Below are 70,412 nucleotides of genomic sequence, written 5' to 3' on the forward strand. Positions count from 1 at the left end.
CGTACCCTTGCTTACCTTTCTTGGGTCATGCCTTGCCTTGCTTGGGCCATGTCGTGCCCTTGCTTACCTTTCTTGGGTCATGCCTTACCTTGCTTGGGCCATGTCGTGCCCTTGCTTACCTTTCTTGGGTCATGCCTTGCCTTGCTTGGGCCATGTCGTGCCCTTGCTTACCTTTCTTGGGTCATGCCTTGCCTTGCTTGGGCCATGTCGTGCCCTTGCTTGCCTTTCTTGGGTCATGCTTACCTTGCTTGGGCCATGTCGTGCCCTTGCTTACCTTTCTTGGGTCATGCCTTGCCTTGCTTGGGCCATGTCGTGCCCTTGCTTACCTTTCTTGGGTCATGCCTTGCCTTGCTTGGGCCAAGTCGTGCCCTTGCTTGCCTTTCTTGGGTCATGCTTAACTTGCTTGGGCCATGTCGTGCCCTTGCTTACCTTTCTTGGGTCATGCCTTGCCTTGCTTGGGCCATGTCGTGCCCTTGCTTACCTTTCTTGGGTCATGCCTTGCCTTGCTTGGGCCATGTCGTGCCCTTGCTTGGCTAGCTTGGGTCATGTCTTGCCTTGCTTGGGTCATGTCGTGCCCTTGCTTGCCTTTCTTGGGTCATTCCTTGCCTTGGTTAGGCCATGTCGTGCCCTTGCTTGCCTTTCTTTGGTCATGCCTTGCCTTGCTTGGGCCATGTCGTGCCCTTGCTTGCCTTTCTTGGGCCATGTCGTGCCCTTGCTTGCCTTTCTTGGGTCATGCTTTGCCTTGCTTGGGCCATGTCGTGCCCTTGCTTGACTTTCTTGGGTCATGTCTTGCCTTGCTTGGGCCATGTCGTGCCCTTGCTTGCCTTTCTTGGGTCATGGATTGCCTTGCTTGGGCCATGTCGTGCCCTTGCTTGCCTTTCTTGGGTCATGCATTGCTTTGCTTGGGCCATGTCGTGTCCTTGCTTGCCTTTCTTGGGTCATACCTTGCCTTGCTTGGGCCATGTCGTGCCCTTGCTTAGAGCCAACAATTTTTTTTTCAAAAAAAATTTTTTTTTAATATTTTTTTTGAATTTTTTTAGATTTTTTTTGATTTTTTTTTCAAATCGGGTCTCGGACAAAAAATTATGCGTCAAATCCGTCGAATGATCCAAAATTTTCAATCCGTCTAATGTCATGGGCATGTGTGGTGTCGTAGGGGGGCCGACCATGCCCAACGGTGCCCAACGGTGCCCACAAGAGAGTTTTAAGCCAACCTTGACCATTCATCCTTCCACTCTCACCCTCCCCCTATAGAGGTTTATTTTGAATTAGCTAAATTTTCCTAGTGAACTCCCAAGTGACATTAACATAATAATGGCTCAAAACTTGAGTTTTGGTCATAATAATGCCCCGTTTTTTTTGTTGGAAAACCTTATATGGGCATTAAGCTTAATTTTCATGTTTTTTTTTTTTCAAAAAAATTATTTTTGTTTTCCGAAAATAGGGAAAATAGGGGTAAAAACGGGAAAAATAAGGGAAAAATTCAAAAAAATCTCAAAAAAATCCCAAAAAATCCTAAAAAATTCAAAAAAATCCCAAAAAATTTTTAGTGTTGAAATTTTTTATTTTTTTACCTAGGGGGGTGCCCGTGTGGTCCCAGGTTGCTATTTTAGGGGTAAAAGCGGGGAAAATCCCAAAAAATTCAAAAAAATCCCAAAAAATCCGAAAAAATAGGAAAAGACATATAAATATATATAGAAAACATTGGTGTTGAAATTTTTTATTTTGGGACCTCGGGGGGTGCCCGTGTGGTCCCGGGTTGCTATTTTTGGAAAGTTTTCGGGAAAATTCATTCATAGTGGTCATTATTGTGCATGTGGTCCGATCGTTTTGCCTTGGGCCATGCCTTGGGTCCGATTGTTGTGCCTTGGGCCATGCCTTTCCCTTGCGTGCTTATGGATGCCATGCCCTTGGTCCATGTCAATGCGATCGTTAGGAATGCAACACAGAAAACCATCACTCGCCCAAGGCCTGTATAGCACTTGGAGCAAACACTGAAGAGGTTTATCGGCGTGCGGTTCACGGAGCCTGCCAGCTAAAAAAACCAAACACCACTCACACGCGTAGCGTACCGCTTGGCCAAGAAACAACGAGCTTGCATCCCACGACCACAAAGTGGCCGCAAGGATGGGCTAGATGTCCCCCGACTAGCACCGTTTGACGTGAAAGAAACAAACAAATCGAGGCGGGACAACACTGGCTAAGTTTAGCTAACACAACGTTAACTAGAATTGGACTGCACCCACATGCCGCTTGATATCGCCCGCATCCGGGAACGGTCCGCATCGAGTTTCGGAAACATTAGCACACTAAAGCCAAAAGGGACAAGAGGTTTGTTCAAAGATCGACGACGAGATTTAGTCCGCTCTCTAGTGTGCTGCTTGGTCCTCTGCCCGCACACAAGAACAGTCCGAATCCGGTCATCGAGGCCCAAGCTCCCCTCGACTATAGTACCCGTTCCAGGTTTGCTCGAAGGAACGACGACGAGATTTAGTATGCTCTTGTGTGCTTCTTGGTCCGTTGCCCGCACACTAGAACACACCGCATCCGATCATGGATTCCCAAGCTCCCCTACAATACCTACGAGGTTTGTTCGAAGGACGACGTCAACTAGATTTTAGTCCGCGCTCGTGGGCTGCTCGGTCCGCTGCCCGCAAGAACAGACCGCATCCGGTCGACAAGTCCCAAACTCCCCTCCGCTAACCCATCCGAGAGACGACCGCGGGACCATTGCGGCATACGAAAAAACGAGGTCAAGTCGGGACGTTAGCCGTATTGCGGGCCAAATCCACCACCGTCATCCCCCGACTTTACGGAGCCGAAAAATTCCCTCAATGCATCGTTGGATTTTTTTTCTGAACAACGAAAACTCAAGGTCAAGTCGGTACTATGGCCGTGTCGCAGGCCAATTCCACAACCGTCATCCCCCGAAATACTCCGTCAATCGAACCGTAACACCTTTCTTTGCTTACCTTGCTTGGGATATGCCTTGCCATGCCTTCCTCTTGCCTTTCTTTGCCACGACTTTCCCTTGCTTACCTTGCTTGGGCCATGCCTTGCCACGACTTGCCCTTACATGCCTTTCTTTGCCACGACTTGCCCTTGCTTGCCTTGCTTGGGCATGGCGTGCCCTTACTTACCTTTCTTGGGTCATGCTTACCTTGTTTGGGCCATGTCGTGCCCTTGCTTACCTTTCTTGGGTCATGCCTTGCCTTGCTTGGGCCATGTCGTGCCTTGCTTACCTTTCTTGGGTCATGCTTACCTTGCTTGGGCCATGTCGTGCCCTTTCTTACCTTTCTTGGGTCATGCCTTGCCTTGTTTGGGCCATGTCGTGCCCTTGCTTACCTTTCTTGGGTCATGCTTACCTTGCTTGGGCCATGTCGTGCCCTTGCTTACCTTTCTTGGGTCATGCTTACCTTGCTTGGGCCATGTCGTGCCCTTGCTTACCTTTCTTGGGTCATGCCTTGCCTTGCTTGGGCCATGTCGTTCCCTTGCTTACCTTTCTTGGGTAATGCCTTGCCTTGCTTGGGCGATGTCGTGCCCTTGCTTACCTTTCTTGGGTCATGCTTACCTTGCTTGGGCCATGTCGTGCCCTTGCTTACCTTTCTTGGGTCATGCCTTGCCTTGCTTGGGCCATGTCGTGCCCTTGCTTACCTTTCTTTGGTCTTGCTTACCTTGTTTGGGCCATGTCGTGCCCTTGCTTTCCTTTCTTGGGTCATGCTTACCTTGCTTGGGCCATGTCGTGCCCTTGCTTGCCTTTCTTGGGTCATGCCTTGCCTTGCTTGGGCCATGTCGTGCCCTTGCTTACCTTTCTTGGGTCTTGCTTACCTTGTTTGGGCCATGTCGTGCCCTTGCTTACCTTTCTTGGGTCATGCTTACCTTGTTTGGGCCATGTCGTGCCCTTGCTTACCTTTCTTGGGTCATGCCTTGCCTTGCTTGGGCCATGTCCTTCCCTTGCTTACCTTTCTTGGGTCTTGCTTACCTTGTTTGGGCCATGTCGTGCCCTTGCTTACCTTTCTTGGGTCATGCTTACCTTGCTTGGGCCATGTCGTGCCCTTGCTTACCTTTCTTGGGTCTTGCTTACCTTGCTTGGGCCATGTCGTGCCCTTGCTTACCTTTCTTGGGTCATGCCTTGCCTTGCTTGGGCCATGTCGTGCCCTTGCTTACCTTTCTTGGGTCATGCTTACCTTGCTTGGGCCATGTCGTGCCCTTGCTTACCTTTCTTGGGTCATGCCTTACCTTGCTTGGGTCATGCTTACCTTTCTTGGGTCATGCTTTGCCTTGCTTGGGCCATGTCGTGCCCTTGCTTACCTTTCTTGGGTCTTGCTTACCTTGCTTGGGCCATGTCGTGCCCTTGCTTAACTTTCTTGGGTGATGCTTACCTTGCTTGGGCCATGTCGTGCCCTTGCTTACCTTTCTTGGGTCATGCTTACCTTGCTTGGGCCATGTCGTACCCTTGCTTACCTTTCTTGGGTCATGCCTTGCCTTGCTTGGGCCATGTCGTGCCCTTGCTTACCTTTCTTGGGTGATGCTTACCTTGCTTGGGCCATGTCGTGCCCTTGCTTACCTTTCTTGGGTCATGCTTACCTTGCTTGGGCCATGTCGTACCCTTGCTTACCTTTCTTGGGTCATGCCTTGCCTTGCTTGGGCCATGTCGTGCCCTTGCTTACCTTTCTTGGGTCATGCCTTGCCTTGCTTGGGACATGTCGTGCCCTTGCTTACCTTTCTTGGGTCATGCCTTGCCTTGATTGGGCCATGTCGTGCCCTTGCTTACCTTTCTTGGGTCATGCTTACCTTGTTTGGGCCATGTCGTGCCCTTGCTTACCTTTCTTGGTCATGCCTTGCCTTGCTTGGCCATGTCGTGCCTTGCTTACCTATCTTGGGTCATGCCTTACCTTGCTTGGGCCATGCCGTGCCCTTGCTTACCTTTCTTGGGTCATGCCTTGCCTTGCTTGGGCCATGTCGTGCCCTTGCTTACCTTTCTTGGGTCATGCTTACCTTGTTTGGGCCATGTCGTGCCCTTGCTTACCTTTCTTGGTCATGCCTTGCCTTGCTTGGGCCATGTCGTGCCCTTGCTTACCTTTCTTGGATCATGCCTTGCCTTGCTTGGGCCATGTCGTGCCCTTGCTTACCTTTCTTGGGTCATGCTTACCTTGTTTGGGCCATGTCGTGCCCTTGCTTACCTTTCTTGGTCATGCCTTGCCTTGCTTGGGCCATGTCGTGCCCTTGCTTACCTTTCTTGGGTCATGCTTGCCTTGCTTGGGCCATGTCGTGCCCTTGCTTACCTTTCTTGGGTCATGCTTACCTTGCTTGGGCCATGTCGTACCCTTGCTTACCTTTCTTGGGTCATGCCTTGCCTTGCTTGGGCCATGTCGTGCCCTTGCTTACCTTACTTGGGTCATGCCTTGCCTTGCTTGGGACATGTCGTGCCCTTGCTTACCTTTCTTGGGTCATGCCTTGCCTTGCTTGGGCCATGTCGTGCCCTTGCTTACCTTTCTTGGGTGATGCTTACCTTGCTTGGGCCATGTCGTGCCCTTGCTTACCTTTCTTGGGTCATGCTTACCTTGCTTGGGCCATGTCGTACCCTTGCTTACCTTTCTTGGGTCATGCCTTGCCTTGCTTGGGCCATGTCGTGCCCTTGCTTACCTTTCTTGGGTCATGCCTTGCCTTGCTTGGGCCATGTCGTGCCCTTGCTTACCTTTCTTGGGTCTTGCTTACCTTGTTTGGGCCATGTCGTGCCCTTTCTTACCTTTCTTGGGTCATGCTTACCTTGCTTGGGCCATGTCGTGCCCTTGCTTACCTTTCTTGGGTCATGCCTTGCCTTGCTTGGGCCATGTCGTGCCCTTGCTTACCTTTCTTGGTCATGCCTTGCCTTGCTTGGGCCATGTCGTGCCCTTGCTTACCTTTCTTGGAGCATGCCTTGCCTTGCTTGGGCCATGTCGTGCCCTTGCTTACCTTTCTTGGGTCATGCTTACCTTGTTTGGGCCATGTCGTGCCCTTGCTTACCTTTCTTGGTCATGCCTTGCCTTGCTTGGGCCATGTCGTGCCCTTGCTTACCTTTCTTGGGTCATGCTTGCCTTGCTTGGGCCATGTCGTGCCCTTGCTTACCTTTCTTGGGTCATGCTTACCTTGCTTGGGCCATGTCGTACCCTTGCTTACCTTTCTTGGGTCATGCCTTGCCTTGCTTGGGACATGTCGTGCCCTTGCTTACCTTTCTTGGGTCATGCCTTGCCTTGCTTGGGCCATGTCGTGCCCTTGCTTACCTTTCTTGGGTGATGCTTACCTTGCTTGGGCCATGTCGTGCCCTTGCTTACCTTTCTTGGGTCATGCTTACCTTGCTTGGGCCATGTCGTACCCTTGCTTACCTTTCTTGGGTCATGCCTTGCCTTGCTTGGGCCATGTCGTGCCCTTGCTTACCTTTCTTGGGTCATGCCTTGCCTTGCTTGGGCCATGTCGTGCCCTTGCTTACCTTTCTTGGGTCTTGCTTACCTTGTTTGGGCCATGTCGTGCCCTTGCTTACCTTTCTTGGGTCATGCTTACCTTGCTTGGGCCATGTCGTGCCCTTGCTTACCTTTCTTGGGTCATGCCTTGCCTTGCTTGGGCCATGTCGTGCCCTTGCTTACCTTTCTTGGGTCTTGCTTACCTTATTTGGGCCATGTCGTGCCCTTGCTTACCTTTCTTGGGTCATGCTTACCTTGTTTGGGCCATGTCGTGCCCTTGCTTACCTTTCTTGGGTCATGCCTTGCCTTGCTTGGGCCATGTCCTGCCCTTGCTTACCTTTCTTGGGTCTTGCTTACCTTGTTTGGGCCATGTCGTGCCCTTGCTTACCTTTCTTGGGTCATGCTTACCTTGCTTGGGCCATGTCGTGCCCTTGCTTACCTTTCTTGGGTCATGCCTTGCCTTGCTTGGGCCATGTCGTGCCCTTGCTTACCTTTCTTGGGTCATGCTTACCTTGCTTGGGCCATGTCGTGCCCTTGCTTACCTTTCTTGGGTCATGCCTTACCTTGCTTGGGTCATGCTAACCTTTCTTGGGTCATGCTTTGCCTTGCTTGGGCCATGTCGTGCCCTTGCTTACCTTTCTTGGGTCTTGCTTACCTTGCTTGGGACATGTCGTGCCCTTGCTTACCTTTCTTGGGTGATGCTTACCTTGCTTGGGCCATGTCGTGCCCTTGCTTACCTTTCTTGGGTCATGCTTACCTTGCTTGGGCCATGTCGTACCCTTGCTTACCTTTCTTGGGTCATGCCTTGCCTTGCTTGGGCCATGTCGTGCCCTTGCTTACCTTTCTTTGGTGATGCTTACCTTGCTTGGGCCATGTCGTGCCCTTGCTTACCTTTCTTGGGTCATGCTTACCTTGCTTGGGCCATGTCGTACCCTTGCTTACCTTTCTTGGGTCATGCCTTGCCTTGCTTGGGCCATGTCGTGCCCTTGCTTACCTTTCTTGGGTCATGCCTTGCCTTGCTTGGGACATGTCGTGCCCTTGCTTACCTTTCTTGGGTCATGCCTTGCCTTGCTTGGGCCATGTCGTGCCCTTGCTTACCTTTCTTGGGTCATGCTTACCTTGTTTGGGCCATGTCGTGCCCTTGCTTACCTTTCTTGGTCATGCCTTGCCTTGCTTGGCCATGTCGTGCCTTGCTTACCTATCTTGGGTCATGCCTTGCCTTGCTTGGGCCATGTCGTGCCCTTGCTTACCTTTCTTGGGTCATGCCTTGCCTTGCTTGGGCCATGTCGTGCCCTTGCTTACCTTTCTTGGGTCATGCTTACCTTGTTTGGGCCATGTCGTGCCCTTGCTTACCTTTCTTGCTCATGCCTTTCCTTGCTTGGGCCATGTCGTGCCCTTGCTTACCTTTCTTGGGTCATGCCTTGGCTTGCTTGGGCCATGTCGTGCCCTTGCTTACCTTTCTTGGGTCATGCTTACCTTGTTTGGGCCATGTCGTGCCCTTGCTTACCTTTCTTGGTCATGCCTTGCCTTGCTTGGGCCATGTCGTGCCCTTGCTTACCTTTCTTGGGTCATGCTTGCCTTGCTTGGGCCATGTCGTGCCCTTGCTTACCTTTCTTGGGTCATGCTTACCTTGCTTGGGCCATGTCGTACCCTTGCTTACCTTTCTTGGGTCATGCCTTGCCTTGCTTGGGCCATGTCGTGCCCTTGCTTACCTTTCTTGGGTCATGCCTTGCCTTGCTTGGGACATGTCGTGCCCTTGCTTACCTTTCTTGGGTCATGCCTTGCCTTGCTTGGGCCATGTCGTGCCCTTGCTTACCTTTCTTGGGTGATGCTTACCTTGCTTGGGCCATGTCGTGCCCTTGCTTACCTTTCTTGGGTCATGCTTACCTTGCTTGGGCCATGTCGTACCCTTGCTTACCTTTCTTGGGTCATGCCTTGCCTTGCTTGGGCCATGTCGTGCCCTTGCTTACCTTTCTTGGGTCATGCCTTGCCTTGCTTGGGCCATGTCGTGCCCTTGCTTACCTTTCTTGGGTCTTGCTTACCTTGTTTGGGCCATGTCGTGCCCTTTCTTACCTTTCTTGGTTCATGCTTACCTTGCTTGGGCCATGTCGTGCCCTTGCTTACCTTTCTTGGGTCATGCCTTGCCTTGCTTGGGCCATGTCGTGCCCTTGCTTACCTTTCTTGGGTCTTGCTTACCTTGTTTGGGCCATGTCGTGCCCTTGCTTACCTTTCTTGGGTCATGCTTACCTTGTTTGGGCCATGTCGTGCCCTTGCTTACCTTTCTTGGGTCATGTCCTGCCCTTGCTTACCTTTCTTGGGTCTTGCTTACCTTTTTTGGGCCATGTCGTGCCCTTGCTTACCTTTCTTGGGTCATGCTTACCTTGCTTGGGCCATGTCGTGCCCTTGCTTACCTTTCTTGGGTCATGCCTTGCCTTGCTTGGGCCATGTCGTGCCCTTGCTTACCTTTCTTGGGTCATGCTTACCTTGCTTGGGCCATGTCGTGCCCTTGCTTACCTTTCTTGGGTCATGCCTTACCTTGCTTGGGTCATGCTTACCTTTCTTGGGTCATGCTTTGCCTTGCTTGGGCCATCTCGTGCCCTTGCTTACCTTTCTTGGGTCTTGCTTACCTTGCTTGGGCCATGTCGTGCCCTTGCTTTCCTTTCTTGGGTGATGCTTACCTTGCTTGGGCCATGTCGTGCCCTTGCTTACCTTTCTTGGGTCATGCTTACCTTGCTTGGGCCATGTCGTACCCTTGCTTACCTTTCTTGGGTCATGCCTTGCCTTGCTTGGGCCATGTCGTGCCCTTGCTTACCTTTCTTGGGTGATGCTTACCTTGCTTGGGCCATGTCGTGCCCTTGCTTACCTTTCTTGGGTCATGCTTACCTTGCTTGGGCCATGTCGTACCCTTGCTTACCTTTCTTGGGTCATGCCTTGCCTTGCTTGGGCCATGTCGTGCCCTTGCTTACCTTTCTTGGGTCATGCCTTGCCTTGCTTGGGACATGTCGTGCCCTTGCTTACCTTTCTTGGGTCATGCCTTGCCTTGCTTGGGCCATGTCGTGCCCTTGCTTACCTTTCTTGGGTCATGCTTACCTTGTTTGGGCCATGTCGTGCCCTTGCTTACCTTTCTTGGTCATGCCTTGCCTTGCTTGGCCATGTCGTGCCTTGCTTACCTATCTTGGATCATGCCTTGCCTTGCTTGGGCCATGTCGTGCCCTTGCTTACCTTTCTTGGGTCATGCCTTGCCTTGCTTGGGCCATGTCGTGCCCTTGCTTACCTTTCTTGGGTCATGCTTACCTTGTTTGGGCCATGTCGTGCCCTTGCTTACCTTTCTTGGTCATGCCTTGCCTTGCTTGGGCCATGTCGTGCCCTTGCTTACCTTTCTTGGGTCATGCCTTGCCTTGCTTGGGCCATGTCGTGCCCTTGCTTACCTTTCTTGGGTCATGCTTACCTTGTTTGGGCCATGTCGTGCCCTTGCTTACCTTTCTTGCTCATGCCTTTCCTTGCTTGGGCCATGTCGTGCCCTTGCTTACCTTTCTTGGGTCATGCCTTGGCTTGCTTGGGCCATGTCGTGCCCTTGCTTACCTTTCTTGGGTCATGCTTACCTTGTTTGGGCCATGTCGTGCCCTTGCTTACCTTTCTTGGTCATGCCTTGCCTTGCTTGGGCCATGTCGTGCCCTTGCTTACCTTTCTTGGGTCATGCTTGCCTTGCTTGGGCCATGTCGTGCCCTTGCTTACCTTTCTTGGGTCATGCTTACCTTGCTTGGGCCATGTCGTACCCTTGCTTACCTTTCTTGGGTCATGCCTTGCCTTGCTTGGGCCATGTCGTGCCCTTGCTTACCTTTCTTGGGTCATGCCTTGCCTTGCTTGGGACATGTCGTGCCCTTGCTTACCTTTCTTGGGTCATGCCTTGCCTTGCTTGGGCCATGTCGTGCCCTTGCTTACCTTTCTTGGGTGATGCTTACCTTGCTTGGGCCATGTCGTGCCCTTGCTTACCTTTCTTGGGTCATGCTTACCTTGCTTGGGCCATGTCGTACCCTTGCTTACCTTTCTTGGGTCATGCCTTGCCTTGCTTGGGCCATGTCGTGCCCTTGCTTACCTTTCTTGGGTCATGCCTTGCCTTGCTTGGGCCATGTCGTGCCCTTGCTTACCTTTCTTGGGTCTTGCTTACCTTGTTTGGGCCATGTCGTGCCCTTTCTTACCTTTCTTGGTTCATGCTTACCTTGCTTGGGCCATGTCGTGCCCTTGCTTACCTTTCTTGGGTCATGCCTTGCCTTGCTTGGGCCATGTCGTGCCCTTGCTTACCTTTCTTGGGTCTTGCTTACCTTGTTTGGGCCATGTCGTGCCCTTGCTTACCTTTCTTGGGTCATGCTTACCTTGTTTGGGCCATGTCGTGCCCTTGCTTACCTTTCTTGGGTCATGTCCTGCCCTTGCTTACCTTTCTTGGGTCTTGCTTACCTTTTTTGGGCCATGTCGTGCCCTTGCTTACCTTTCTTGGGTCATGCTTACCTTGCTTGGGCCATGTCGTGCCCTTGCTTACCTTTCTTGGGTCATGCCTTGCCTTGCTTAGGCCATGTCGTGCCCTTGCTTACCTTTCTTGGGTCATGCTTACCTTGCTTGGGCCATGTCGTGCCCTTGCTTACCTTTCTTGGGTCATGCCTTACCTTGCTTGGGTCATGCTTACCTTTCTTGGGTCATGCTTTGCCTTGCTTGGGCCATCTCGTGCCCTTGCTTACCTTTCTTGGGTCTTGCTTACCTTGCTTGGGCCATGTCGTGCCCTTGCTTTCCTTTCTTGGGTGATGCTTACCTTGCTTGGGCCATGTCGTGCCCTTGCTTACCTTTCTTGGGTCATGCTTACCTTGCTTGGGCCATGTCGTACCCTTGCTTACCTTTCTTGGGTCATGCCTTGCCTTGCTTGGGCCATGTCGTGCCCTTGCTTACCTTTCTTGGGTGATGCTTACCTTGCTTGGGCCATGTCGTGCCCTTGCTTACCTTTCTTGGGTCATGCTTACCTTGCTTGGGCCATGTCGTACCCTTGCTTACCTTTCTTGGGTCATGCCTTGCCTTGCTTGGGCCATGTCGTGCCCTTGCTTACCTTTCTTGGGTCATGCCTTGCCTTGCTTGGGACATGTCGTGCCCTTGCTTACCTTTCTTGGGTCATGCCTTGCCTTGCTTGGGCCATGTCGTGCCCTTGCTTACCTTTCTTGGGTCATGCTTACCTTGTTTGGGCCATGTCGTGCCCTTGCTTACCTTTCTTGGTCATGCCTTGCCTTGCTTGGCCATGTCGTGCCTTGCTTACCTATCTTGGATCATGCCTTGCCTTGCTTGGGCCATGTCGTGCCCTTGCTTACCTTTCTTGGGTCATGCCTTGCCTTGCTTGGGCCATGTCGTGCCCTTGCTTACCTTTCTTGGGTCATGCTTACCTTGTTTGGGCCATGTCGTGCCCTTGCTTACCTTTCTTGGTCATGCCTTGCCTTGCTTGGGCCATGTCGTGCCCTTGCTTACCTTTCTTGGGTCATGCCTTGCCTTGCTTGGGCCATGTCGTGCCCTTGCTTACCTTTCTTGGGTCATGCTTACCTTGTTTGGGCCATGTCGTGCCCTTGCTTACCTTTCTTGGTCATGCCTTGCCTTGCTTGGGCCATGTCGTGCCCTTGCTTACCTTTCTTGGGTCATGCTTGCCTTGCTTGGGCCATGTCGTGCCCTTGCTTACCTTTCTTGGGTCATGCTTACCTTGCTTGGGCCATGTCGTACCCTTGCTTACCTTTCTTGGGTCATGCCTTGCCTTGCTTGGGCCATGTCGTGCCCTTGCTTACCTTTCTTGGGTCATGCCTTGCCTTGCTTGGGACATGTCGTGCCCTTGCTTACCTTTCTTGGGTCATGCCTTGCCTTGCTTGGGCCATGTCGTGCCCTTGCTTACCTTTCTTGGGTGATGCTTACCTTGCTTTGGCCATGTCGTGCCCTTGCTTACCTTTCTTGGGTCATGCTTACCTTGCTTGGGCCATGTCGTACCCTTGCTTACCTTTCTTGGGTCATGCCTTGAAGGAATTATGTCCTTAGACATTTCCGGCAATTACTAAATACAAATAGGAATTAATTATGAAGATAATAAGTTAATTATTTTAGTAATCATATTTGCTTGCTAGAGAATAAATGTGATTAGTAGGACAATATTGATTGGACCTACAACTAAAATAATTTAATCCTATAAGGTCACACATATAAGCACTAATTGGAATGGGCCCAAAAGGCCCGATGGCAACCGGTCTATTAAGGGAAAGAATGTTGGGCCTTGGTTTTGTGTTAACCTAAAACTCTCACATTATAATAGTTATAATGTCAGGGATTTAGAAATCACGTTCATTCAAAATATCTGACAAAAAGAAAAACACAAAAACCCTAATTCTAATTCTCTAAACGCCGTACATCCCAAACAAAGCAAGAGACAGATTGTGATCGTTCTCTTCCGTACTAGCATACGTGGGATTCAATTCGTGCTTGTGGACTGAGTAGAGGAGCAACAAGTGGGGCTCTAAGATCTTCGAAGCTTGCATACGAACGGGAGAACACGCTTCAAAGGTGATTATTCTTTCGACTTAATCTGATCTATACTATTGTTATGCATGAGATCCTGTGATAGATGTTAGGAAATTGTTTCCTGAAATTCCGCTTTATGCATCTATATGTTCCTACAGTGGTATCAGTTTTAGCCTCTTGTATAATATTTTATGATCATGATTGTATGCAACATTATTATTTTGATTCAATTAAGGGAAGATTTATTTATGGCTTGAATTTGCACAATTAATATATGATATTAATTGATTGGAATCATTAAATCGTGATTTAATTAATTTTTGCTCAAAATAAATTTATAAAATTCCGAAATTTTTATCACAGGGTCGAAATTAACAGTTAATATCACATAAAAATTTTTGGATTTTTTAAAATTAAATTCGTCAGATTTTAAATTATTTAATGGTTAATAAGATTAATCATGGAAATAATTTTTTAACAATTAAAGATTTGATTTTTAATTTGTTAAATAAATCTACTGATTATCCCCTAATTTTTATACAATAGCCGAAATTTTTTGGTAATTTTTTAACCAATTTTCGGAATTTTTGTATATTAATTATTGAATTTGGTTAATTTTTATGTTTAATTCGATTAATCATAAAATTTAAGGATAACAATTAAAATTTTTGATTTTATTTGTTAAGAAAATTCAATAGATCTGCTTGGTAATTTAATTTCGGACAATAATTGTTATTTTCTTGAATTATTTGAATAAAATGAGATAATTATGCCTTAAATTTTGAATTCTTGTTAGATTTAATTTTAATAAAGAGTTTAAATTGAAATCTAACTTCTAACAACCCTAAAATTCAGTTTAAGGATTGTTAATTTATTCAAATTTTTTGCCATTATTTTCGGATAATTAAACCCTAATTAAATTGTTAATCTTTAACAAAAGTTGAATAAAGATTAATTTAATTTAGGTAATTGTTACCCAAATTAAAATAACAACCTCCATGGCTGGGTGGCCACCACCCGCGACGTTGGAGCCACGGTGGAGGATAATTAGGGTGGCGTTCCGGCGGGAAAAGGGAATTAAAAATTCGAAATAAGATCTCCTAATTTTTTGGAAAAGTTAGAAATTTTCTCAAATTAAAGATTGTTTTCCAAAAGGTTTTGGGAAATAGTCTGGGTTGAAGGTTTTGGAAATTTGGTGTTTTGGTTCGATTCTCATTTATTAATTGAAATTGATAAGAAGAGTTGGAAATTAACTTGGGTTTAGTTCTTCTAAATTAAAAATAATTTCCAAAATATATTTTGAGTAACTTGAAAATATTTTTTTTTGAAAAACATATTTTCAATGTTGAGCATAAATCCACAAATTTCCTTTCAAATGTAAATTTTTGATTAATAAGATTATTCTAGCCATATTTAAATAGTAATTGAATTAAAATAATAAAGTTTCCCAAATAACGTTAAACTTAAATTGTTTAAGTTTTTTAGTATTATTTTGGAAATGTTATTTGCTTATTAATAGTTAATAAGTAAATAATTTTTGTCTAATATATTTTAATATTATATGCGTGTATGGAATATTATGATATTTTGTTACAGGCAAGTGACTAGTATGGCCCAAAATAGGATAGAAAATACGATCTGCGTATCGTTTTGTATTCTTGTAAATTTTGAAATACGATCTGCGCATCGTTCTGTATTGTTGTAATTTAATTTAAAAGTTTAAATTAGATTATAAAGTTCGTATTATGAGTTCGATGAAGTAAGAAGGTTCAATCAAAAAATTCAAGGATGGAGATCCAAGAAAGATGAACAGGAACCCAAGAAGATTTGAGCTTATTTTTTAGGGGCCATACTAGGATCACATTTATTTTTATGCATTTTATATTGCCTTAAAATGCTTATTGAGTTTATGTATGTGGTTATTTAAAGCAATGTGTTCACTTTTAATTAACCAACATAGTAAACTTAGGTCCCAAAATAATATTGAGTTTAAGTGCTTTTCCATACAACACCTATAAAGCCTTAGATCATGAGTAATAGGTTCTGCCAAAGCAGGGTGTTGCTTATAATTCCGAGGATAGTAGGGTAGGTTTTTGAAACTTACATGTTAATGTTTGGTTTAACTCAACAAAACTATCAAAAGACAAAGTTTTGGGTTTTGAAGCTAAGAGATAGGAAAATACAAAGAGTTGTTAACCTGTCTACCAAGAGTTATAATCAGTTATAATTAGTAAAATGTTTACTTACCTCGAATACTATAAATTAAAGTAGCAGGGCCAAAGTCCGTTTGATTGTAGTGGGAGGGGATCTTGGTTAATTCTTTATTCAATGGGGACTTCTAATTTTGAATAAAGGGTAGTAGTGAATTGAATTTGTTTAATTGCTACTTTTGATAAACATTATATTGAATCTTGCTTTACTTTTTATTGTAGTTATCATGTCTGGTGCAAACAACTCTACTTTTAACTTGCGCCCTCTAATTGAAAACAAACTGAATGCACACAACTTCCTACAATGGGAAAAGGCTATGAGAATTGTTCTCAGAGCGGAAGGAAAAGAAAATGTTCTTGAAAATCCACTCCCTCTTGAACCCCTGCCAGAAAATGCTACTGAAGCTCAATGTCGAGCTAAACAAACTCTCCAGGATAACTCTCTGCAAGTAACATGTTTGATGCTTGCTTGCATGGAACCAGAGTATCAAAAGCGTTTTGATGGTCTGGATGCCTACACAATAATCCAGCAACTGAAAACTTTGTTTCAGAAGAATGCTAGATTAGGGAGGTTGCATAGTATGATGGTTCAGGACGAGGGGAACTTACCTGGTGAACCTGAACATAAGGATGTTCTAATGGTCAAGAGAGGTAAGCAGTTCAAGAGTATCAATGTCATAGAAGTTAATTTAGCTACAACTACTTCTTGGGTATTTGATACCGCTTGTGGGTCGCACATTATTGGTAATGTGCAAGGACTAAAAAGAAGTAGAAGCTTGAGCAAAGGCGAAGTGGATCTCCGAGTAGGCAATGGAGCAAGAGTTGCTGCTTTAGCTGTAGGAGATTATAGTTTACGCTTGCCTTCTGGTTTAATATTAGAACTTTATAATTGTTATTACGTTCCAGTTATTACCAAGAACATAATTTCTATTCCGATTTTGGACTCGGAAGGTTTTTCATTTCAAATTATGAATAATTGTTGTTCAGCATATTTGAATGGTATGTTCTATGTCTCTGCTAAATTATCAAATGGTTTGTATGTACTAGACTTACAAAACCATATCTATCACATAGAAAACAAGAAACACAAACCAAATGATTTGAACCCTACTTACCTATGGCATTGTCGATTAGGCCACATAAGCTCAAAGCGCATAGAGAAACTTCATAAGGATGGAATTCTCAAATCATTTGATTTTGAATCATTTGAAGTATGTGAGTTTTGCTTAATGGGGAAAATGACAAAATCTCCTTTCACAGGCTCAAGTGAAAGGGCCAATGATCTTTTAGCCCTCATACATACTGATGTGTGCGGACCTATGAGTACTTTGGCTAGGGGAGGGTACGGGTATTTCATTACTTTTACTGATGATGTGAGCAGATTTGGATATGTTTACCTCATGCGACATAAGTCGGAATCCTTTGAAAAGTTCAAGGAATTCCAAAATGAAGTACAAAACCAACTTGGAAAGAAAATTAAAGCATTGCGATCCGATCGTGGTGGTGAATATTTATCTCAAGAGTTTGGTGATCATTTGAAAGATTGTGGAATACTTTCGCAATTGACTCCACCAGGGACACCACAATTGAATGGGGTTTCCGAAAGAAGGAACCGAACTCTATTAGATATGGTTCGGTCCATGATGAGTCTTGCTAACCTTCCTGCCTCATTTTGGGGATTTGCGCTTGAAACAGCGGCATTCACACTCAACAGAGCTCCGTCCAAAGCAGTAGAAAAGACGCCATATGAGATGTGGACTGAAAAAGTTCCAAAATTGTCTTTTCTAAGGACATGGGGTTGTGAAGTTTATGTAAAACGTTTACTTTCTGATAAGCTTTCACCCAAGTCCGATAAGTGTCTTTTTGTGGGTTACCCAAAACAGACTAAGGGATACTACTTCTACAACCAAAGCGAAAACAAAGTGTTTGTTGCTCGCGATGGTGTCTTTCTGGAAAAGGAGTTTATTTCCAGAAAAACAAGTGGGAGTAATGTATATCTCGAAGAAATTCGAGATGAGCAACAAATGGATGAGGTTCACACCTCGTCAGAGACGACCCAGCATGAAAATGCTCAGGAGGCGGTGCATTCCATTCATGCGCCTTCTACCGTCCCACTTGGAGATAATCCATGCGAAGTCCCTCAACCTAATGAGGTGGAAACTTCTCCTGTTGTTCCCCAACGTAGGTCTAGTAGGACTGTCATTCCGTCAAAGAGATATATTGATTTCCTTTTGACTGAAAGTTCTGAAATAGAGATTTTAGAACATGAGGAACCTATTAGCTACACAAATGCTTTGACGAGTCAAGACTCCGAGAAATGGCTTGAAGCCATGAGATCCGAAATGGATTCGATGTTTGAAAATCAAGTATGGGACTTGGTTGCTTTGCCTGATGGGGTTAAACCCATAGGTTGCAAATGGATTTTCAAACTGAAAAAGGACAAAGATGGAAACATTGATGTCTTTAAGGCAAGACTAGTGGCAAAAGGTTTTAGACAAATTCATGGTATTGACTATGATGAAACCTTCTCACCAGTAGCCATGCTGAAATCCATTAGGATAATTCTTGCGATTGCTGCCTTTCATGACTATGAGATCTGGCAGATGGACGTCAAAACCGCTTTCTTGAATGGGTTCTTGAAAGAGGATGTGTACATGACACAACCACAAGGTTTTGAAGATCCAAACAGTCCAAGAAAAGTTTGCAAGCTTAAGAAGTCCATTTATGGGCTTAAGCAAGCATCCCGGAGTTGGAACCTCAGATTTGATGAGGCAGTCAAATCTTTTGGCTTCCTCAGAAATGAAGAGGAATCTTGTATATACAAGAAGTTGAGTGGGAGTAGTATTGCTTTCCTAGTCTTGTATGTGGATGACATACTTCTCATAGGAAACGACAAGACCATGCTTGAGTCAGTCAAGGAATGGCTTAAAAGTTGTTTTTCCATGAAAGACCTAGGAGAAGCTGAATACATCTTGGGAATAAGGATCCATAGAGATAGATCCAAAAGGATGATTGGACTTAGCCAAGAGACTTATATTGATAAGGTTCTTGCAAGGTTCAAGCTGGAAAACTCCAAAAGAGGTTTCATTCCCATGCAACATGGCATTTCACTTGGCAAGACTCAGTGTCCTTCGACACCTGATGAGGTCAAGCGCATGAGTAATGTTCCTTATGCCTCTGCAGTAGGGTCCATTATGTATGCCATGGTATGCACTCGACCGGATGTTGCATATGCTTTGAGTATGTGCAGCAGATACCAGTCAAACCCAGGAGAGGCGCACTGGATGGCAGCAAAGAATATCCTTAAGTACTTAAGAAGGACTAAGGATGATTTCTTGGTCTATGGTGGAGATAATGAGTTGGTTGCCACTGGATACACCGATGCAAGCTTCCAAAGTGACAAAGATGATTTCCGATCACAATCTGGTTTCATATTTTGTCTCAATGGAGGGGCTGTGAGCTGGAAGAGTTCTAAGCAGAGTACCATCGCAGATTCTACAACAGAGGCTGAGTATATTGCAGCAAGTGATGCAGCAAAAGAAGCTGTTTGGATCAAAAAGTTCATTAGTGAACTTGGTGTAGTTCCTAGCATTGAAAATGGCATTGAGTTATATTGTGACAACAATGGTGCCATTTCCCAGTCCAAGGAACCCAGATCGCACCAAAAATCCAAACATGTGCTCAGGAGATTCCATCTTATTCGAGAGATCGTTGAAAGAGGGGATGTGAAAGTAAGCAAGGTTCATACTGAGGATAACGTAGCTGATCCTCTGACTAAACCGCTTGCTCAACCTAAGCATGAGAGTCATACTAGGTCTATGGGGCTTAGGCATATGGGAGAATGGCTTTAGTTTGTTTACTTTATGTTTACAATTGTAAAGACATTTATTATGCTTTGAATGTTTATCAATAAAAGTTCATTCTTATTTAATTGTTTGGTTTAGTATTAAATAAAATGTCCAAATAACTTGTGTTTTCAAATAGGATTATCGAAAACGTTTTGATAATGGAACCCTATAAAGTGAACTGAAATCACAACTTATTAAGTCCCTAGTCTGAATCACTAAATTGGACATAAGTGATTTATGAGAAGACTAGCATGTAATTAATTGATAGTGCAGTTCCATGGGCTATGGAGACATAGGGATGTCTAATTGATTATATGGATGTATACTTGATGCATTGAGACTTGACCTAACTAGATTCTAAAAGTAGAATCAAAATTCTATATTTAGTGGATTCCTTAGACATGATTATGTCTTAATAACCATGAGACAATTAGTTTAACCTTGACTCTGTTAAACGCCGCGCCGTAAAAGGAGGTTATAAAAGCAGTGATCAGGTGGGCTAAGAATTGAGTGGGAGTTATGGTCATACAAGAGTGAATAAGTCCTCCTATTTGATAGGAATGGTGTCTGGGCCTCTTGATGAGCGAGAACTGAAAAATTGCATGGCCATGCGGTATGGGATTAAAATGTTAATCTTTATTTGAACAGTTCGAACTCGGCGATCAAGAAACTAGAATTTGAGAATAACAGTGTGTTATCAAATTTTGGCATTAAGAGACTTAAGGAATTTAGCATTGCCTTCTTGTCTTCGGACAAGTGGGAGATTGAAGGAATTATGTCCTTAGACATTTCCGGCAATTACTAAATACAAATAGGAATTAATTATGAAGATAATAAGTTAATTATTTTAGTAATCATATTTGCTTGCTAGAGAATAAATGTGATTAGTAGGACAATATTGATTGGACCTACAACTAAAATAATTTAATCCTATAAGGTCACACATATAAGCACTAATTGGAATGGGCCCAAAAGGCCCGATGGCAACCGGTCTATTAAGGGAAAGAATGTTGGGCCTTGGTTTTGTGTTAACCTAAAACTCTCACATTATAATAGTTATAATGTCAGGGATTTAGAAATCACGTTCATTCAAAATATCTGACAAAAAGAAAAACACAAAAACCCTAATTCTAATTCTCTAAACGCCGTACATCCCAAACAAAGCAAGAGACAGATTGTGATCGTTCTCTTCCGTACTAGCATACGTGGGATTCAATTCGTGCTTGTGGACTGAGTAGAGGAGCAACAAGTGGGGCTCTAAGATCTTCGAAGCTTGCATACGAACGGGAGAACACGCTTCAAAGGTGATTATTCTTTCGACTTAATCTGATCTATACTATTGTTATGCATGAGATCCTGTGATAGATGTTAGGAAATTGTTTCCTGAAATTCCGCTTTATGCATCTATATGTTCCTACATGCCTTGCCTTGCTTGGGCCATGTCGTGCCCTTGCTTACCTTTCTTGGGTCATGCCTTGCCTTGCTTTGGACATGTCGTGCCCTTGCTTACCTTTCTTGGGTCATGCCTTGCCTTGCTTGGGCCATGTCGTGCCCTTGCTTACCTTTCTTGGGTGATGCTTACCTTGCTTGGGCCATGTCGTGCCCTTGCTTACCTTTCTTGGGTGATGCTTACCTTGCTTGGGCCATGTCGTGCCCTTGCTTACCTTTCTTGGGTCATGCTTACCTTGCTTGGGCCATGTCGTACCCATGCTTACCTTTCTTGGGTCATGCCTTTCCTTGCTTGGGCCATGTCGTGCCCTTGCTTACCTTTCTTGGGTCTTGCTTACCTTGTTTGGGCCATGTCGTGCCCTTGCTTACCTTTCTTGGGTCATGCTTACCTTGCTTGGGCCATGTCGTGCCCTTGCTTACCTTTCTTGGGTCATGCTTACCTTGCTTGGGCCATGTCGTGCCCTTGCTTACCTTTCTTGGGTCATGCCTTGCCTTGCTTGGGACATGTCGTGCCCTTGCTTACCTTTCTTTGGTCATGCCTTGCCTTGCTTGGGCCATGTCGTGCCCTTGCTTACCTTTCTTGGGTCATGCTTACCTTGCTTGGGTCATGCTTACCTTGTTTGGGCCATGTCGTGCCCTTGCTTACCTTTCTTGGTCATGCCTTGCCTTGCTTGGCCATGTCGTGCCTTGCTTACCTATCTTGGATCATGCCTTGCCTTGCTTGGGCCATGTCGTGCCCTTGCTTACCTTTCTTGGGTCATGCCTTGCCTTGCTTGGGCCATGTCGTGCCCTTGCTTACCTTTCTTGGGTCATGCTTACCTTGTTTGGGCCATGTCGTGCCCTTGCTTACCTTTCTTGGTCATGCCTTGCCTTGCTTGGGCCATGTCGTGCCCTTGCTTACCTTTCTTGGGTCATGCTTACCTTGTTTGGGCCATGTCGTGCCCTTGCTTACCTTTCTTGGTCATGCCTTGCCTTGCTTGGGCCATGTCGTGCCCTTGCTTACCTTTCTTGGGTCATGCCTTGCCTTGCTTGGGCCATGTCGTGCCCTTGCTTACCTTTCTTGGGTCATGCTTACCTTGTTTGGGCCATGTCGTGCCCTTGCTTACCTTTCTTGGTCATGCCTTGCCTTGCTTGGGCCATGTCGTGCCCTTGCTTACCTTTCTTGGGTCATGCTTGCCTTGCTTGGGCCATGTCGTGCCCTTGCTTACCTTTCTTGGGTCATGCTTACCTTGCTTGGGCCATGTCGTACCCTTGCTTACCTTTCTTGGGTCATGCCTTGCCTTGCTTGGGCCATGTCGTGCCCTTGCTTACCTTTCTTGGGTCATGCCTTGCCTTGCTTGGGACATGTCGTGCCCTTGCTTACCTTTCTTGGGTCATGCCTTGCCTTGCTTGGGCCATGTCGTGCCCTTGCTTACCTTTCTTGGGTGATGCTTACCTTGCTTGGGCCATGTCGTGCCCTTGCTTACCTTTCTTGGGTCATGCTTACCTTGCTTGGGCCATGTCGTACCCTTGCTTACCTTTCTTGGGTCATGCCTTTCCTTGCTTGGGCCATGTCGTTCCCTTGCTTACCTTTCTTGGGTCTTGCTTACCTTGTTTGGGCCATGTCGTGCCCTTGCTTACCTTTCTTGGGTGATGCTTACCTTGCTTGGGCCATGTCGTGCCCTTGCTTACCTTTCTTGGGTCATGCTTTGCCTTGCTTGGGCCATGTCGTGCCCTTGCTTACCTTTCTTGGGTCTTGCTTACCTTGCTTGGGCCATGTCGTGCCCTTGCTTACCTTTCTTGGGTGATGCTTACCTTGCTTGGGCCATGTCGTGCCCTTGCTTACCTTTCTTGGGTCATGCTTACCTTGCTTGGGCCATGTCGTACCCTTGCTTACCTTTCTTGGGTCATGCCTTGCCTTGCTTGGGCCATGTCGTGCCCTTGCTTACCTTTCTTGGGTGATGCTTACCTTGCTTGGGCCATGTCGTGCCCTTGCTTACCTTTCTTGGTCATGCCTTGCCTTGCTTGGGCCATGTCGTGCCCTTGCTTACCTTTCTTGGGTCATGCCTTGCCTTGCTTGGGCCATGTCGTGCCCTTGCTTACCTTTCTTGGGTCATGCTTACCTTGTTTGGGCCATGTCGTGCCCTTGCTTACCTTTCTTGGTCATGCCTTGCCTTGCTTGGGCCATGTCGTGCCCTTGCTTACCTTTCTTGGGTCATGCTTGCCTTGCTTGGGCCATGTCGTGCCCTTGCTTACCTTTCTTGGGTCATGCTTACCTTGCTTGGGCCATGTCGTACCCTTGCTTACCTTTCTTGGGTCATGCCTTGCCTTGCTTGGGCCATGTCGTGCCCTTGCTTACCTTTCTTGGGTCATGCCTTGCCTTGCTTGGGCCATGTCGTGCCCTTGCTTACCTTTCTTGGGTGATGCCTTGCCTTGCTTGGGACATGTCGTGCCCTTGCTTACCTTTCTTTGGTCATGCCTTGCCTTGCTTGGGACATGTCGTGCCCTTGCTTACCTTTCTTTGGTCATGCCTTGCCTTGCTTGGGCCATGTCGTGCCCTTGCTTACCTTTCTTGGGTCATGCTTACCTTGCTTGGGTCATGCTTACCTTGTTTGGGCCATGTCGTACCCTTGCTTACCTTTCTTGGGTCATGCCTTGCCTTGCTTGGGCCATGTCGTGCCCTTGCTTACCTTTCTTGGGTCATGCCTTGCCTTGCTTGGGACATGTCGTACCCTTGCTTACCTTTCTTGGGTCATGCCTTTCCTTGCTTGGGCCATGTCGTGCCCTTGCTTACCTTTCTTGGGTCTTGCTTACCTTGTTTGGGCCATGTCGTGCCCTTGCTTACCTTTCTTGGGTCATGCTTACCTTGCTTGGGCCATGTCGTGCCCTTGCTTACCTTTCTTGGGTCATGCTTACCTTGCTTGGGCCATGTCGTGCCCTTGCTTACCTTTCTTGGGTCATGCCTTGCCTTGCTTGGGACATGTCGTGCCCTTGCTTACCTTTCTTTGGTCATGCCTTGCCTTGCTTGGGCCATGTCGTGCCCTTGCTTACCTTTCTTGGGTCATGCTTACCTTGCTTGGGTCATGCTTACCTTGTTTGGGCCATGTCGTGCCCTTGCTTACCTTTCTTGGTCATGCCTTGCCTTGCTTGGCCATGTCGTGCCTTGCTTACCTATCTTGGATCATGCCTTGCCTTGCTTGGGCCATGTCGTGCCCTTGCTTACCTTTCTTGGGTCATGCCTTGCCTTGCTTGGGCCATGTCGTGCCCTTGCTTACCTTTCTTGGGTCATGCTTACCTTGTTTGGGCCATGTCGTGCCCTTGCTTACCTTTCTTGGTCATGCCTTGCCTTGCTTGGGCCATGTCGTGCCCTTGCTTACCTTTCTTGGGTCATGCCTTGCCTTGCTTGGGCCATGTCGTGCCCTTGCTTACCTTTCTTGGGTCATGCTTACCTTGTTTGGGCCATGTCGTGCCCTTGCTTACCTTTCTTGGTCATGCCTTGCCTTGCTTGGGCCATGTCGTGCCCTTGCTTACCTTTCTTGGGTCATGCTTGCCTTGCTTGGGCCATGTCGTGCCCTTGCTTACCTTTCTTGGGTCATGCTTACCTTGCTTGGGCCATGTCGTACCCTTGCTTACCTTTCTTGGGTCATGCCTTGCCTTGCTTGGGCCATGTCATGCCCTTGCTTACCTTTCTTGGGTCATGCCTTGCCTTGCTTGGGACATGTCGTGCCCTTGCTTACCTTTCTTGGGTCATGCCTTGCCTTGCTTGGGCCATGTCGTGCCCTTGCTTACCTTTTTGGGTGATGCTTACCTTGCTTGGGCCATGTCGTGCCCTTGCTTACCTTTCTTGGGTCATGCTTACCTTGCTTGGGCCATGTCGTACCCTTGCTTACCTTTCTTGGGTCATGCCTTGCCTTGCTTGGGCCATGTCGTGCCCTTGCTTACCTTTCTTGGGTCATGCCTTGCCTTGCTTGGGACATGTCGTGCCCTTGCTTACCTTTCTTGGGTCATGCCTTGCCTTGCTTGGGCCATGTCGTGCCCTTGCTTACCTTTCTTGGGTGATGCTTACCTTGCTTGGGCCATGTCGTGCCCTTGCTTACCTTTCTTGGGTCATGCTTACCTTGCTTGGGCCATGTCGTACCCTTGCTTACCTTTCTTGGGTCATGCCTTTCCTTGCTTGGGCCATGTCGTTCCCTTGCTTACCTTTCTTGGGTCTTGCTTACCTTGTTTGGGCCATGTCGTGCCCTTGCTTACCTTTCTTGGGTCATGCTTACCTTGCTTGGGCCATGTCGTGCCCTTGCTTACCTTTCTTGGGTCATGCTTTGCCTTGCTTGGGCCATGTCGTGCCCTTGCTTACCTTTCTTGGGTCTTGCTTACCTTGCTTGGGCCATGTCGTGCCCTTGCTTACCTTTCTTGGGTGATGCTTACCTTGCTTGGGCCATGTCGTGCCCTTGCTTACCTTTCTTGGGTCATGCTTACCTTGCTTGGGCCATGTCGTACCCTTGCTTACCTTTCTTGGGTCATGCCTTGCCTTGCTTGGGCCATGTCGTGCCCTTGCTTACCTTTCTTGGGTGATGCTTACCTTGCTTGGGCCATGTCGTGCCCTTGCTTACCTTTCTTGGTCATGCCTTGCCTTGCTTGGGCCATGTCGTGCCCTTGCTTACCTTTCTTGGGTCATGCCTTGCCTTGCTTGGGCCATGTCGTGCCCTTGCTTACCTTTCTTGGGTCATGCTTACCTTGTTTGGGCCATGTCGTGCCCTTGCTTACCTTTCTTGGTCATGCCTTGCCTTGCTTGGGCCATGTCGTGCCCTTGCTTACCTTTCTTGGGTCATGCTTGCCTTGCTTGGGCCATGTCGTGCCCTTGCTTACCTTTCTTGGGTCATGCTTACCTTGCTTGGGCCATGTCGTACCCTTGCTTACCTTTCTTGGGTCATGCCTTGCCTTGCTTGGGCCATGTCGTGCCCTTGCTTACCTTTCTTGGGTCATGCCTTGCCTTGCTTGGGACATGTCGTGCCCTTGCTTACCTTTCTTGGGTCATGCCTTGCCTTGCTTGGGCCATGTCGTGCCCTTGCTTACCTTTCTTGGGTGATGCTTACCTTGCTTGGGCCATGTCGTGCCCTTGCTTACCTTTCTTGGGTCATGCTTACCTTGCTTGGGCCATGTCGTACCCTTGCTTACCTTTCTTGGGTCATGCCTTGCCTTGCTTGGGCCATGTCGTGTCCTTGCTTACCTTTCTTGGGTCATGCCTTGCCTTGCTTGGGATATGTCGTGCCCTTGCTTACCTTTCTTGGGTCATGCCTTGCCTTGCTTGGGCCATGTCGTGCCCTTGCTTACCTTTCTTGGGTGATGCTTACCTTGCTTGGGCCATGTCGTGCCCTTGCTTACCTTTCTTGGGTCATGCTTACCTTGCTTGGGCCATGTCGTACCCTTGCTTACCTTTCTTGGGTCATGCCTTTCCTTGCTTGGGCCATGTCGTGCCCTTGCTTACCTTTCTTGGGTCTTGCTTACCTTGTTTGGGCCATGTCGTGCCCTTGCTTACCTTTCTTGGGTCATGCTTACCTTGCTTGGGCCATGTCGTGCCCTTGCTTACCTTTCTTGGGTCATGCTTACCTTGCTTGGGCCATGTCGTGCCCTTGCTTACCTTTCTTGGGTCATGCCTTGCCTTGCTTGGGACATGTCGTGCCCTTGCTTACCTTTCTTGGGTCATGCCTTGCCTTGCTTGGGCCATGTCGTGCCCTTGCTTACCTTTCTTGGGTCATGCTTACCTTGTTTGGGCCATGTCGTGCCCTTGCTTACCTTTCTTGGTCATGCCTTGCCTTGCTTGGCCATGTCGTGCCTTGCTTACCTATCTTGGATCATGCCTTGCCTTGCTTGGGCCATGTCGTGCCCTTGCTTACCTTTCTTGGGTCATGCCTTGCCTTGCTTGGGCCATGTCGTGCCCTTGCTTACCTTTCTTGGGTCATGCTTACCTTGTTTGGGCCATGTCGTGCCCTTGCTTACCTTTCTTGGGTCATGCCTTGCCTTGCTTGGGCCATGTCGTGCCCTTGCTTACCTTTCTTGGGTCATGCCTTGCCTTGCTTGGGCCATGTCGTGCCCTTGCTTACCTTTCTTGGGTCATGCCTTGCCTTGCTTGGGCCATGTCGTGCCCTTGCTTGCCTTTCTTGGGTCATGCTTACCTTGCTTGGGCCATGTCGTGCCCTTGCTTACCTTTCTTGGGTCATGCCTTGCCTTGCTTGGGCCATGTCGTGCCCTTGCTTACCTTTCTTGGGTCATGCCTTGCCTTGCTTGGGCCAAGTCGTGCCCTTGCTTGCCTTTCTTGGGTCATGCTTACCTTGCTTGGGCCATGTCGTGCCCTTGCTTACCTTTCGTGGGCCATGCCTTGCCTTGCTTGGGCCATGTCGTGCCCTTGCTTACCTTTCTTGGGTCATGCTTCCCTTGCTTGGGCCATGTCGTGTCCTTGCTTACCTTTCTTGGGTCATGCCTTGCCTTAATTGGGCCATGTCGTGCCCTTGCTTGCCTTTCTTGGGTCATGCCTTGCCTTGCTTGGGCCATGTCGTGCCCTTGCTTACCTTTCTTGGGTCATGCTTACCTTGCTTGGGCCATGTCGTGCCCTTGCTTACCTTTCTTGGGTCATGCCTTGCCTTGCTTGGGCCATGTCGTGCCCTTGCTTGCCTTTCTTGGGTCATGCCTTGCCTTGCTTGGGCCAAGTCGTCCCCTTGCTTACCTTTCTTGGGTCATGCTTACCTTACTTGGGCCATTTCGTGCCCTTGCTTACCTTTCTTGGGTCATGCCTTGCCTTGCTTGGGCCATGTCGTGCCCTTGCTTGCCTTTCTTGGGTCATGCCTTGCCTTGCTTGGGGCAAGTCGTGCCCTTGCTTGCCTTTCTTGGGTCATGCTTACCTTGCTTGGGCCATGTCGTGCCCTTGCTTACCTTTCTTGGGTCATGCCTTGCCTTGCTTGGGCCATTTCGTGCCCTTGCTTACCTTTCTTGGGTCATGCCTGGCCTTGCTTGGGCCATGTCGTGCCCTTGCTTGCCTTGCTTGGGTCATGCCTTGCCTTGCTTGGGTCATGTCGTGCCCTTGCTTGTCTTTCTTGGGTCAGGCCTTGCCTTGCTTAGGCCATGTCGTGCCCTTGCTTGCCTTTCTTTGGTCATGCCTTGCCTTGCTTGGGCCATGTCGTGCCCTTGCTTGCCTTTCTTGGGCCATGTCGTGCCCTTGCTTGCCTTTCTTGGGTCATGCTTTGCCTTGCTTGGGCCATGTCGTGCCCTTGCTTGCCTTTCTTGGGTCATGCTTTGCCTTGCTTGGGCCATGTCGTGCCCTTGCTTGCCTTTCTTGGGTCATGGATTGCCTTGCTTGGGCCATGTCGTGCCCTTGCTTGCCTTTCTTGGGTCATGCATTGCTTTGCTTGGGCCATGTCGTGCCCTTGCTTGCCTTTCTTGGGTCATACCTTGCCTTGCTTGGGCCATGTCGTGCCCTTGCTTAGAGGCAACAAATTTTTTTTTAAAAAAAAAAAATTTTTTTATATTTTTTTTGAATTTTTTTAGAATTTTTTTGATTTTTTTTTTTTTTTCAAAAAAATAATTTTTCGCGTCAAATCGGGTCGAATGATCCAAAATTTTCAATCCGTCTAATGTCATGGGCATGTGTGGTGTCGTAGGGGGGCCGACCATGCCCAACGGTGCCCAACGGTGCCCACAAGAGAGTTTTAAGCCAACCTTGACCATCCATCCTTCCACTCTCACGCTCCCCCTATAGAGGTTTATTTTGAATTAGCTAAATTTTCCTAGTGAACAGCCAAGTGACAGTAACATAATAATGGCTCAAAACTTGAGTTTTTGTCATAATAATGCCCCGTTTTTTTTGTTGGAAAACCTTATATGGGCATTAAGCTTAATTTTCAATAATTATTTTTTCAAAAAAATTATTTTTGTTTTCCGATAATAGGGAAAATAGGGGTAAAAACGGGAAAAATAAGGGAAAAATTCAAAAAAATCTCAAAAAAATCCCCAAAAATCCCAAAAAATTCAAAAAAATCCCAAAAAGTTATTGGTGTTGAAATTTTTTATTTTTGGACCTAGGGGGGTGCCCGTGTGGTCCCGGGTTGCTATTTTAGGGGTAAAAACGGGGAAAATCCCAAAAAATTCAAAAAAATCCCAAAAAATCCGAAAAAATAGGAAAAGACATATAAATATATATAGAAAACATTGGTGTTGAAATTTTTTATTTTGGGACCTCGGGGGGTGCCCGTGTGGTCCCGGGTTGCTATTTTTGGAAAGTTTTCGGGAAAATTCATTCATAGTGGTCATTATTGTGCATGTGGTCCGATCGTTTTGCCTTGGGCCATGCCTTGGGTCCGATTGTTGTGCCTTGGGCCATGCCTTTCCCTTGCGTGCTTATGGATGCCATGCCCTTGGTCCATGTCAATGCGATCGTTAGGAATGCAACATAGAAAACCATCACTCGCCCAAGGCCTGTATAGCACTTGGAGCAAACACTGAAGAGGTTTATCGGCGTGCGGTTCACGGAGCCCGCCAGCTAAAAAAACCAAACACCACTCACACGCGTAGCGTACCGCTTGGCCAAGAAACAACGAGCTTGCATCCCACGACCACAAAGTGGCCGCAAGGATGGGCTAGATGTCCCCCGAATAGCACCGTTTGATGTGAAAGAAACAAACAAATCGAGGCGGGACAACACTGGCTAAGGTTAGCTAACACAACGTCAACTAGAATTGGACTGCACCCACATGCCGCTTGATATCGCCCGCATCCGGGAACGGTCCGCATCGAGTTTCGGAAACATTAGCACACTAAAGCCAAAAGGGACAAGAGGTTTGTTCAAAGATCGACGACGAGATTTAGTCCGCTCTCTAGTGTGCTGCTTGGTCCTCTGCCCGCACACAAGAACAGTCTGAATCCGGTCATCGAGGCCCAAGCTCCCCTCGACTATAGTACCCGTTCCAGGTTTGCTCGAAGGAAAGACGACGAGATTTAGTATGCTCTTGTGTGCTTCTTGGTCCGTTGCCCGCACACTAGAACACACCGCATCCGATCATGGATTCCCAAGCTCCCCTACAATACCTACGAGGTTTGTTCGTAGGACGACGTCAACTAGATTTGAGTCCGCGCTCGTGGGCTGCTCGGTCCGCTGCCCGCAAGAACAGACCGCATCCGGTCGACAAGTCCCAAACTCCCCTCCGCTAACCCATCCGAGAGACGACCACGGGACCATTGCGGCATACGAAAAAACGAGGTCAAGTCGGGACGTTAGCCGTATTGCGGGCCAAATCCACCACCGTCATCCCCCGACTTTACGGAGCCGAAAAATTCCCTCAATGGATCGTTGGATTTTTTTTTTCTGAACAACGAAAACTCAAGGTCAAGTCGGTACTATGGCCGTGTCGTAGGCCAATTCCACAACCGTCATCCCCCGAAATACTCCGTCAATCGAACCGTAACACCTTTCTTTGCTTACCTTGCTTGGGATATGCCTTGCCATGCCTTCCTCTTGCCTTTCTTTGCCACGACTTTCCCTTGCTTACCTTGCTTGGGCCATGCCTTGCCACGACTTGCCCTTACATGCCTTTCTTTGCCACGACTTGCCCTTGCTTGCCTTGCTTGGGCATGGCGTGCCCTTACTTACCTTTCTTGGGTCATGCTTACCTTGCTTGGGCCATGTCGTGCCCTTTCTTACCTTTCTTGGGTCATGCCTTACCTTGCTTGGGCCATGTCGTGCCCTTGCTTACCTTTCTTGGGTCATGCTTACCTTGCTTGGGCCATGTCGTGCCCTTGCTTACCTTTCTTGCGTCATGCCTTGCCTTGCTTGGGCCATGTCGTTCCCTTGCTTACCTTTCTTGGGTCATGCCTTGCCTTGCTTGGGCGATGTCGTGCCCTTGCTTACCTTTCTTGGGTCATGCTTACCTTGCTTGGGCCATGTCGTGCCCTTGCTTACCTTTTTTGGGTCATGCCTTGCCTTGCTTGGGCCATGTTGTGCCCTTGCTTACCTTTCTTGGGTCTTGCTTACCTTGTTTGGGCCATGTCGTGCCCTTGCTTACCTTTCTTGGGTCATGCTTACCTTGCTTGGGTCATGCCTTGCCTTGCTTGGGCCATGTCGTGCCCTTGCTTACCTTTCTTGGGTCTTGCTTACCTTGTTTGGGCCATGTCGTGCCCTTGCTTACCTTTCTTGGGTCATGCTTACCTTGTTTGGGCCATGTCGTGCCCTTGCTTACCTTTCTTGGTCATGCCTTGCCTTGCTTGGGCCATGTCCTGCCCTTGCTTACCTTTCTTGGGTCTTGCTTACCTTGTATGGGGCATGTCGTGCCCTTGCTTACCTTTCTTGGGTCATGCCTTGCCTTGCTTGGGCCATGTCGTGCCCTTGCTTACCTTTCTTGGGTCATGCTTACCTTGCTTGGGCCATGTCGTGCCCTTGCTTACCTTTCTTGGGTCATGCTTACCTTGCTTGGGCCATGTCGTGCCCTTGCTTACCTTTCTTGGGTCATACCTTGCCTTGCTTGGGCCATGTCGTGCCCTTGCTTACCTTTCTTGGGTCATGCTTACCTTGCTTGGGCCATGTCGTGCCCTTGCTTACCTTTCTTGGGTCATGCCTTACCTTGCTTGGGTCATGCTTACCTTTCTTGGGTCATGCTTTGCCTTGCTTGGGCCATGTCGTGCCCTTGCTTACCTTTCTTGGGTCATGCCTTGCCTTGCTTGGGCCATGTCGTGCCCTTGCTTGGCTTTCTTGGGTCATGCCTTGCCTTGCTTGGGCCATGTCGTGCCCTTGCTTACCTTTCTTGGGTCATGCTTACCTTGCTTGGGCCATGTCGTGCCCTTGCTTACCTTTTTTGGGTCATGCCTTGCCTTGCTTGGGCCATGTCGTGCCCTTGCTTGCCTTTCTTGGGTCATGCCTTGCCTTGCTTGGGCCAAGTCGTACCCTTGCTTGCCTTTCTTGGGTCATGCTTACCTTGCTTGGGCCATGTCGTGCCCTTGCTTACCTTTCTTGGGTCATGCCTTGCCTTGCTTGGGCCATGTCGTGCCCTTGCTTACCTTTCTTGGGTCATGCCTTGCCTTGCTTGGGCCATGTCGTGCCCTTGCTTACCTTTTTTGGGTCATGCCTTGCCTTGCTTGGGCCATGTCGTGCCCTTGCTTGCCTTTCTTGGGTCATGCCTTGCCTTGCTTGGGCCAAGTCGTGCCCTTGCTTGCCTTTCTTGGGTCATGTTTACCTTGCTTGGGCCATGTCGTGCCCTTGCTTACCTTTCTTGGGTCATGGCTTGCCTTGCTTGGGCCATGTCGTGCCCTTGCTTACCTTTCTTGGGTCTTGCTTACCTTGTTTGGGCCATGTCGTGCCCTTGCTTACCTTTCTTGGGTCATGCCTTGCCTTGCTTGGGCCATGTCCTGCCCTTGCTTACCTTTCTTGGGTCTTGCTTACGTTGTATGGGGCATGTCGTGCCCTTGCTTACCTTTCTTGGGTCATGCCTTGCCTTGCTTGGGCCATGTCGTGCCCTTGCTTACCTTTCTTGGGTCATGCTTACCTTGCTTGGGCCATGTCGTGCCCTTGCTTACCTTTCTTGGGTCATGCTTACCTTGCTTGGGCCATGTCGTGCCCTTGCTTACCTTTCTTGGGTCATGCCTTGCCTTGCTTGGGCCATGTCGTGCCCTTGCTTACCTTTCTTGGGTCATGCTTACCTTGCTTGGGCCATGTCGTGCCCTTGCTTACCTTTCTTGGGTCATGCCTTACCTTGCTTGGGTCATGCTTACCTTTCTTGGGTCATGCTTTGCCTTGCTTGGGCCATGTCGTGCCCTTGCTTACCTTTCTTGGGTCATGCCTTGCCTTGCTTGGGCCATGTCGTGCCCTTGCTTGGCTTTCTTGGGTCATGCCTTGCCTTGCTTGGGCCATGTCGTGCCCTTGCTTACCTTTCTTGGGTCATGCTTACCTTGCTTGGGCCATGTCGTGCCCTTGCTTACCTTTTTTGGGTCATGCCTTGCCTTGCTTGGGCCATGTCGTGCCCTTGCTTGCCTTTCTTGGGTCATGACTTGCCTTGCTTGGGCCAAGTCGTGCCCTTGCTTGCCTTTCTTGGGTCATGCTTACCTTGCTTGGGCCATGTCGTGCCCTTGCTTACCTTTCTTGGGTCATGCCTTGCCTTGCTTGGGCCATGTCGTGCCCTTGCTTACCTTTCTTGGGTCATGCCTTGCCTTGCTTGGGCCATGCCGTGCCCTTGCTTACCTTTTTTGGGTCATGCCTTGCCTTGCTTGGGCCATGTCGTGCCCTTGCTTGCCTTTCTTGGGTCATGCCTTGCCTTGCTTGGGCCAAGTCGTGCCCTTGCTTGCCTTTCTTGGGTCATGCTTACCTTGCTTGGGCCATGTCGTGCCCTTGCTTACCTTTTTTGGGTCATGCCTTGCCTTGCTTGGGCCATGTCGTGCCCTTGCTTACCTTTCTTGGGTCATGCCTTGCCTTGCTTGGGCCATGTCGTGCCCTTGCTTGGCTTTCTTGGGTCATGCCTTGCCTTTCTTGGGTCATGTCGTGCCCTTGCTTACCTTTCTTGGGTCATGCCTTGCCTTGCTTGGGCCATGTCGTGCCCTTGCTTGGCTTTCTTGGGTCATGCCTTGCCTTGCTTGGGTCATGTCTTGCCTTGCTTGGGCCATGTCGTGCCCTTGCTTGCCTTTCTTGGGTCATACCTTGCCTTGCTTGGGCCATGTCGTGCCCTTGCTTACCTTTCTTGGGTCATGCCTTGCCTTGCTTGGGCCATGTCGTGCCCTTGCTTACCTTTTTTGGGTCATGCCTTGCCTTGCTTGGGCCATGTCGTGCCCTTGCTTGCCTTTTTTGGGTCATGCCTTGCCTTGCTTGGCCCAAGTCGTGCCCTTGCTTGCCTTTCTTGGGTCATGTTTACCTTGCTTAGGCCATGTCGTGCCCTTGCTTACCTTTCTTGGGTCATGCCTTGCCTTGCTTGGGCCATGTCGTGCCCTTGCTTACCTTTCTTGGGTCATGCCTTGCCTTGCTTGGGCCATGTCGTGCCCTTGCTTGGCTTTCTTGGGTCATGCCTTGCCTTGCTTGGGTCATGTCTTGCCTTGCTTGGGCCATGTCGTGCCCTTGCTTGCCTTTCTTGGGTCATGGATTGCCTTGCTTGGGCCATGTCGTGCCCTTGCTTGCCTTTCTTGGGTCATGCATTGCTTTGCTTGGGCCATGTCGTGCCCTTGCTTACCTTTCTTGGGTCATGCCTTGCCTTTGTCGTGCCCTTGCTTGGCTTTCTTGGGTCATGCCTTGCCTTGCTTGGGTCATGTCTTGCCTTGCTTGGGCCATGTCGTGCCCTTGCTTGCCTTTCTTGGGTCATACCTTGCCTTGCTTGGGCCATGTCGTGCCCTTGCTTACCTTTCTTGGGTCATGCCTTGCCTTGCTTGGGCCATGTCGTGCCCTTGCTTACCTTTTTTGGGTCATGTCTTGCCTTGCTTGGGCCATGTCGTGCCCTTGCTTGCCTTTCTTGGGTCATGCCTTGCCTTGCTTGGGCCAAGTCGTGCCCTTGCTTGCCTTTCTTGGGTCATGTTTACCTTGCTTGGGCCATGTCGTGCCCTTGCTTACCTTTCTTGGGTCATGCTTACCTTGCTTGGGCCATGTCGTGCCCTTGCTTACCTTTCTTGGGTCATGCTTACCTTGCTTGGGCCATGTCGTGCCCTTGCTTACCTTTCTTGGGTCATGCCTTGCCTTGCTTGGGCCATGTCGTGCCCTTGCTTACCTTTCTTGGGTCATGCTTACCTTGCTTGGGCCATGTCGTGCCCTTGCTTACCTTTCTTGGGTCATGCCTTACCTTGCTTGGGTCATGCTTACCTTTCTTGGGTCATGCTTTGCCTTGCTTGGGCCATGTCGTGCCCTTGCTTACCTTTCTTGGGTCATGCCTTGCCTTGCTTGGGCCATGTCGTGCCCTTGCTTGGCTTTCTTGGGTCATGCCTTGCCTTGCTTGGGCCATGTCGTGCCCTTGCTTACCTTTCTTGGGTCATGCTTACCTTGCTTGGGCCATGTCGTGCCCTTGCTTACCTTTTTTGGGTCATGCCTTGCCTTGCTTGGGCCATGTCGTGCCCTTGCTTGCCTTTCTTGGGTCATGCCTTGCCTTGCTTGGGCCAAGTCGTGCCCTTGCTTGCCTTTCTTGGGTCATGCTTACCTTGCTTGGGCCATGTCGTGCCCTTGCTTACCTTTCTTGGGTCATGCCTTGCCTTGCTTGGGCCATGTCGTGCCCTTGCTTACCTTTCTTGGGTCATGCCTTGCCTTACTTGGGCCATGCCGTGCCCTTGCTTACCTTTTTTGGGTCATGCCTTGCCTTGCTTGGGCCATGTCGTGCCCTTGCTTGCCTTTCTTGGGTCATGCCTTGCCTTGCTTGGGCCAAGTCGTGCCCTTGCTTGCCTTTCTTGGGTCATGCTTACCTTGCTTGGGCCATGTCGTGCCCTTGCTTACCTTTTTTGGGTCATGCCTTGCCTTGCTTGGGCCATGTCGTGCCCTTGCTTACCTTTCTTGGGTCATGCCTTGCCTTGCTTGGGCCATGTCGTGCCCTTGCTTGGCTTTCTTGGGTCATGCCTTGCCTTTCTTGGGTCATGTCGTGCCCTTGCTTACCTTTCTTGGGTCATGCCTTGCCTTGCTTGGGCCATGTCGTGCCCTTGCTTGGCTTTCTTGGGTCATGCCTTGCCTTGCTTGGGTCATGTCTTGCCTTGCTTGGGCCATGTCGTGCCCTTGCTTGCCTTTCTTGGGTCATACCTTGCCTTGCTTGGGCCATGTCGTGCCCTTGCTTACCTTTCTTGGGTCATGCCTTGCCTTGCTTGGGCCATGTCGTGCCCTTGCTTACCTTTTTTGGGTCATGCCTTGCCTTGCTTGGGCCATGTCGTGCCCTTGCTTGCCTTTTTTGGGTCATGCCTTGCCTTGCTTGGCCCAAGTCGTGCCCTTGCTTGCCTTTCTTGGGTCATGTTTACCTTGCTTGGGCCATGTCGTGCCCTTGCTTACCTTTCTTGGGTCATGCCTTGCCTTGCTTGGGCCATGTCGTGCCCTTGCTTACCTTTCTTGGGTCATGCCTTGCCTTGCTTGGGCCATGTCGTGCCCTTGCTTGGCTTTCTTGGGTCATGCCTTGCCTTGCTTGGGTCATGTCTTGCCTTGCTTGGGCCATGTCGTGCCCTTGCTTGCCTTTCTTGGGTCATGGATTGCCTTGCTTGGGCCATGTCGTGCCCTTGCTTGCCTTTCTTGGGTCATGCATTGCTTTGCTTGGGCCATGTCGTGCCCTTGCTTACCTTTCTTGGGTCATGCCTTGCCTTTGTCGTGCCCTTGCTTGGCTTTCTTGGGTCATGCCTTGCCTTGCTTGGGTCATGTCTTGCCTTGCTTGGGCCATGTCGTGCCCTTGCTTGCCTTTCTTGGGTCATACCTTGCCTTGCTTGGGCCATGTCGTGCCCTTGCTTACCTTTCTTGGGTCATGCCTTGCCTTGCTTGGGCCATGTCGTGCCCTTGCTTACCTTTTTTGGGTCATGCCTTGCCTTGCTTGGGCCATGTCGTGCCCTTGCTTGCCTTTCTTGGGTCATGCCTTGCCTTGCTTGGGCCAAGTCGTGCCCTTGCTTGCCTTTCTTGGGTCATGTTTACCTTGCTTGGGCCATGTCGTGCCCTTGCTTACCTTTCTTGGGTCATGCCTTGCCTTGCTTGGGCCATGTCGTGCCCTTGCTTACCTTTCTTGGGTCATGCCTTGCCTTGCTTGGGCCATGTCGGGCCCTTGCTTGGCTTTCTTGGGTCATGCCTTGCCTTGCTTGGGTCATGTCGTGCCCTTGCTTGCCTTTCTTGGGTCATGCCTTGCCTTGCTTGGGCCATGTCGTGCCCTTGCTTACCTTTCTTGGGTCATGCTTCCTTTGCTTGGGCCATGTCGTGCCCTTGCTTACCTTTCTTGGGTCATGCCTTGCCTTGCTTGGGCCATGTCGTGCCCTTGCTTACCTTTCTTGGGTCATGCCTTGCCTTGCTTGGGCCATGTCGTGCCCTTGCTTGCCTTTCTTGGGTCATGCTTACCTTGCTTGGGCCATGTCGTGCCCTTGCTTACCTTTCTTGGGTCATGCCTTGCCTTGCTTGGGCCATGTCGTGCCCTTGCTTACCTTTCTTGGGTCATGCCTTGCCTTGCTTGGGCCAAGTCGTGCCCTTGCTTGCCTTTCTTGGGTCATGCTTACCTTGCTTGGGCCATGTCGTGCCCTTGCTTACCTTTCTTGGGTCATGCCTTGCCTTGCTTGGGCCATGTCGTGCCCTTGCTTACCTTTCTTGGGTCATGCTTACCTTGCTTGGGCCATGTCGTGCCCTTGCTTACCTTTCTTGGGTCATGCCTTGCCTTGCTTGGGCCATGTCGTGCCCTTGCTTACCTTTCTTGGGTCATGCTTCCCTTGCTTGGGCCATGTCGTGCCCTTGCTTACCTTTCTTGGGTCATGCCTTGCCTTGCTTGGGCCATGTCGTGCCCTTGCTTACCTTTCTTGGGTCATGCCTTGCCTTGCTTGGGCCATGTCGTGCCCTTGCTTACCTTTCTTGGGTCATGCCTTGCCTTGCTTGGGCCATGTCGTGCCCTTGCTTGCCTTTCTTGGGTCATGCTTACCTTGCTTGGGCAATGTCGTGCCCTTGCTTACCTTTCTTGGGTCATGCCTTGCCTTGCTTGGGCCATGTCGTGCCCTTGCTTACCTTTCTTGGGTCATGCCTTGCCTTGCTTGGGCCATGTCGTGCCCTTGCTTGCCTTTCTTGGGTCATGCTTACCTTGGTTGGGCCATGTCGTGCCCTTGCTTACCTTTCTTGGGTCATGCCTTGCCTTGCTTGGGCCATGTCGTGCCCTTGCTTACCTTTCTTGGGTCATGCCTTGCCTTGCTTGGGCCAAGTCGTGCCCTTGCTTGCCTTTCTTGGGTCATGCTTACCTTGCTTGGGCCATGTCGTGCCCTTGCTTACCTTTCTTGGGTCATGCCTTGCCTTACTTAGGCCATGTCGTGCCCTTGCTTACCTTTCTTGGGTCATGCTTCCCTTGCTTGGGCTATGTCGTGCCCTTGCTTACCTTTCTTGGGTCATGCCTTGCCTTGCTTGGGCCATGTCGTGCCCTTGCTTGCCTTTCTTGGGTCATGCCTTGCCTTGCTTGGGCCATGTCGTGCCCTTGCTTACCTTTCTTGGGTCATGCTTACCTTGCTTGGGCCATGTCGTGCCCTTGCTTACCTTTCTTGGGTCATGCCTTCCCTGGCTTGGGCCATGTCGTGCCCTTGCTTGCCTTTCTTGGGTCATGCCTTGCCTTGCTTGGGCCAAGTCGTGCCCTTGCTTGCCTTTCTTGGGTCATGCTTACCTTGCTTGGGCCATGTCGTGCCCTTGCTTACCATTCTTGGGTATGCCTTGCCTTGCTTGGCCATGTCGTGCCCTTGCTTACCTATCTTGGGTCATGCCTTGCCTTGCTTGGGCCATGTCGTGCCCTTGCTTACCTTTCTTGGGTCATGCCTTGCCTTGCTTGGGCCATGTCGTGCCCTTGCTTGCCTTTCTTGGGTCATGCCTTGCCTTGCTTGGGCCATGTCGTGCCCTTGCTTACCTTTCTTGGGTCATGCTTCCTTTGCTTGGGCCATGTCGTGCCCTTGCTTACCTTTCTTGGGTCATGCCTTGCCTTGCTTGGGCCATGTCGTGCCCTTGCTTACCTTTCTTGGGTCATGCCTTGCCTTGCTTGGGCCATGTCGTGCCCTTGCTTACCTTTCTTGGGTCATGCCTTGCCTTGCTTGGGCCAAGTCGTGCCCTTGCTTGCCTTTCTTGGGTCATGCTTACCTTGCTTGGGCCATGTCGTGCCCTTGCTTACCTTTCTTGGGTCATGCCTTGCCTTGCTTGGGCCATGTCGTGCCCTTGCTTACCTTTCTTGGGTCATGCTTCCCTTGCTTGGGCCATGTCGTGCCCTTGCTTACCTTTCTTGGGTCATGCCTTGCCTTGCTTGGGCCATGTCGTGCCCTTGCTTACCTTTCTTGGGTCATGCCTTGCCTTGCTTGGGCCATGTCGTGCCCTTGCTTACCTTTCTTGGGCCATGCCTTGCCTTGCTTGGGCCATGTCGTGCCCTTGCTTACCTTTCTTGGGTCATGCCTTGCCTTGCTTGGGCCATGTCGTGCCCTTGCTTACCTTTCTTGGGTCATGCCTTGCCTTGCTTGGTCCAAGTCGTGCCCTTGCTTGCCTTTCTTGGGTCATGCTTACCTTGCTTGGGCCATGTCGTGCCCTTGCTTACCTTTCTTGGGTCATGCCTTGCCTTGCTTGGGCCATGTCGTGCCCTTGCTTACCTTTCTTGGGTCATGCTTCCCTTGCTTGGGCCATGTCGTGCCCTTGCTTACCTTTCTTGGGTCATGCCTTGCCTTGCTTGGGCCATGTCGTGCCCTTGCTTACCTTTCTCGGGTCATGCTTCCCTTGCTTGGGCCATGTCGTGCCCTTGCTTACCTTTCTTGGGTCATGCCTTGCCTTGCTTGGGCCATGTCGTGCCCTTGCTTACCTTTCTTGGGTCATGCTTTGCCTTGCTTGGGCCATGTCGTGCCCTTGCTTACCTTTCTTGGGTCATGCCTTGCCTTGCTTGGGCCATGTCGTGCCCTTGCTTGCCTTTCTTGGGTCATGCTTACCTTGCTTGGGCCATGTCGTGCCCTTGCTTACCTTTCTTGGGTCATGCCTTGCCTTGCTTGGGCCATGTCGTGCCCTTGCTTACCTTTCTGGGGTCATGCCTTGCCTTGCTTGGGCCATGTCGTGCCCTTGCTTGCCTTTCTTGGGTCATGCTTACCTTGCTTGGGCCATGTCGTGCCCTTGCTTACCTTTCTTGGGTCATGCCTTGCCTTGCTTGGGCCATGTCATGCCCTTGCTTACCTTTCTTGGGTCATGCCTTGCCTTGCTTGGGCCAAGTCGTGCCCTTGCTTGCCTTTCTTGGGTCATGCTTACCTTGCTTGGGCCATGTCGTGCCCTTGCTTACCTTTCTTGGGTCATGCCTTGCCTTGCTTGGGCCATGTCATGCCCTTGCTTACCTTTCTTGGGTCATGCCTTGCCTTGCTTGGGCCAAGTCGTGCCCTTGCTTGCCTTTCTTGGGTCATGCTTACCTTGCTTGGGCCATGTCGTGCCCTTGCTTACCATTCTTGGGTATGCCTTGCCTTGCTTGGGCCATGTCGTGCCCTTGCTTACCTTTCTTGGGTCATGCTTTGCCTTGCTTGGGCCATGTCGTGCCCTTGCTTACCTTTCTTGGGTCATGCCTTGCCTTGCTTGGGCCATGTCGTGCCATTGCTTGCCTTTCTTGGGTCATGCTTACCTTGCTTGGGCCATGTCGTGCCCTTGCTTACCTTTCTTGGGTCATGCCTTGCCTTGCTTGGGCCATGTCGTGCCCTTGCTTACCTTTCTGGGGTCATGCCTTGCCTTGCTTGGGCCATGTCGTGCCCTTGCTTGCCTTTCTTGGGTCATGCTTACCTTGCTTGGGCCATGTCGTGCCCTTGCTTACCTTTCTTGGGTCATGCCTTGCCTTGCTTGGGCCATGTCATGCCCTTGCTTACCTTTCTTGGGTCATGCCTTGCCTTGCTTGGGCCATGTGGTGCCCTTGCTTACCTTTCTTGGGTCATGCCTTGCCTTGCTTGGGCCATGTCGTTCCCTTGCTTACCTTTCTTGGGTCATGCCTTGCCTTGCTTGGGCCATGTCGTGCCCTTGCTTACCTTTCTTGGGTGATGCTTACCTTGCTTGGGCCATGTCGTGCCCTTGCTTACCTTTCTTGGGTCATGCCTTGCCTTGCTTGGGCCATGTCGTGCCCTTGCTTGCCTTTCTTGGGTCATGCTTACCTTGGTTGGGCCATGTCGTGCCCTTGCTTACCTTTCTTGGGTCATGCCTTGCCTTGCTTGGGCCATGTCGTGCCCTTGCTTACCTTTCTTGGGTCATGCCTTGCCTTGCTTGGGCCAAGTCGTGCCCTTGCTTGCCTTTCTTGGGTCATGCTTACCTTGCTTGGGCCATGTCGTGCCCTTGCTTACCTTTCTTGGGTCATGCCTTGCCTTACTTAGGCCATGTCGTGCCCTTGCTTACCTTTCTTGGGTCATGCTTCCCTTGCTTGGGCTATGTCGTGCCCTTGCTTACCTTTCTTGGGTCATGCCTTGCCTTGCTTGGGCCATGTCGTGCCCTTGCTTGCCTTTCTTGGGTCATGCCTTGCCTTGCTTGGGCCATGTCGTGCCCTTGCTTACCTTTCTTGGGTCATGCTTACCTTGCTTGGGCCATGTCGTGCCCTTGCTTACCTTTCTTGGGTCATGCCTTCCCTGGCTTGGGCCATGTCGTGCCCTTGCTTGCCTTTCTTGGGTCATGCCTTGCCTTGCTTGGGCCAAGTCGTGCCCTTGCTTGCCTTTCTTGGGTCATGCTTACCTTGCTTGGGCCATGTCGTGCCCTTGCTTACCATTCTTGGGTATGCCTTGCCTTGCTTGGCCATGTCGTGCCCTTGCTTACCTATCTTGGGTCATGCCTTGCCTTGCTTGGGCCATGTCGTGCCCTTGCTTACCTTTCTTGGGTCATGCCTTGCCTTGCTTGGGCCATGTCGTGCCCTTGCTTGCCTTTCTTGGGTCATGCCTTGCCTTGCTTGGGCCATGTCGTGCCCTTGCTTACCTTTCTTGGGTCATGCTTCCTTTGCTTGGGCCATGTCGTGCCCTTGCTTACCTTTCTTGGGTCATGCCTTGCCTTGCTTAGGCCATGTCGTGCCCTTGCTTACCTTTCTTGGGTCATGCCTTGCCTTCCTTGGGCCATGTCGTGCCCTTGCTTACCTTTCTTGGGTCATGCCTTGCCTTGCTTGGGCCAAGTCGTGCCCTTGCTTGCCTTTCTTGGGTCATGCTTACCTTGCTTGGGCCATGTCGTGCCCTTGCTTACCTTTCTTGGGTCATGCCTTGCCTTGCTTGGGCCATGTCGTGCCCTTGCTTACCTTTCTTGGGTCATGCTTCCCTTGCTTGGGCCATGTCGTGCCCTTGCTTACCTTTCTTGGGTCATGCCTTGCCTTGCTTGGGCCATGTCGTGCCCTTGCTTACCTTTCTTGGGTCATGCCTTGCCTTGCTTGGGCCATGTCGTGCCCTTGCTTACCTTTCTTGGGCCATGCCTTGCCTTGCTTGGGCCATGTCGTGCCCTTGCTTACCTTTCTTGGGTCATGCCTTGCCTTGCTTGGGCCATGTCGTGCCCTTGCTTACCTTTCTTGGGTCATGCCTTGCCTTGCTTGGTCCAAGTCGTGCCCTTGCTTGCCTTTCTTGGGTCATGCTTACCTTGCTTGGGCCATGTCGTGCCCTTGCTTACCTTTCTTGGGTCATGCCTTGCCTTGCTTGGGCCATGTCGTGCCCTTGCTTACCTTTCTTGGGTCATGCTTCCCTTGCTTGGGCCATGTCGTGCCCTTGCTTACCTTTCTTGGGTCATGCCTTGCCTTGCTTGGGCCATGTCGTGCCCTTGCTTACCTTTCTCGGGTCATGCTTCCCTTGCTTGGGCCATGTCGTGCCCTTGCTTACCTTTCTTGGGTCATGCCTTGCCTTGCTTGGGCCATGTCGTGCCCTTGCTTACCTTTCTTGGGTCATGCTTTGCCTTGCTTGGGCCATGTCGTGCCCTTGCTTACCTTTCTTGGGTCATGCCTTGCCTTGCTTGGGCCATGTCGTGCCCTTGCTTGCCTTTCTTGGGTCATGCTTACCTTGCTTGGGCCATGTCGTGCCCTTGCTTACCTTTCTTGGGTCATGCCTTGCCTTGCTTGGGCCATGTCGTGCCCTTGCTTACCTTTCTGGGGTCATGCCTTGCCTTGCTTGGGCCATGTCGTGCCCTTGCTTGCCTTTCTTGGGTCATGCTTACCTTGCTTGGGCCATGTCGTGCCCTTGCTTACCTTTCTTGGGTCATGCCTTGCCTTGCTTGGGCCATGTCATGCCCTTGCTTACCTTTCTTGGGTCATGCCTTGCCTTGCTTGGGCCAAGTCGTGCCCTTGCTTGCCTTTCTTGGGTCATGCTTACCTTGCTTGGGCCATGTCGTGCCCTTGCTTACCTTTCTTGGGTCATGCCTTGCCTTGCTTGGGCCATGTCGTGCCCTTGCTTACCTTTTTTGGGTCATGCTTCCCTTGCTTGGGCCATGTCGTGCCCTTGCTTACCTTTCTTGGGTCATGCCTTGCCTTGCTTGGGCCATGTCGTGCCCTTGCTTGCCTTTCTTGGGTCATGCCTTGCCTTGCTTGGGCCATGTCGTGCCCTTGCTTCCCTTTCTTGGGTCATGCTTACCTTGCTTGGGCAATGTCGTGCCCTTGCTTACCTTTCTTGGGTCATGCCTTCCCTGGCTTGGGCCATGTCGTGCCCTTGCTTGCCTTTCTTGGGTCATGCCTTGCCTTGCTTGGGCCAAGTCGTGCCCTTGCTTGCCTTTCTTGGGTCATGCTTACCTTGCTTGGGCCATGTCGTGCCCTTGCTTACCATTCTTGGGTCATGCCTTGCCTTGCTTGGGTCATGTCGTGCCCTTGCTTACCTTTCTTGGGTCATGCCTTGCCTTGCTTGGGCCATGTCGTGCCCTTGCTTGGCTTTCTTGGGTCATGCCTTGCCTTGCTTGGGTCATGTCGTGCCCTTGCTTACCTTTCTTGGGTCATGCCTTGCCTTGCTTGGGCCATGTCGTGCCCTTGCTTACCTTTATTGGGTCATGCTTACCTTGTTTGGGCCATGTCGTGCCCTTGCTTACCTTTCTTGGTCATGCCTTGCCTTGCTTGGCCATGTCGTGCCCTTGCTTACCTATCTTGGGTCATGCCTTGCCTTGCTTGGGCCATGTCGTGCCCTTGCTTACCTTTCTTGGGTCATGCCTTGCCTTGCTTGGGCCATGTCGTGCCCTTGCTTACCTTTCTTGGGTCATGCTTACCTTGTTTGGGCCATGTCGTGCCCTTGCTTACCTTTCTTGGTCATGCCTTGCCTTGCTTGGGCCATGTCGTGCCCTTGCTTACCTTTCTTGGGCCATGCCTTGCCTTGCTTGGGCCATGTCGTGCCCTTGCTTACCTTTCTTGGGTCATGCTTACCTTGTTTGGGCCATGTCGTGCCCTTGCTTACCTTTCTTGGTCATGCCTTGCCTTGCTTGGGCCATGTCGTGCCCTTGCTTACCTTTCTTGGGCCATGCCTTGCCTTTCTTGGGCCATGTCGTGCCCTTGCTTGCCTTTCTTGGGTCATGCTTTGCCTTGCTTGGGCCATGTCGTGCCCTTGCTTGCCTTTCTTGGGTCATGTCTTGCCTTGCTTGGGCCATGTCGTGCCCTTGCTTGCCTTTCTTGGGTCATGGATTGCCTTGCTTGGGCCATGTCGTGCCCTTGCTTGCCTTTCTTGGGTCATGCATTGCTTTGCTTGGGCCATGTCGTGCCCTTGCTTGCCTTTCTTGTGTTATACCTTGCCTTGCTTGGGCCATGTCGTGCCCTTGCTTAGAGCCAACAAATTTTTTTTATATTTTTTTTGAATTTTTTTAGAATTTTTTTGATTTTTTTTTTTTTTCAAAAAAAAAATTTTTCGCGTCAAATCGGGTCTCGGACAAAAAATTATGCGTCAAATCCGTCGAATGATCCAAAATTTTCAATCCGTCTAATGTCATGGGCATGTGTGGTGTCGTAGGGGGGCCGACCATGCCCAACGGTGCCCAACGGTGCCCACAAGAGAGTTTTAAGCCAACCTTGACCATCCATCCTTCCACTCTCACCCTCCCCCTATAGAGGTTTATTTTGAATTAGCTAAATTTTCCTAGTGAACACCCAAGTGACAGTAACATAATAATGGCTCAAAACATGAGTTTTTGTCATAATAATGCCTCGTTTTTTTTGTTGGAAAACCTTATATGGGCATTAAGCTTAATTTTCATGATTTTTTTTTTTCAAAAAAATTATTTTTGTTTTCCGAAAATAGGGAAAATAGGGGTAAAAACGGGAAAAATAAGGGAAAAATTCAAACAAATCTCAAAAAAATCCCAAAAAATTCAAAAAAATCCCAAAAAATTATTGGTGTTGAAATTTTTTATTTTTGGACCTAGAGGGGTGCCCGTGTGGTCCCGGGTTGCTATTTTAGGGGTAAAAACGGGGAAAATCCCAAAAAATTCAAAAAAATCCCAAAAAATCTGAAAAAATAGGAAAAGACATATAAATATATATAGAAAACATTGGTGTTGAATTTTTTTATTTTGGGACCTCGGGGGGTGCCCGTGTGTTCCCGGGTTACTATTTTTGGAAAGTTTTCGGGAAAATTCATTCATAGTGGTCATTATTGTGCATGTGGTCCGATCGTTTTGCCTTGGGCCATGCCTTGGGTCCGATTGTTGTGCCTTGGGCCATGCCTTTCCCTTGCGTGCTTATGGATGCCATGCCCTTGGTCCATGTCAATGCGATCGTTAGGAATGCAACACAGAAAACCATCACTCGCCCAAGGCCTGTATAGCACTTGGAGCAAACACTGAAGAGGTTTATCGGCGTGCGGTTCACGGAGCCCGCCAGCTAAAAAAACCAAACACCACTCACACGCGTAGCGTACCGCTTGGCCAAGAAACAACGAGCTTGCATCCCACGACCACAAAGTGGCCGCAAGGATGGGCTAGATGTCCCCCGACTAGCACCGTTTGACGTGAAAGAAACAAACAAATCGAGGCGGGACAACACTGGCTAAGGTTAGCTAACACAACGTCAACTAGAATTGGACTACACCCACATGCCGCTTGATATCGCCCGCATCCGGGAACGGTCCGCATCGAGTTTCGGAAACATTAGCACACTAAAGCCAAAAGGGACAAGAGGTTTGTTCAAAGATCGACGACGAGATTTAGTCCGCTCTCTAGTGTGCTGCTTGGTCCTCTGCCCGCACACAAGAACAGTCCGAATCCGGTCATCGAGGCCCAAGCTCCTCTCGACTATAGTACCCGTTCCAGGTTTGCTCGAAGGAACGACGACGAGATTTAGTATGCTCTTGTGTGATTCTTGGTCCGTTGCCCGCACACTAGAACACACCGCATCCGATCATGGATTCCCAAGCTCCCCTACAATACCTACGAGGTTTGTTCGAAGGACGACGTCAACTAGATTTTAGTCCGCGCTCGTGGGCTGCTCGGTCCGCTGCCCGCAAGAACAGACCGCATCCGATCGACAAGTCCCAAACTCCCCTCCGCTAACCCATCCGAGAGACGACCGCGGGACCATTGCGGCATACGAAAAAACGAGGTCAAGTCGGGACGTTAGCCGTATTGCGGGCCAAATCCACCACTGTCTTCCCCCGACTTTACGGAGCCGAAAAATTCCCTCAATGCATCGTTGGATTTTTTTTTCTGAACAACGAAAACTCAAGGTCAAGTCGGTACTATGGCCGTGTCGCAGGCCAATTCCACAACCGTCATCCCCCGAAATACTCCGTCAATCAAACTGTAACACCTTTCTTTGCTTACCTTGCTTGGGATATGCCATGCCATGCCTTCCTCTTGCCTTTCTTTTCCACGACTTTCCCTTGCTTACCTTGCTTGGGCCATGCCTTGCCACGACTTGCCCTTACATGCCTTTCTTTGCCACGACTTGCCCTTGCGTTACTTGCTTGGGCATGGCGTGCCCTTACTTACCTTTCTTGGGTCATGCTTACCTTGTTTGGGCCATGTCGTGCCCTTGCTTACCTTTCTTGGGTCATGCCTTGCCTTGCTTGGGCCATGTCGTGCCTTGCTTACCTTTCTTGGGTCATGCTTACCTTGCTTGGGCCATGTCGTGCCCTTTCTTACCTTTCTTGGGTCATGCCTTGCCTTGTTTGGGCCATGTCGTGCCCTTGCTTACCTTTCTTGGGTCATGCTTACCTTGCTTGGGCCATGTCGTGCCCTTGCTTACCTTTCTTGGGTCATGCTTACCTTGCTTGGGCCATGTCGTGCCCTTGCTTACCTTTCTTGGGTCATGCCTTGCCTTGCTTGGGCCATGTCGTTCCCTTGCTTACCTTTCTTGGGTCATGCCTTGCCTTGCTTGGGCGATGTCGTGCCCTTGCTTACCTTTCTTGGGTCATGCTTACCTTGCTTGGGCCATGTCGTGCCCTTGCTTACCTTTCTTGGGTCATGCCTTGCCTTGCTTGGGCCATGTCGTGCCCTTGCTTACCTTTCTTGGGTCTTGCTTACCTTGTTTGGGCCATGTCGTGCCCTTGCTTACCTTTCTTGGGTCATGCTTACCTTGCTTAGGCCATGTCGTGCCCTTGCTTACCTTTCTTGGGTCATGCCTTGCCTTGCTTGGGCCATGTCGTGCTCTTGCTTACCTTTCTTGGGTCTTGCTTACCTTGTTTGGGCCATGTCGTGCCCTTGCTTACCTTTCTTGGGTCATGCTTACCTTGTTTGGGCCATGTCGTGCCCTTGCTTACCTTTCTTGGGTCATGCCTTGCCTTGCTTGGGCCATGTCCTGCCCTTGCTTACCTTTCTTGGGTCTTGCTTACCTTGTGTGGGGCATGTCGTGCCCTTGCTTACCTTTCTTGGGTCATGCCTTGCCTTGCTTGGGCCATGTCGTGCCCTTGCTTACCTTTCTTGGGTCATGCTTACCTTGCTTGGGCCATGTCGTGCCCTTGCTTACCTTTCTTGGGTCATGCTTACCTTGCTTGGGCCATGTCGTGCCCTTGCTTACCTTTCTTGGGTTATGCCTTGCCTTGCTTAGGCCATGTCGTGCCCTTGCTTACCTTTCTTGGGTCATGCTTACCTTGCTTGGGCCATGTCGTGCCCTTGCTTACCTTTCTTGGGTCATGCCTTACCTTGCTTGGGTCATGCTTTGCCTTGCATGGGCCATGTCGTGCCCTTGCTTACCTTTCTTGGGTCTTGCTTACCTTGCTTGGGCCATGTCGTGCCCTTGCTTACCTTTCTTGGGTGATGCTTACCTTGCTTGGGCCATGTCGTGCCCTTGCTTACCTTTCTTGGGTCATGCTTACCTTGCTTGGGCCATGTCGTACCCTTCACTACTACAAAAATGGGCAAAGAGACCCGTCCAAAAAGGCATAAGAGACCTCCTCTGAGGGGGTCTCTAGATAGGGGGGTCTCTTTTTAAAAGAGACCCCCTCTTAGAAATGGGGTCTGTTTGTTAAAAGTTGGAGACCCTTCATGTAAGAAAAGGGGTCTCTTACGTAGCCTGATTATTAAAAATATTCAGACCCCATATGTAAGATATGGGGTCTCTTTGATTCTTTTATTAATTTATTTATTAATAAGCTCAGACCCCATATATAAGATATGGGGTCTCTTTGATTTTTTTATTAATTTCGTTTCTAATAAGCTCAGACCCCATATGTAAGATATGGGGTCTCTTTGAACTTTTTAGTATTATGCCTAGAGAGCCCTTTTTACGAATAACGGGTCTCTTTTCATGTATGTTTTTTTTTTTTTAAACATTAATTCAGTAAACCTGCTGCTGTAATATTTTTTTTATAATTTAACAATTGTAATTTTTACATGCTAAACCTGCTGTAATCTTTACATGCTAATAACCTGTACTTTTTTCATTCACCGATTGTATCAAACCACCTGCTGCTGTAATATTTTATAATAACTCAATAAACATTCCATAATAGTCCATATTACCAAAAAGTATATTTACCAAAAATAATGTACAAAACGCAACTTTACATTAATTGTAATTTCCAAAAACGTAAAATAAAAAGTACGTTCTAAAATCTAATCATATATTCACACCGATTTGCCAATCAAAACTGATGGAGTTATTTCCATACCGTCATCTTTGTTTTCTTCATTTGATTCTTGCTTGAGAAAATACTCGAACCACATGTCTCTAACCTCATCAAACATTTTATGTAAATAGGTTTCGTGAGAAACTGTAAATAAGTAACATAATTAGTATTTTAGTAAACGCATAGTTCTAGAAAATGCATAGTTCATTATAGGAAAGCATTTTGCACTTATGAGATTTGCCTTCTATCAGAAATGACATTTGCAATATCATCTATACTTGCAGCCAATCAAATCAAGTTTCGGAGTCGATGCCTAGAATATTGTATGAAACTGTGAAGCTACAAAGATAGATACAAGAAGTCATGCAGTCACTGTACACATGCAGTCATGCAGCTCAGAACGAAGCATACTATGTGCAACTGTGATAGGCCTGGGGGATAGCACAATTTCAACATCTTCAAGTCTACCACAGTTGCATTTCACAATTTCCAAGCACCCGACCAACTAACACTGATCTGCTTATCGTCCCACACCAGATTATAAAGGGCCTTACTTTGATTCCTTATTGTCCTTTCAAATCATCAAATCATCAAATTATCAAACCATAAACCTGAATCTGTTTATGCTCCTAAGACCACATAAAGAATCTCATATTATCCTAAAAAAAAGAAAACAAGAGCATCTACACCATCAAGGACAACTCATGTCCAACATCTTACTCTAAACAGAAAAACAGGAGCATCTACGAAAGAAAAACAATAATCCAGAATCAACCTATTAATAAGATCCTATGACATAAGGCAAGCAACACAATCAACCAACAACAAGAATAACCTCCAGCTAATATGAATCTGCTGCTGCTATGACAAAAAAGGTTGTGGCTTTAGATGAGTGGTAGCTGCTGTTGTCCGTAAGATAAGTGCAAGATGGGAGGTTGAGCTAGCAGAAGCTGCTGCTGCTGTACGGTACGGCCTGATGATTGCTAAAGGGTTGAGCTTGAACAACATCATGGTGGAATGTGATGCATCAAATGTAGTCAGGAGTTTGAAGAGCAGGTCTGAGGGACTATCACCATTTATGTTAGTCCATGATGATAATAATCGGTTGAGGGATGATTTTGAGTCTTTTTCTTGTTTTCATAGGATAAGGATTGCAATAAAAATTTAGAGTTGACTCCTCGGGGCAAGACTGTCTATTTCTTCTTCTAGGACGTCTTATGACAAATGATAAGTCAGCCAGCACATGTTTCACAGCTTTTGTAATATAAACCAATATGGACTAAACCTAAACTAAAACATAGGATAAGGATTGCATTGTAGGGAAGTTTACTGTTTAAAACACATTTAAGAACTTACACACGAGTTGGCTCGTTAAACCTTTGCTCATCGTGCAAATTTGAGATCTAAGCACTACATTAGGTAATACAATCAATTTATGAGGACCCTTTCAAAAACTATGCACACACTAGCAACTTGCAAAGTCATAAGAAAACTTAGAGAATTAGCATCTATATCTAATCATGGTCATGATCACGGAAGATGCAGAATTGAGAGGTGTACGGTGATTCCAATTTCTTAACTAAGTCCTAAATGAGTAATAAATCAAGAATCATTTCATTTTAGGAGACCTTTGTAATAGTATAATAAATCTATGTTCCCTATCCTGCGAAAATGAACAGAGTATGAATCCTTCAAGTGGCATTTGTGCTACACTATTCTCTCCCCCAACCCCTCAAACAGAAACCAATGTGGAATAAGTACCAAGCAACAAGTTCCATAGCAGCACATAGTCTATCATTATGATTTGCGTCACATGAACATACATAATGGATCACAGCCAATTGAAAGAGCATTGGTATTAACCTTTTTTAGCAAGGCAGTGTTGTCCGCCTTCGTCTTCCTTTGGTATCCTGGTGGAGGGCAAAACTTCCAAGGGCAAGAATTTGTCACCCCTTGCAAGCGCAAATACTTGGACTAGTAAGCTAGTGCTAGGGAAATCCCCATCCTCCATTCTGCAATTAGACACAAGGATATCATCAATAGTGAATGAATTAAACTAACTTCTTTTTTACAGAATTAAACTGTTTCATGACCCAAAATACAACAATAGAAGATACATAGAGTGTGATGTTGTAGACCACGAATGTCCCAAACTGCAGAAGTCCCAAACTGCTTATATGTCAAAAAGAAACACGAAGCACATAAGATGATAAGACAGTTAAATATCATAAAATTCACGATGATAAAGGATTGACAAAAAGTTCAAATAATTTTCAGAATACTGATGAAAAACTTGATAATGTTGGACAACTTTCTGAATATGGTGGGGACGGTTCTGAGACCGCTTCCGAATTGAACTCATCTAGCCGTTGTTCTGGTGGCACTAATTCTGAAGCCGACGTTGTGTCTGGTATTAGGTCCCAAGATGACGGAAAAAAATAGAAAGAGAACAATATCTCTGAGAGAGTTGAGGAGCCAAAGGATTTGACTGACGAGCAAAATAAATCACGCTCAGCTGCTGATTCACCTGCAGATAAATATGAAGTAACATCACTACCCATATCTGACAGTGTTTGAACTTAGCAATGCCAAAATGTCTTCCCGACACATTCCAACAAAAAAACACGGTACCAAACAACTAAACAAAAATCATACAACACATTTTAACCAATTAGATAAAAATGGACAAGGAATTGCATCTCAACAATGAGCACATATTTTTGGCCATTGCCACAACAAAAGACTATCACATCATCTCAAAGAAGACAAATGAAAGTCAAAGCTCAATATTGTAAAAAAAAGAGAAAATAAAAGAAGGAGGACAAGCACACCAGCAACTTATTCAGTCTATCCAAAGCCAATACTCTTTCTCATTCGACTCTTTTTTTCATCTTATTGGGGAGGGTGGGGAAAGGAGAAGAGGAACAGATCAAGCCTTCTGCAGTCTGTACAACAAATAACATATTCCCCAGAAACATATTGCTAATCTACTTCCATTTTAACCGATTACCATTTACAACAACCTTGGGGGAAAAAATGTCCCCGTATAGAACAAGTGTGCAAACATGACAAGGTCAAATTCATACTTTCCCGTGAAACTGGAAAACGTAACCAAAAACTGCAATTACATGAACATTAACACAAAATTGCAGCAACTGAAATTTCAGAAATTCAGAGGGGGAAACCTAAATTCGTAGTTGAAAATGAAGTAGAAAATTTCAGAAGAAAAAAGCCCTAACTTGTAGCAGAAATCAAAAATTGAAATCAAAAATCGAATAAACCCACAAGATATTCAGAAATTCAAAACAAAAATTAAAGAGAAGAAGAGAGTGCTGAGAAAAAAAAACCCTAAATCTGTAGTTCGTTAGGGACGATGGTGAGGTCGCCGATGGTAGCGTGGTTGTCCGATGGTAGTACAATTCGCCGGTGGTGGTGAGTTTGTCCATGAGTTCGCCAATGGTTTCATTGCCCTGAAACCTAGATTGAATCGAGAGAAGAAGGTTTGGCCGTTTTGGGGGACAAATGACAAATGAAAGTAGAGACCCGTTGTGTAAAACGACGGATCTTTCGGTATCTTTTTTTCTTTATTTTGTATGAGAGGGAGCCGGAAGGTGGGTCCTGTGATATATAAGAGACCCCTTTAGTTAAATGAAGGGTCTCTCGTATTTTTTATTTTATTTTAACGGAAAAAAAGTGGCCTTTTTTATACACTAGAGACCCTTTAATTAAGATAACGGGTCTCTTGTCTTTTTCCCTCTAACTTGAAATGGGTCTTTTGACTCATAAGAGACCCGTTATCTATCATATTAGATCTCCTAAATCAAAGAGAGCCGTTATATTGACCAACGGGTCTTTTGCTAAGGGTCTCTTTGCCCATTTTTGTAGTAGTGCTTGCTTACCTTTCTTGGGTCATGCCTTGCCTTGCTTGGGCCATGTCGTGCCCTTTCTTACCTTTCTTGGGTGATGCTTACCTTGCTTGGGCCATGTCGTGCCCTTGCTTACCTTTCTTGGGTCATGCTTACCTTGCTTGGGCCATGTCGTACCCTTGCTTACCTTTCTTGGGTCATGCCTTGCCTTGCTTGGGCCATGTCGTGCCCTTGCTTACCTTTCTTGGGTCATGCCTTGCCTTGCTTGGGACATGTCGTGCCCTTGCTTACCTTTCTTGGGTCATGCTTACCTTGCTTGGGCCATGTCGTGCCCATGCTTACCTTTCTTGGTCATGCCTTACTTGTTTGGGCCATGTCGTGCCCTTGCTTACCTTTCTTGGTCATGCCTTGCCTTGCTTGGCCATGTCGTGCCCTTGCTTACCTATCTTGGGTCATGCCTTGCCTTGCTTGGGCCATGTCGTGCCCTTGCTTACCTTTCTTGGGTCATGCCTTGCCTTGCTTGGGCCATGTCGTGCCCTTGCTTACCTTTCTTGGGTCATGCTTACCTTGTTTGGGCCATGTCGTGCCCTTGCTTACCTTTCTTGGTCATGCCTTGCCTTGCTTGGGCCATGTCGTGCCCTTGCTTACCTTTCTTGGGTCATGCCTTGCCTTGCTTGGGCCATGTCGTGCCCTTGCTTGCCTTTCTTGGGTCATGCTTACCTTGCTTGGGCCATGTCGTGCCCTTGCTTACCTTTCTTGGGTCATGCCTTGCCTTGCTTGGGCCATGTCGTGCCCTTGCTTACCTTTCTTGGGTCATGCTTACCTTGCTTGGGCCATGTCGTGCCCTTGCTTACCTTTCTTGGGTCATGCCTTGCCTTGCTTGGGCCATGTCGTGCCCTTGCTTCCATTTCTTGGGTCATGCCTTGCCTTGCTTGGGCCAAGTCGTGCCCTTGCTTGCCTTTCTTGGGTCATGCCTTGCCTTGCTTGGGCCATGTCGTGCCGTTGCTTACCTTTCTTGGGTCATGCTTACCTTGCTTGGGCCATGTCGTGCCCTTGCTTACCTTTCTTGGGTCATGCCTTGCCTTGCTTGGGCCATGTCGTGCCCTTGCTTACCTTTCTTGGGTCATGCTTCCCTTGCTTGGGCCATGTCGTGCCCTTGCTTACCTTTCTTGGGCCATGCCTTGCCTTGCTTGGGCCATGTCGTGCCCTTGCTTACCTTTCTTGGGTCATGCCTTGCCTTGCTTGGGCAATGTCGTGCCCTTGCTTACCTTTCTTGGGTCATGCCTTGCCTTGCTTGGGCCATGTCGTGCCCTTGCTTGCCTTTCTTGGGTCATGCTTACCTTGCTTGGGCCATGTCGTGCCCTTGCTTACCTTTCTTGGGTCATGCCTTGCCTTGCTTGGGCCATGTCGTGCCCTTGCTTACCTTTCTTGGGTCATGCCTTCCCTTGCTTGGGCCATGTCGTGCCCTTGCTTGCCTTTCTTGGGTCATGCTTACCTTGCTTGGGCCATGTCGTGCCCTTGCTTACCTTTCTTGGGTCATGCCTTGCCTTGCTTGGGCCATGTCGTGCCCTTGCTTACCTTTCTTGGGTCATGCCTTGCCTTGCTTGGGCCAAGTCGTGCCCTTGCTTGCCTTTCTTGGGTCATGCTTACCTTGCTTGGGCCATGTCGTGCCCTTGCTTACCTTTCTTGGGTCATGCCTTGCCTTGCTTGGGCCATGTCGTGCCCTTGCTTACCTTTCTTGGGTCATGCTTCCCTTGCTTGGGCCATGTCGTGCCCTTGCTTACCTTTCTTGGGTCATGCCTTGCCTTGCTTGGGCCATGTCGTGCCCTTGCTTGCCTTTCTTGGGTCATGCCTTGCCTTGCTTGGGCCATGTCGTGCCCTTGCTTACCTTTCTTGGGTCATGCTTACCTTGCTTGGGCCATGCGTGCCCTTGCTTACCTTTCTTGGGTCATGCCTTGCCTTGCTTGGGCCAGGTCGTGCCCTTGCTTGCCTTTCTTGGGTCATGCCTTGCCTTGCTTGGGCCAAGTCGTGCCCTTGCTTGCCTTTCTTGGGTCATGCTTACCTTGCTTGGGCCATGTCGTGCCCTTGCTTCCCTTTCTTGGGTCATGCCTTGCCTTGCTTGGGCCATGTCGTGCCCTTGCTTACCTTTCTTGGGTCATGCCTTGCCTTGCTTGGGCCATGTCGTGCCCTTGCTTGGCTTTCTTGGGTCATGCCTTGCCTTGCTTGGGTCATGTCGTGCCCTTGCTTGCCTTTCTTGGGTCATGCCTTGCCTTGCTTAGGCCATGTCGTGCCCTTGCTTGCCTTTCTTTGGTCATGCCTTGCCTTGCTTGGGCCATGTCGTGCCCTTGCTTGCCTTTCTTGGGCCATGTCGTGCCCTTGCTTGCCTTTCTTGGGTCATGCTTTACCTTGCTTGGGCCATGTCGTGCCCTTGCTTGCCTTTCTTGGGTCATGTCTTGCCTTGCTTGGGCCATGTCGTGCCCTTGCTTGCCTTTCTTGGGACATGGATTGCCTTGCTTGGGCCATGTCGTGCCCTTGCTTGCCTTTCTTGGGTCATGCATTGCTTTGCTTGGGCCATGTCGTGCCCTTGCTTGCCTTTCTTGGGTCATACCTTGCGTTGCTTGGGCCATGTCGTGCCCTTGCTTGCCTTTCTTGGGCCATGTCGTGCCCTTGCTTGCCTTTCTTGGGTCATGCTTTACCTTGCTTGGGCCATGTCGTGCCCCTGCTTGCCTTTCTTGGGTCATGTCTTGCCTTGCTTGGGCCATGTCGTGCCCTTGCTTGCCTTTCTTGGGTCATGGATTGCCTTGCTTGGGCCATGTCGTGCCCTTGCTTGCCTTTCTTTGGTCATGCCTTGCCTTGCTTGGGCCATGTCGTGCCCTTGCTTGCCTTTCTTGGGCCATGTCGTGCCCTTGCTTGCCTTTCTTGGGTCATGCTTTACCTTGCTTGGGCCATGTCGTGCCCTTGCTTGCCTTTCTTGGGTCATGTCTTGCCTTGCTTGGGCCATGTCGTGCCCTTGCTTGCCTTTCTTGGGTCATGGATTGCCTTGCTTGGGCCATGTCGTGCCCTTGCTTACCTTTCTTGGGTCATGCCTTGCCTTGCTTGGGCCATGTCGTGCCCTTGCTTACCTTTCTTGGGTCATGCCTTCCCTTGCTTGGGCCATGTCGTGCCCTTGCTTGCCTTTCTTGGGTCATGCTTACCTTGCTTGGGCCATGTCGTGCCCTTGCTTACCTTTCTTGGGTCATGCCTTGCCTTGCTTGGGCCATGTCGTGCCCTTGCTTACCTTTCTTGGGTCATGCCTTGCCTTGCTTGGGCCAAGTCGTGCCCTTGCTTGCCTTTCTTGGGTCATGCTTACCTTGCTTGGGCCATGTCGTGCCCTTGCTTACCTTTCTTGGGTCATGCCTTGCCTTGCTTGGGCCATGTCGTGCCCTTGCTTACCTTTCTTGGGTCATGCTTCCCTTGCTTGGGCCATGTCGTGCCCTTGCTTACCTTTCTTGGGTCATGCCTTGCCTTGCTTGGGCCATGTCGTGCCCTTGCTTGCCTTTCTTGGGTCATGCCTTGCCTTGCTTGGGCCATGTCGTGCCCTTGCTTACCTTTCTTGGGTCATGCTTACCTTGCTTGGGCCATGCGTGCCCTTGCTTACCTTTCTTGGGTCATGCCTTGCCTTGCTTGGGCCATGTCGTGCCCTTGCTTGCCTTTCTTGGGTCATGCCTTGCCTTGCTTGGGCCAAGTCGTGCCCTTGCTTGCCTTTCTTGGGTCATGCTTACCTTGCTTGGGCCATGTCGTGCCCTTGCTTCCCTTTCTTGGGTCATGCCTTGCCTTGCTTGGGCCATGTCGTGCCCTTGCTTACCTTTCTTGGGTCATGCCTTGCCTTGCTTGGGCCATGTCGTGCCCTTGCTTGGCTTTCTTGGGTCATTCCTTGCCTTGCTTGGGTCATGTCGTGCCCTTGCTTGCCTTTCTTGGGTCATGCCTTGCCTTGCTTAGGCCATGTCGTGCCCTTGCTTGCCTTTCTTTGGTCATGCCTTGCCTTGCTTGGGCCATGTCGTGCCCTTGCTTGCCTTTCTTGGGCCATGTCGTGCCCTTGCTTGCCTTTCTTGGGTCATGCTTTACCTTGCTTGGGCCATGTCGTGCCCTTGCTTGCCTTTCTTGGGTCATGTCTTGCCTTGCTTGGGCCATGTCGTGCCCTTGCTTGTCTTTCTTGGGACATGGATTGCCTTGCTTGGGCCATGTCGTGCCCTTGCTTGCCTTTCTTGGGTCATGCATTGCTTTGCTTGGGCCATGTCGTGCCCTTGCTTGCCTTTCTTGGGTCATACCTTGCGTTGCTTGGGCCATGTCGTGCCCTTGCTTGCCTTTCTTGGGCCATGTCGTGCCCTTGCTTGCCTTTCTTGGGTCATGCTTTACCTTGCTTGGGCCATGTCGTGCCCCTGCTTGCCTTTCTTGGGTCATGTCTTGCCTTGCTTGGGCCATGTCGTGCCCTTGCTTGCCTTTCTTGGGTCATGGATTGCCTTGCTTGGGCCATGTCGTGCCCTTGCTTGCCTTTCTTTGGTCATGCCTTGCCTTGCTTGGGCCATGTCGTGCCCTTGCTTGCCTTTCTTGGGCCATGTCGTGCCCTTGCTTGCCTTTCTTGGGTCATGCTTTACCTTGCTTGGGCCATGTCGTGCCCTTGCTTGCCTTTCTTGGGTCATGTCTTGCCTTGCTTGGGCCATGTCGTGCCCTTGCTTACCTTTCTTGGGTCATGGATTGCCTTGCTTGGGCCATGTCGTGCCCTTGCTTGCCTTTCTTGGGTCATGCTTACCTTGCTTGGGCCATGTCGTGCCCTTGCTTACCTTTCTTGGGTCATGCCTTGCCTTGCTTGGGCCATGTCGTGCCCTTGCTTACCTTTCTTGGGTCATGCCTTGCCTTGCTTGGGCCAAGTCGTGCCCTTGCTTGCCTTTCTTGGGTCATGCTTACCTTGCTTGGGCCATGTCGTGCCCTTGCTTACCTTTCTTGGGTCATGCCTTGCCTTGCTTGGGCCATGTCGTGCCCTTGCTTACCTTTCTTGGGTCATGCTTCCCTTGCTTGGGCCATGTCGTGTCCTTGCTTACCTTTCTTGGGTCATGCCTTGCCTTGCTTGGGCCATGTCGTGCCCTTGCTTGCCTTTCTTGGGTCATGCCTTGCCTTGCTTGGGCCATGTCGTGCCCTTGCTTACCTTTCTTGGGTCATGCTTACCTTGCTTGGGCCATGCGTGCCCTTGCTTACCTTTCTTGGGTCATGCCTTGCCTTGCTTGGGCCATGTCGTGCCCTTGCTTGCCTTTCTTGGGTCATGCCTTGCCTTGCTTGGGCCAAGTCGTGCCCTTGCTTGCCTTTCTTGGGTCATGCTTACCTTGCTTGGGCCATGTCGTGCCCTTGCTTACCTTTCTTGGGTCATGCCTTGCCTTGCTTGGGCCATGTCGTGCCCTTGCTTACCTTTCTTGGGTCATGCCTTGCCTTGCTTGGGCCATGTCGTGCCCTTGCTTGGCTTTCTTGGGTCATGCCTTGCCTTGCTTGGGTCATGTCGTGCCCTTGCTTGCCTTTCTTGGGTCATGCCTTGCCTTGCTTAGGCCATGTCGTGCCCTTGCTTGCCTTTCTTTGGTCATGCCTTGCCTTGCTTGGGCCATGTCGTGCCCTTGCTTGCCTTTCTTGGGCCATGTCGTGCCCTTGCTTGCCTTTCTTGGGTCATGCTTTACCTTGCTTGGGCCATGTCGTGCCCTTGCTTGCCTTTCTTGGGTCATGTCTTGCCTTGCTTGGGCCATGTCGTGCCCTTGCTTGCCTTTCTTGGGTCATGGATTGCTTTGCTTGGGCCATGTCGTGCCCTTGCCTGCCTTTCTTGGGTCATGCATTGCTTTGCTTGGGCTATGTCGTGCCCTTGCTTGCCTTTCTTGGGTCATACCTTGTGTTGCTTGGGCCATGTCGTGCCCTTGCTTAGAGCCAACAAATTTTTTTTCAAAAAAAAAAAAATTTAATATTTTTTTTGAATTTTTTTTGAATTTTTTTGATTTTTTATTTTTTTTTCAAAAAAATAATTTTTCACGTCAAATCGGGTCTCGGACAAAAAATTATGCGTCAAATCCGTCGAATGATCCAAAATTTTCAATCCGTCTAATGTCATGGGCATGTGTGGTGTCGTAGGGGGGCCGACCATGCCCAACGGTGCCCACAAGAGAGTTTTAAGCCAACCTTGACCATCCATCCTTCCACTCTCACCCTCCCCCTATAGAGGTTTATTTTGAATTAGCTAAATTTTCCTAGTGAACACCCAAGTGACTTGAGTTTTTGTCATAATAATGCCCCGTTTTTTTTGTTGGAAAACCTTATATGGGCATTAAGCTTAATTTTCATGATTTTATTTTTTCAAAAAAATTATTTTTGTTTTCCGAAAATAGGGAAAATAGGGGTAAAAACGGGAAAAATATGGGAAAAATTCAAACAAATCTCAAAAAAATCCCAAAAAATCCCAAAAAATTCAAAAAAATCCCAAAAAATTATTGGTGTTGAAATTTTTTATTTTTGGACCTAGGGGGGTGCCCGTGTGGTCCCGGGTTGCTATTTTAGGGGTAAAAACGGGGAAAATCCCAAAAAATTCAAAAAAATCCCAAAAAATCCGAAAAAATAGGAAAAGACATATAAATATATATAGAAAACATTGGTGTTGAAATTTTTTATTTTGGGACCTCGGTGGGTGCCCGTGTGGTCCCGGGTTGCTATTTTTGGAAAGTTTTCGGGAAAATTCATTCATAGTGGTCATTATTGTGCATGTGGTCCGATCGTTTTGCCTTGGGCCATGCCTTGGGTCCGATTGTTGTGCCTTGGGCCATGCCTTTCCCTTGCGTGCTTATGGATGCCATGCCCTTGGTCCATGTCAATGCGATCGTTAAGAATGCAACACAGAAAACCATCACTCGCCCAAGGCCTGTATAGCACTTGGAGCAAACACTGAAGAGGTTTATCGGCGTGCGGTTCACGGAGCCCGCCAGCTAAAAAAACCAAACACCACTCACACGCGTAGCGCACCGCTTGGCCAAGAAACAACGAGCTTGCATCCCACGACCACAAAGTGGCCGCAAGGATGGGCTAGATGTACCCCGACTTGCCCTTGCTTGCCTTGCTTGGGCATGGCGTGCCCTTACTTACCTTTCTTGGGTCATGCTTACCTTGTTTGGGCCATGTCGTGCCCTTGCTTACCTTTCTTGGGTCATGCCTTGCCTTGCTTGGGCCATGTCGTGCCCTTGCTTACCTTTCTTGGGTCATGCTTACCTTGCTTGGGCCATGTCGTGCCCTTGCTTACCTTTCTTGGGTCATGCCTTACCTTGCTTGGGCCATGTCGTGCCCTTGCTTACCTTTCTTGGGTCATGCTTGCCTTGTTTGGGCCATGTCGTGCCCTTGCTTACCTTTCTTGGGTCATGCTTACCTTGCTTGGGCCATGTCGTGCCCTTGCTTACCTTTCTTGGGTCATGCTTACGTTGCTTGGGCAATGTCGTGCCCTTGCTTACCTTTCTTGGGTCATGCCTTGCCTTGCTTGGGCCATGTCGTTCCCTTGCTTACCTTTCTTGGGTCATGCCTTGCCTTGCTTGGGCGATGTCGTGCCCTTGCTTACCTTTCTTGGGTCATGCTTACCTTGCTTGGGCCATGTAGTGCCCTTGCTTACCTTTCTTGGGTCATGCCTTGCCTTGCTTGGGCCATGTCGTGCCCTTGCTTACCTTTCTTGGGTCTTGCTTACCTTGTTTGGGCCATGTCGTGCCCTTGCTTACCTTTCTTGGGTCATGCTTACCTTGCTTGGGCCATGTCGTGCCCTTGCTTACCTTTCTTTGGTCATGCCTTGCCTTGCTTGGGCCATGTCGTGCCCTTGCTTACCTTTCTTGGGTCATGCCTTGCCTTGTTTGGGCCATGTCGTGCCCTTGCTTACCTTTCTTGGCTCATGCTTACCTTGTTTGGGCCATGTCGTGCCCTTGCTTACCTTTCTTGGGTCATGCCTTGCCTTGCTTGGGCCATGTCCTGCCCTTGCTTACCTTTCTTGGGTCTTGCTTACCTTGTATGGGGCATGTCGTGCCCTTGCTTACCTTTCTTGGGTCATGCCTTGCCTTGCTTGGGCCATGTCGTGCCCTTGCTTACCTTTCTTGGGTCATGCTTACCTTGCTTGGGCCATGTCGTGCCCTTGCTTACCTTTCTTGGGTCATGCTTACCTTGCTTGGGCCATGTCGTGCCCTTGCTTACCTTTCTTGGGTCATGCCTTGCCTTGCTTGGCCATGTCGTGCCCTTGCTTACCTTTCTTGGTCATGCCTTGCCTTGCTTGGGCCATGTCGTGCCCTTGCTTACCTTTCTTGGGTCATGCCTTGCCTTGCTTGGGCCATGTCGTGCCCTTGCTTACCTTTCTTGGGTCATGCTTATCTTGTTTGGGCCATGTCGTGCCCTTGCTTACCTTTCTTGGTCATGCCTTGCCTTGCTTGGGCCATGTCGTGCCCTTGCTTACCTTTCTTGGGTCATGCCTTGCCTTGCTTGGGCCATGTCGTGCCCTTGCTTACCTTTCTTGGGTCATGCTTACCTTTCTTGGTCATGCCTTGCCTTGCTTGGGCCATGTCGTGCCCTTGCTTGCCTTTCTTGGGCCATGTCGTGCCCTTGCTTGCCTTTCTTGGGTCATGTCTTGCCTTGCTTGGGCCATGTCGTGCCCTTGCTTGCCTTTCTTGGGTCATGGATTGCCTTGCTTGGGCCATGTCGTGCCCTTGCTTGCCTTTCTTGGGTCATGCCTTGCCTTGCTTGGGACATGTCGTGCCCTTGCTTCCCTTTCTTGGGTCATGCCTTGCCTTGCTTGGGCCATGTCGTGCCCTTGCTTACCTTGAAGGAAATAATGCCCTTGGTCCAAGTATGCATTCTATGTTAAGTCTAATAAATGCGGTTCAGTATTAATTAACAAGTTAATAATTCAGTGAGATCAAGTGAGCTGAATGCCTAGCTAGAGGCCGCTTCAGTTCAAGTGGAATTAATGATATTAATCCACAGCTTACTCTTGACTGAACCCGTAGGGTCACACAAATAGTACGTAAACGGATCAAGTATTTAATGGCATTAAATACTCCATCTATGAATATTCGGAACCGACGGATCTTGGTTTCAGTGGGAGCTAAGATCGTCACAGGCAAGAAATGAATACTCCGGAAACGATGATATTGCCGGAAACGGAAATATGGATCGTATCGGAAATATGAATATTATCCAAGTCGTAGATGTTGCCGGAAACGGAAACATGGTACGTATCGGAAAATATTATTGGAAATGGAAATATTACCAGAATCGGAAATATTGCCGGAAACGAAAATATTGTCAGAATCGGAAATATTGCCGGAATCGGAAAATAATTCCGGAAACGGAAATATTAAATATTTGTTCGAAACGGAAATTAATTCCGGAATCGGAAATATTAAATATTATTCGTATCGGAAATAGATTCCGGAAATGGAAATTTAATCGGAAGCGTATCGTACGAATTAGCATCGGACGAGGCTTGCCGGACGAAGGCCCAGCACGAAGCCGGGGCCATCGCCCAGCAAGCATGCGCGCCACAAGCCCAGCCAAGGCAGCGCCCAGGCCTACCGCAAGGCAGGCCCAGCGCGCGCCAAGGGCCACGGCTGCGTGGGCCGTGCTGCGCGGGCTGCTGCTCGCACGCGCATGGGCAGCCCTTGTGGCTGCCGTGTGTGTGTGAGTTTGTGCTCATGCGTGATTCCTGAATCTACAAGAGTCAGTGTATGATTAAATTTCTATTCCTAATTGGATAAATCAATTAAATAGAATTCATGTAGGATTCTAATTCCAATTAATTCGCATCCTACTAGGATTACGATTCCTTTTCCATAACTCTATAAATAAAGGCCTAGGGGTCATAATTTATACATAAGTTTCAAAGTATTCAAAAGTGAGTTTTTTGAGAGAAAATTAAAACACATCTTGCTCATAAAGTGCCGAAATTTTCTAGTACCTTAAGGGCGATTCTAGTTGGTCAATCTTAAGGCGGATCCGGACGTGCTGTGGACTATCTACGGAGGGACGACACTTGGAGTCCTAAAAGACTTGTTCTTGTTCGGTTCGGGCGCAGCTAGGGAGGGCACGCAACAAAGAGTATGCATCTAAATTATGCTATATGATTATGTGTAAATAATATGTTGTCCTGGGTTAATGGTTGTTTCCGCATGATCTATGTAATGTCATATGTATCATAACCTTACAGTGGTATCACGAGCCCCTTATTATTTTCATAATCTAAATTGCATGAACATGGTTAAATATTACAAATTTGCAAGAATTAAAAGGGGTGATTAATTTTCGTAATTGTTAATTAATTGCAAATTGCGTTTATTTAATTATACGTACGCAGTTTTTCGGCAGTTTCTTCGTTACTCATCCGAATTGAGTGATTTTTGTGTCAATTCCGCATGTAAAAGGCATTCTAAAATTTTGACAAAAAAAGTATTTTTCTGCCGAACCCAGAATTCTCAAATTCGAAGCCTAACGAATGGGCATGGGCGAAGGGCGAGCCAAGGCAGTCGCGTGTGGGCAGCAAGCGAGCTGCGCCACAACGCGCGCTGCCTCGCACAAGTGCGCGCAGCCTCGCGCGCAGCGAGCGCAAGCTCGCGTGCCACGAGCGCTGCGCCCAGCACTGCTCGCGCGCGCAGCGCGCGATGTCGCTCGCCCAGCGAGCGATGTCGCGCCCCATCGAGCGATGGCTCGCGCGCGCAGCGCGCGATGTCGCTCGCCCATCGAGCGATGTCGCGCCCCAGCGAGCGATGGCTCGCGCGCGCAGCGAGCGAGCCAGCGCGCCCAGCGAGCGATCTCGCGCGCGCAGCGAGCGAGCCAGCGCGCCCAGCGAGCGATCTCGCGCGCGCGCACTGCGAGCGATAGCTCGCGTGCGATGGGGCGCTGTGCGGAGGCTTGCGATAGGACAGCAGCAGCTATGCGACGAGCGCATGAGCTGCGCGCACATGGCCAGCAATGGCTGTGTGCGTGCGGCCCATGGGCGTGCAACGCGTAGGGTGTTTGCGTTACGATTAGATCGTTTTTGAATGTTTAATTTGAAAATTTCAGTTCAAGTAATTTTAATTAATTTTAAAATTAATAATTTGAATTAATTTCTTGGATTTTAATTTTGAATATTATAATTATAATAAATGGAATTTATTCTAATTATTTTACTAAAATTAAAATCATGGATTAATTTAAATGCGACTGAAATTAAATTAAATTTTTGGATTCAATTATAAATTTATATGAGCTTTAAATTTTAATTAAATTTGTATGTTTCCGGTTAGACTAGAAATACAATTTTATGTTTAAAATTAGTAAAGCATATGAATTTATTGGTTTCAGTGGGAGCGCTTTTTAGTCATAAACTCTTGATTAGGTCTACAAATCCTTAAGGTTAAAACAACTCGATTAGAATTAATAAGGACTGAATAATTGGTAGATTATTGGTGCCCTTGATTAATTGCTGCAAATGTTTACGTGATGCATAATGTGTTTTACTAACCAGCTATGTGGGCCATTCATGATAATGAATGGGTGAATGGTATATATTGTATATGTACTGTTTTGCAGGTTATGAAGTGACTAGTATGGCCCAAATAGGATAGAAAATATGGTCTGCGTACCATTAATTTGAATGTAATTGGTCTAAAGCACCAAAGTTATTTTTCAATTCAAAATGGTCTGCGTACCATCAAATAGTTGTAATTAGTTATAGCTTATCCTATTTGAAGAAAATGGTGCCTCCCACGGAGATTTTCAAGACGGACTTTGAAGTCAAAGCTTCAAGATGAAGTCGGGCCATACTAGATCACAAATATCTTATGCATGTTTTAAGTTATTTATTGCTTTAAATATGTCTTAAAATGCATGAGATCAAAAGCTTGATTATGTTGCATGATTAAGGATTTTAGTTCACTTAAAATCTAACCAACATAGTAAGAGCCTTAAGTTCCAAACTTAAAAATTGAGTTAAAAGGTGCCATGCCAAAATATACACTTGCTTGGATATCCTTTACATCAATCTAGTAATAGTTTTTCGCTCAGCGAGGTGTTACTTATTGGTCCTAAAGGGGCAAGGTACACAAATAATTGTGAGTACATGTTAGTTTTGGTGAAACTCAACGATATAAGTAAGGAGTCCTTTTATGTCGTGGCAAATTCGATAGGTTTACCTAATAAGTTCTTAGACGTACCTATCAACCAAGAATAGTTTCTAGACTATTAGCAAAAGGCTTTTGCTTACCTAAGATGTTCTAGGATTAAGTCGACAAACTGTGCTTAGTTCTTCAATGATTTTAGGATCTTGGAATCATTTTATTCACACCTGCCGGAACACATAACTTGAATAAAATGCTTAATAAATATTGAATTATGCATGTATGCTAGAATTTAAGTTTATTAAGAGAAACTGTGAATGGTTATTTATTTGTTTATTCTTTTCAATTGTAGTTTTTAATATGGCAAACAACAATTCATTCAACATTCGATCAATTCTCGAAAAGGAGAAGTTGAACGGGAAAAACTTCCTTGACTGGCAAAGGAACTTGCAAATAGTTCTTATGCAGGAAAAAAAGGAGTATGTCCTAGATGAGGCGATGCCCGAAGCTCCTGGCGACGGGGTCACTCAGGCTGCCCTCAATCGTTGGATTGATGCCAACAAGGATGTGAAATGTCTAATGCTCGCCACCATGAGTGCGGATCTGCAGAAAACGTTCATCAACTCAGATGCTTTCACAATCATCAGTGAGTTGAAGAACATGTTCCAAGATCTGGCTCGAGTCGAAAGATTCGAGACTCATAGGCAAATTCTTGAGACCAAGCTTAAGAAAGGCGAGCCCGTAAGTCCACATGTTCTCAAAATGATTGGACTCATTGAGAATATGAGTCGGCTGGATCAGCAATTTTCTCAGGAAATGGCTATAGACACCATCCTCCATTCTCTTCATAGCGGGTATGATCAGTTCAAACTGAACTACAGTATGAATAGTCTGGGCAAAACGCTCACTGAGCTTCACGGTATGCTGAAGACCGCTGAAAAGACGCTCAAAAGTGATAAGCAGGATGTGCTTATGGTGCGTGGGGGCAAGTTCAAGAAATCTGGAAAGAAGAGGAATGCTAAGAAAGGTGGCAACAAGGCCAGCCCAACTAAGCAAACTGGCGCCAAATCTGCAAAGAGGAAGGTCAGTCAACCCACTTCTGAATCCGAATGCTTCTACTGCAAGAAGAAGGGGCATTGGAAGAGAGATTGCTTGAAGCTAAAGGAAGATCAGAAGAACGGAACAGTCGTTCCATCTTCAGGTATTTTCGTTATAGACTGTATACTTGCTAATTCAACTTCTTGGGTATTAGATACAGGTTGTGGCTCACACTTATGTTCCAATCCACAGGGACTAAGAAGAAGTAGAAAGTTAAGCAAGGGAGAAGTCGACCTACGAGTGGGAAATGGAGCACGGATTGCTGCATTAGCCGTAGGAACTTACTATTTGTCGTTGCCCTCCGGGCTAGTTTTGGAACTGGAAGAATGTTTCCATGTTCCAAGTCTTACTAAAAACATCATTTCAGTTTCTTGCTTAGATGCTAAGGGATTTTCCTTTATAATAAAAGACAATAGTTGTTCGTTTTATTTTAAAGAGATGTTTTATGGATCTGCTAGATTAGTCAATGGACTTTATTTATTAGATCACGACAAACAAGTATATAACATAAATACCAAAAAGGCCAAAAAGGATGATTCAGATCTCACCTATCTGTGGCATTGTCGATTAGGCCATATAAACTTGAAACGCTTAGAAAGACTTCAAAGGGAAGGAATTCTAGAACCATTTGACTTAGAGGATTATGGTAAATGCGAATCATGTTTACTTGGCAAAATGACAAAGCAACCTTTCTCTAAAGTCGGAGAAAGAGCAAATGAACTATTGGGTTTAATCCATACAGATGTATGTGGACCAATGAGTACAAATGCTAGAGGTGGTTTCAGCTACTTTATCACTTTCACTGATGACTTCAGTAGGTATGGTTATGTCTACCTAATGAAGCATAAGTCTGAATCCTTTGACAAATTCAAGGAATTTCAGAGTGAAGTAGAGAATCAATTAGGCAAGAAGATTAAGGCACTGCGGTCTGATAGAGGCGGTGAATATCTGAGCTATGAATTTGATGACCATCTGAAAGAATGTGGAATTCTATCAGAATTGACTCCTCCTGGAACACCACAATGGAACGGTGTGTCAGAACGGAGGAACAGAACCTTGCTAGACATGGTCAGGTCAATGATGGGTCAGGCCGAACTTCCATTAGAATTTTGGGGACATGCACTAAATACAGCTGCACTCACTATAAATAGAGCTCCGTCTAAAGCTGTCGAAAAGACTCCATACGAATTATGGTTTGGAAAACCTCCAAATGTGTCTTTTCTTAAGATTTGGGGATGTGAAGTATACGTCAAACGATTAATTTCAGACAAACTTCATCCAAAATCTGACAAATGTATCCTTGTGGGCTATCCAAAGGAAACAAAGGGGTATTACTTCTACAATACATCTGAGAACAAAGTGTTTGTTGCTCGAGATGGTGTCTTTTTGGAGAAGGATCACATTTCCAAAATGACAAGTGGGAGAAAAGTAGACCTCGAAGAAATTCGAGTCGAACAACAAACTCTAGAGAATGCTCAAGATGACATTCAGGATGAAACTCAGAGATCTTTAGAAGAATCTGGTGAGAATCATGGTCAATCTAGAAATGTTACCCCGCGTAGATCGCAAAGATATAGATCTCAACCGGAAAGGTACTTAGGTATTTTGACGAACGAGAGCTATGACGTTCTATTACTTGAAAGTGATGAACCTGCGACTTACAAGCAAGCTATGACGAGCCCTAGCTCCAAGCAATGGCAAGAAGCCATGCAATCTAAATTAGACTCCATGTCTGAAAACCAAGTATGGGATTTGGTCGATTTGCCAGATGGCTACCAAGCCATTGGAAGCAAATGGGTTTTCAAATTGAAAAAGGACAAGGATGGGAAACTTGAAGTTTTCAAAGCTAGATTGGTTGCAAAAGGTTACAGGCAAGTCCACGGTGTGGATTACGATGAAACCTTTTCACCAGTTGCAATGCTAAAGTCTATTCGAATAATGTTAGCAATCGCTGCATATTACGATTACGAAATATGGCAGATGGATGTCAAAACTGCTTTCTTAAACGGCGTTTTAACAGAAACTGTGTTTATGACACAGCCTGAAGGTTTTGAGGATCCAAAGAATGCTAAAAAGGTATGCAAGCTAAAGAAGTCAATCTACGGATTGAAGCAGGCATCCAGGAGCTGGAATATACGCTTTGATGAAGCAGTCAGTGACTTTGGTTTCATCAAAAACGCGGACGAATCTTGTGTATACAAGAAGGTCAGTGGGAGCAAAATTGCTTTCCTAGTATTATATGTCGACGACATATTGCTTATCGGAAATGACATTCCTATGTTGAACTCTGTCAAGATTTGGCTTGGGAAATGTTTTTCGATGAAGGATCTAGGAGAAGCACAGTACATATTGGGCATCAAGATTTACAGAGATAGATCTAAAAAGATGATTGGACTTAGTCAAAGCACTTATATCAATAAGGTGCTTGATAGGTTCAAGATGGCGGACTCCAAGCGAGGCTACCTACCCATGTCTCATGGAATGACTCTAAGCAAGACTCAGTGCCCAAAAACACTTGATGAGCGTAGACGAATGAATGGGATTCCATATGCATCATTGATTGGTTCAATAATGTATGCTATGATATGTACACGCCCGGATGTTGCGTACGCACTCAGTGCTACGAGCAGATACCAGTCAGACCCAGGAGAGGCGCATTGGACTGCTGCCAAGAACATTCTGAAGTACCTGAAAAGGCACAAAGATGACTTCCTGGTCTATGGTGGAGATGATGAATTAATTGTTAAAGGCTATACGGACGCAAGTTTCCAAACCGACAAAGATGATTTCAGATCACAGTCTGGGTTTGTCTTCTGCCTCAACGGAGGAGCAGTAAGCTGGAAAAGTGCTAAGCAAAGCACCATTGCGGATTCTACAACTGAAGCGGAGTACATTGCTGCACATGAAGCAGCAAAGGAAGCTATATGGCTAAGGAAGTTCATAGGAGAACTTGGTGTAGTCCCCTCCATTAAAGGACCAATAGCCCTGTATTGTGATAATAACGGAGCTATTGCACAGGCAAAAGAGCCTAGACACCACCAGAGAGTCAAGCATGTACTTCGTAGATTTCACCTTCTACGAGAGTTCGTTGAAAGAAAAGAAGTCGAGATAAGCAAAATTGGAACTGATGACAACATATCAGATCCATTAACTAAACCTCTGCCGCAAGCGAAGCACAACTCGCACACTGCAGCTATGGGAATCAAGCATATTGGAGAATGGCTTTGATGTCTCTGTTTAATGTTTTAAAGTTTTAGAGTTTAAATCTTTGTAAAACATTATTGGTTAATCATTCACAATAAATGAAAGGAATTCATTTTTCCATTTAATTTGTGGTTTATTAAATGATGAGTCCCTTCAACTTGACGATATATTCAAGATAGACTGTCAGGACCAGTCCTGTGACTAAGAAATGTCTATCAAGTGAACTTGAATGTCAAAGGTTGAAAATGGTCCCTAATCGGAGTTTTCTATAAAATTGGACGCATAGAAAACGTTAGACGATTAGAATGCAAGATGACTAGTAGTTCTGTTTCTTGAACTATGTGGACATGGCAATGTCATAATCATTTGCATAGATACTTACTTTGGGAAGACTAGTATCGGACAAGACCTATGAAACTTTACTGTAAGAGATGAAAGTCTGTCATAAGTAAATTTCATTAAATTATTAGACACTAAATCCTCAATACCTGAGTGATTTGAGATTACTTGTTTGAGAACTGGTTGCTTTGACGTTGACCAACCGTCGCACCGTAAAAGGAGGCTATAAAGGCAACGCTCAGGTAATCACCTATCAAACGAAGTCTAATCTCAAGATCGCAAGATTGGGATTGTCCTCCCATAAATCGGGATGAGATGCTTAAAAGTTGTACAAGGCCACTCGGAGAGCTAGAAACTGTGAAATGCATGGCCGTGCTCGGATGAATCATAGGCTATGATTATCTGTTTATTTGATCAGTTGAACTCTGAAACCGAGGAACACCTCTGGACATAATAAGGATGACAACTCTTACCTTATGTTCAAGAGCAAGCATCAAGCGACAAAGGAATTAGGAAATGCACACTTGTCCCTAAGGACAAGTGGGAGACTGAAGGAAATAATGCCCTTGGTCCAAGTATGCATTCTATGTTAAGTCTAATAAATGCGGTTCAGTATTAATTAACAAGTTAATAATTCAGTGAGATCAAGTGAGCTGAATGCCTAGCTAGAGGCCGCTTCAGTTCAAGTGGAATTAATGATATTAATCCACAGCTTACTCTTGACTGAACCCGTAGGGTCACACAAATAGTACGTAAACGGATCAAGTATTTAATGGCATTAAATACTCCATCTATGAATATTCGGAACCGACGGATCTTGGTTTCAGTGGGAGCTAAGATCGTCACAGGCAAGAAATGAATACTCCGGAAACGATGATATTGCCGGAAACGGAAATATGGATCGTATCGGAAATATGAATATTATCCAAGTCGTAGATGTTGCCGGAAACGGAAACATGGTACGTATCGGAAAATATTATTGGAAATGGAAATATTACCAGAATCGGAAATATTGCCGGAAACGAAAATATTGTCAGAATCGGAAATATTGCCGGAATCGGAAAATAATTCCGGAAACGGAAATATTAAATATTTGTTCGAAACGGAAATTAATTCCGGAATCGGAAATATTAAATATTATTCGTATCGGAAATAGATTCCGGAAATGGAAATTTAATCGGAAGCGTATCGTACGAATTAGCATCGGACGAGGCTTGCCGGACGAAGGCCCAGCACGAAGCCGGGGCCATCGCCCAGCAAGCATGCGCGCCACAAGCCCAGCCAAGGCAGCGCCCAGGCCTACCGCAAGGCAGGCCCAGCGCGCGCCAAGGGCCACGGCTGCGTGGGCCGTGCTGCGCGGGCTGCTGCTCGCACGCGCATGGGCAGCCCTTGTGGCTGCCGTGTGTGTGTGAGTTTGTGCTCATGCGTGATTCCTGAATCTACAAGAGTCAGTGTATGATTAAATTTCTATTCCTAATTGGATAAATCAATTAAATAGAATTCATGTAGGATTCTAATTCCAATTAATTCGCATCCTACTAGGATTACGATTCCTTTTCCATAACTCTATAAATAAAGGCCTAGGGGTCATAATTTATACATAAGTTTCAAAGTATTCAAAAGTGAGTTTTTTGAGAGAAAATTAAAACACATCTTGCTCATAAAGTGCCGAAATTTTCTAGTACCTTAAGGGCGATTCTAGTTGGTCAATCTTAAGGCG

At 48.1% G+C, this 70,412-nt stretch overlaps 1 protein-coding gene across 1 annotated transcript; it reads left to right on the forward strand.

The window, feature by feature from the left end:
- The first annotated feature begins 12,501 nt into the window (after positions 1–12,501).
- LOC130464928 (uncharacterized) lies at positions 12,502–49,234 on the forward strand. Its single transcript, XM_056834068.1, has 3 exons — positions 12,502–13,013; positions 15,404–16,306; positions 48,966–49,234. The coding sequence occupies exons 2-3, from the start codon at positions 15,409–15,411 to the stop codon at positions 49,232–49,234; spliced, it is 1,167 nt and encodes a 388-aa protein (XP_056690046.1). The 5' UTR covers positions 12,502–13,013; positions 15,404–15,408.
- Positions 49,235–70,412: the final 21,178 nt, after the last annotated feature.

Source organism: Spinacia oleracea, unplaced genomic scaffold, assembly GCF_020520425.1.
Source record: "Spinacia oleracea cultivar Varoflay unplaced genomic scaffold, BTI_SOV_V1 SOVchr0_014, whole genome shotgun sequence".
NCBI lineage: Eukaryota > Viridiplantae > Streptophyta > Magnoliopsida > Caryophyllales > Amaranthaceae > Spinacia > Spinacia oleracea.

Coding starts and splice junctions, on each gene's coding strand:
- LOC130464928 (XM_056834068.1), top strand. CDS start 15,409: ATGTCTGGTGCAAACAACTCTACTTTTAACTTGCGCCCTCTAATTGAA. Junction 16,307..48,965: donor CCCTACTTACCTATGGCATT/GTCGATTAGGCC, acceptor GATGAGTGGTAG/CTGCTGTTGTCCGTAAGATA.